General features: G+C 35.8%; 4 protein-coding genes and 1 long non-coding RNA gene across 6 annotated transcripts in view; 3 read left to right on the top strand and 2 right to left on the bottom strand.

Moving 5' to 3' along the window:
- Window positions 1–10761: 10761 nt before the first annotated feature.
- On the bottom strand, window positions 10762–26201 carry rspo4 (R-spondin 4). Its single transcript, XM_048199093.1, has 5 exons — window positions 25952–26201; window positions 18269–18451; window positions 17949–18086; window positions 17036–17233; window positions 10762–12233 (listed from the first exon to the last, which is right to left on the bottom strand). The coding sequence occupies exons 1-5, from the start codon at window positions 26106–26108 to the stop codon at window positions 12142–12144; spliced, it is 768 nt and encodes a 255-aa protein (XP_048055050.1). The 5' UTR covers window positions 26109–26201; the 3' UTR covers window positions 10762–12141.
- On the top strand, window positions 13029–17939 carry LOC125273588. Of its 2 annotated transcripts, XR_007186102.1 has the most exons (4): window positions 13029–13130; window positions 13205–13314; window positions 17111–17250; window positions 17432–17939. It is a non-coding gene; the product is annotated as an uncharacterized LOC125273588 (long non-coding RNA). The 2 variants fall into 2 exon arrangements; XR_007186101.1 differs by having other exon boundaries at window positions 13029–13314.
- Window positions 26202–37512: 11311 nt separating the features above from the next.
- Window positions 37513–44754, top strand: psmf1 (proteasome inhibitor subunit 1). The gene is made up of 7 exons (XM_048199092.1): window positions 37513–37898; window positions 38135–38287; window positions 38373–38455; window positions 39150–39338; window positions 42348–42401; window positions 44172–44330; window positions 44453–44754. The coding sequence occupies exons 1-7, from the start codon at window positions 37770–37772 to the stop codon at window positions 44502–44504; spliced, it is 819 nt and encodes a 272-aa protein (XP_048055049.1). The 5' UTR covers window positions 37513–37769; the 3' UTR covers window positions 44505–44754.
- An 8929-nt stretch (window positions 44755–53683) lies between these two features.
- tmem74b (transmembrane protein 74B) lies at window positions 53684–57968 on the bottom strand. Its single transcript, XM_048198449.1, has 2 exons — window positions 57720–57968; window positions 53684–54826 (listed from the first exon to the last, which is right to left on the bottom strand). Exon 2 carries the CDS (start codon window positions 54775–54777, stop codon window positions 54073–54075), a length of 705 nt encoding a protein of 234 aa, XP_048054406.1. The 5' UTR covers window positions 54778–54826; window positions 57720–57968; the 3' UTR covers window positions 53684–54072.
- Window positions 57969–60622: 2654 nt separating this feature from the next.
- The window catches only part of LOC125273585 (bladder cancer associated protein), an 859-nt gene continuing 533 nt past the window's right edge, over window positions 60623–60948 (top strand). Inside the window, exon 1 of the mRNA XM_048199091.1 lies at window positions 60623–60948. This exon is cut by the window's right edge and continues 533 nt beyond it. Within this exon, the coding sequence (XP_048055048.1) occupies window positions 60741–60948 (208 nt within the window). The 5' untranslated portion in view covers window positions 60623–60740.

Below are 60948 nucleotides of genomic sequence, written 5' to 3'. Positions count from 1 at the left end.
GAGGAGAGAAGGGAGGGGCAAGAGGGAGGGGAAGTTATTTTGATTAAAGATTACGAGGCACATGAATTTTTAAAAATAATAACGTGCATGGATAAATCATTTATAATAAATACCACATTATTCCATAAAAAAAATAGGAATAGTTCATTTTGAATTCATGTGACTTTAAGGAATTATTTGTGTTAAAGGCTTTTAGGCTTTCAGAAATATGCTCTAATAGACACTTCAGCTTTCCTTATTATATCATTATTTACACAACTGAAATGAAATTAACAGGATTTCAAACAGCATGATATGCATGAGGATGTCTAAATTCAGTTCAGATTGATATTATTAAAATAATTTCTGTAAGTTTATCAAATAAGATGAGTTGCAAACAAAATGGTACAAAACATCACAGAATTCATTGGATCAGTTGCTAATATTACTGGATGTTTAAACTGGATTTCCAAACAAAATTATGTCACTGAAGGATGATGTCATTAGAAGCTGATTTGTGTTAGTTAAAAGACTACCATAATGTAAAGTAAAATTGAAGACTCAGGAAAAATTATTCTCAACAAATCATGTTTTCATTTACATACAATTCGATAAAGTTTTTTGTTTTTTTCATGGTAGTAAGAATAGCAACATCCACTCAAATCAAGGAACTGAACTTATTTAAAATGCTAAAAGGAAAATAATGGGTCTTTTATTGTTTTACCCTGTATATTAAGGCATTTATGATGGGGAAATGGAAATATAATGCAGTATATAATACAATATAATAGAAATAAGATGCTAACACCTGATGTTTTTATCGTTATTTCACTGTAGCTTTTGTCCTTTGCCTGTCTCTCTCATCGTTCATTGTGTCTGTTGGACCAGGTCATATGGATGAAATGACTGTGAACCCTAGCTTGGACATTTTGTTTTCTGGCAAAAGCTGGACATTTTAACGGGAGCAACTTCAGAAGGTCACAAGCAAAATGCCTGTCATGGTTGACAATTTTAGAGTCTTCACATAAACACAGTGCTCAGTTCCCATGACAACATGAACCCACTGAAATTTAATTGCAATCTCAGGCTTGTCTTCTTAATAACTCTTTTTGATTATTCTGTTTATTTTAGCCTCTGGTGCTGTTTTATCAACCAGTAGGTACTTGATTGTGAATCGCAATTATCTCCCGAAAGCCAACAATCAACATGTTACTGTTGCGATTCCATCAGCTCCTCTTAAACGTATTAAGGCCGGGGTGTTTAAACTACTTGTCGAGTGTTGCTATTTGGATTTCTGGCTGCATTTGAGGTCTGCGTAAATCCTATCTTATCTCTGTTTTTCTTATGAGATTGGAGTACGTTTCTGCGAAATCAGAACCACTCGTAAACACGTTCCCTACAAGCTTTGTTTCCTTTGGAGTGACCACTGAAGCTGGCAACATGGACCAGATTTGCAATCTCAAAAACCGAGCCAACGAGAAATGTGTTTAAGCTTTAAGGAATGACCTTCTAAATATACCAAGAGAGAAAATATAAACAGTTTCAGTGAAAAAGCAATCAATCTTATCTGGAGGAGTGCAGTATCAGCAATTTAAACGTGATGTTGTACACACTATATGTCCTTTAATATATCATTCAGCAAATCATTAATTTTATGTGGAAAAGCTACACTTACATGTGCTCTTGTTGATCTGAAAACAACGAACGTGTCATAGTAATCAACATCTGAGATAAAAGTGTTCGGGAATGGCAGGACATGCTTAATATCTCTCATCTTATGTTCAGCTACAATTAAACAGTGCAACTTTGTGTGCTTAGATTTATAAGAAAATTTGATTAGAATTTTTCTAAGTGAGTTTTCCCTGATATTTAGATGCTGATCCAATATGAATATGATAATAAATAAAACATCTAAAATCATCTCAGATGTATTTAAAGTAGGTTAAGATTTACATTCACATTTACAATCACACTTTATTTTACAGAATTGAAAATTACTCTACCAAAAACATCATGTATTCATACGAAACTGCAAGAATGGCCAGGAAATTTTCATGGATGACATTTTCAGTGAATAATCAATTTTATACATCATTTATATATAATTTTTTCGTCAAATTATCAGCTTTGAAAATGGGGAATGAGGATGGAGCACTGCAAACTACACTGGAACTGACAGAATCCCCCTAACCTGCAAGTAATATAATCATCATTGTTGCTCATTTCACATTCGAAGGGGTTAGCCAATCAAAACAAAGGGAATTTGCTTATTGATACAAAGGCAAAAACAGCTTTTTTTTTAATGCAACAGGTCAAAAAAGAGGTGTAAAATGCTCAAGAAAACTAAATTATGACTTCTTCTGTCGCAAGGAAGCTTAACTAGCACTATAAATAGACTTCAGGGAAAAATAAGATAATTAAAAAGAAAGATGTGACCACAAGTCAATATGTGATTTACAAAGAATGCCATGTTTGTATCATACAGTGTACGTTTTTCATTATACTACCAACAGTATCATGCAAAACCTATTTATTCAAATGAAACCAAATGGCATTCTATTTGCTTAAACTCAGCAAGACATCAGAGCTGTAAAATAGCTTGCATAAATAGTAAGATTAATATTTATACTGAGGAAAGTATCATTTTACATTTAGATGAATATTCCGTGTTTGTGATGACAGTTTAAACATGGTATTGAAGTAATTCCCAGTACCAGCTCACAAAACACCAGGGAGGTGTTTGTTTAGTTTAGTTTAGTTTAGTTTAGTTTAGTTTGCTTTTGCTCTATTGTGGCAATGTCTAAATGCATATAAAATTGTCACACATCATTGGCAGTTATTAAGCCTCTCATTAAGAAACCACAATTAGATCCAAATGTATTAGCAAATTACAGACCCATATTTCAAATTTTCCATTTATGTCTAAAATACTAGAAAAAGTTGTCGGCCCAATTGTGCTTCTTCCAAAAAAATTATATCAATGAAAAATCAGGATTCAGGCCTCATCATAGCACAGAAACTGCACTTGCACTTTTACCTTCTGACCAAGGCTGTATCTCAATACTAGTTTTATTTTATTTGGCACAATAGATCATAAAATACTCTTGACTACAATATTACATTGGTATTCAGGGACAGGTTTAGATAGTATCAGATGGTTACCATTTTGTTTATTTAAATGGGGAAAAATCTAAGATAACGTCAGTAAATTATGGAGTGCCACAAGGATCTGTGTTAGGCCCTCTGCTATTTTCAATATATATGCTGCCACTTGGTAATATTAAAAGAAAACATGGAATTAATTTCCACTCCTATGCCGATGATACTCAGTTATATATTTCATCATGACCAGAACTTATCCAAGTTGACAGAGTGTGTTAAAGATATAAAATATTGGTTGTCCAGTAATTTTCTTCTATTAAATTCAGATAAGACTGAGGTAGACTATTACTTATTGGACAAAACCATACACAGAATCTCACAGAATACAAATTGGACTTGTCCTTTGAAAATCATATTTCATATGTTACAAAAACAGATATGTAATGTTAAACGATATGTAATGCGAAAAGTGCTATACAAATAAATGTGAATTGAATTGAATCACTCAATGCACACTGAATGCACATGCATCGTCAGTTCTCAAAATGACAATGTCTTGTCTTAAACTTCTCTAGTAATGATGTTTAAGAAACACTAAAGTTTATTTACCTTTCACGAAGAGTCGCTAAAAATGTTGCACCACCTTTGAACTTTTAAAAATGATATCAGTTCAATTAAGATTCACACTAAACCTGGCAATATATGTCAAAAAAGTCTGCTAAATGACTAACTACAATGTTTCAGAACATAGAAACTGAATCTGCATCATGCAGCATCCTCAGAGGAGAGAGCATGCGAGGTTTAAGAGGGCATGTTTAACTACGGTCAGAGTTTCTAAGGGTCTGGGGTCTGTGCAGTGTTCAAACTTCCCTCATTAATCCTCCTTTGAGTAGGAAACTTCCTGCAGCTAAGAGCGCTGCTCCCTAGAGAGATGTAATTTACGGACTGCAGTACAATTGGATCATGAACGCTGTCCGAAGCATTCTCTCTTTCACATGTGCACACAAACATAAACACACACACCGTAACGTCCTAACCCCCCAAAAAAGGGCAGACGGCGATTGATGTCTGTTCAGGTCAAAGCTGACAATGTCCCAGAGGGGTTGTTTCGCACTTTGCAGTTTGACAATGGGAAAACATTTTCTAGAATGTTGCCCTAAAAGCAACACAAGGGTGAGCAATGATAAAAATTTGTTAATGTCTGTATTCCCATAGTTGAACAGAGGCTTTGAATTACTGTCTGTGTATGAGTGTTCACTGAGCCTGTGTGTGCATGCATTTGCGCAATCTTCTAGCCTAAATGCCAAAGTTATATGTGATCTAAATTTATACTGTATATATATTCTAACGATTTACTTTTTCCTCATTTGCCATAAGTACTGAAGAGCTACATAAATCATAAATATATATTATATTGTTCAAAAGTTTGGAATCCTTAAAGGGTTAGTTCACCCAAAAATGAAAATTCTGTCATTAATGACTCACCCTCATGTCGTTCCACACCCGTAAGACCTTCGTTCATCTTCGGAACACAAATTAAGATATTTTTGAGTTTTTTTCCAGAAAAGTAGTAAAAACATCATTAAAATAGTCAGCGTGACTACAGTGGTTCAACCTTCATTTTATGAAGCAACAAGAATACTTTTTGTGCACAAAAACAAAACAAAAATAATGACTTTATTCAACAAATTCATCTAAAATATAATATAATTCTTTGATGCAAAGCTGAATTTTCAGCATCATTACTCCAGTCTTCAGTGTCACATGATCCTTCAGAAACAATTCATGATTGTTGATTTACTGCTCAAGAAACGTTTATTATTATTATTATTATTATCAGTGTTGAGTTCAGTTTTAGTTTCTTAATATTTCTGTGGAAACTGTGATACAAGTTTTGTTTTAAAAGAAATTAATACTTTTATTCAGCAAGGACACAATAAATTGATCAAATATGACAGTAAAGTCTTTTATAATGTTACAAAACATTTATATTTCAAATAAAAGCCATTTTTATGAACTTTCTATTCATCAAAAAATGTATCATGGTTTCCACAAAAAATATTAAACAACTGTTTTCAACATTGATAATAATAGTAAAAGTTTCTTGAGCTGCAGATCTAATAAATGCAGCCTTAGTGAGCATAAGAGACTTCTCTTTTCTTTTTTTTTTCTTCTTCTTCTTCTTTTTTTTAAATTTAAGATTCCAGACATTTGATCTGTAGGCCTATAATTTCCCCAGTGAATAAGATGCTAAGTACCTATAGTAATTTAACATTACCCACCTTCACTTAACAATGTACTGTAACTCGCTCAAGACTCAAAGGTGCCCTAGAATCAAAAATTGAATTTACCTTGGCATAGTTGAATAACAAGAGTTCAGTACATGGAAATGACATACAGTGAGTCTCAAACTCCATTGTTTCCTCCTTCTTATGTAAATCTCATTTGTTTAAAAGATCTCCGAAAATTAATATGTACGCCCCCAATATTTGCATATGCCAGCTCATGTTCAAGGCATTAGACAAGGGCAGGCCAGTATTAACATCTGGATCTGTGCACAGCTGAATCATCAGACTAGGTAAGCAAGCAAGGACAACAGCGAAAAATGGCAGATGGAGCGATAATAACTGACATGATCCATGATTACATGATATTTTTAGTGATATTTGTAAATTGTCTTTCTAAATGTTTCGTTAGCATGTTTTGCTAATGTACTGTTAAATGTGGTTAAAGTTGCCATCGTTTATTACTGTATTCACGGAGACAAGAGAGCCGTCGCTATTTTCATTTTTAAACACTTGCAGTCTGTATAATGCATAAACACAACTTCATTCTTTATAAATCTCTCCAGCAGGGTGTAATGTTATAGCTTTAGCCACGGAGCACTATCAAACTCATTCAGAATCAAATGAAACATCCAAATAAATACTATACTCACATGATGCGACGCATGCATGCAGCATGCATGACGAACATCTTGTAAAGATCCATTTGAGGGTTATATTAGCTGTGTGAACTTTGTTTATGCACTGTATTATAGTTGAGAGCTCGGGGGCGGGGAGCGCGAGGATTTAAAGGGGCCGCAGCCTGAATCGGCGCATATTTAATGATGCCCCAAAATAGGCAGTTAAAAAAAATAATTTAAAAAAGTCTATGGGGTATTTTGAGCTGAAACTTCACAGACACATTCAGGGGACACCTTAGACTTATATTTCATCTTGTAAAAGAACGTTCTAGGGCACCTTCAAGAAATGTTCTGGGTAGAAAGCAGTATTGTTTCGTTAGTGAATCATTTAAGTAAATGAATCGTTCGTTCTCGTCTTGTTCATTTTGTTGGTTCGTTCACTGAGGTCTGTCCCTTTTTGAATAATCTCGTTAGTTCAAAAATAAAAGATGAAATAACTAAAAACAAAAATTAAATATTTTATTTGTTTACCTGCATGTCATGTGAAAATGGTGGATAATAAAATTATTAATAATAAACAACTAATAAAAAACAGGCCATATCTAGACACAATATCATAGAAATTTTGAGTCAGAGCAACCACCTAGTAACCATCCAGAACTCACTTAACTTAAGACATATGTATTAAATTAGGTTGTTTATTAATAGCAACATTTGTTGACAGTTAACACATGGTGGGTGTGTGCATGTGTGTGTAGGGTTAAAAGGTTACAGGCATCTGATCAATTTAACTAAAGCAAACAGACACACCTGAATAAGTGCAACTTACAGACAGCGTTATTCACTGTGTTGTAGCATATTGTTAGTGCAATCGCATAACCCTAAGCAATTCTTCTCTATCAAACACCACTGATAACAGTTCAACCAGAGGTGCTTTAATCATAAATCTTAGAAAAAAAGAGGGTGTTTGCATTCTTAAGAAGACATGTGTCAGGTTCAGTGCTGTTCGCACAGCATCAAGCTCACAGCACATCATATAATGTGTCACTTCACATTGTATTTGGCATGTTTTCTCTGAGACTCCCACGGAGATGTTTAAGGTTTGTTGTGAAGTTTCATTGGGGGCTGGTGACCCTGCGCTGAGCAGATGACCTCTGAACTTGGTGCCTCTGTTGAGATGTGGAAACAGCCTGCTTGATGTTCATTTTCAACAGAAGACTGACTTTAATGTATTGCATATGTATTTTTATCAGGTGAACACTGCCATCTAGTGGATGAATATGGAACAACGGCACTCTGAGAGCAAGGGCAGGTAAATGGTTTTTCACTTAGATTGAATGTGGTTTAATGCTCTGAGCATTGTCCTTTTTTTAAAAACAGAACTCTAAAAGCCAGCCAATGTTATTCAATACTAGTTTAATGCTGAAAAAGAATGGATTTTCTTTCAAAGTTACAGTAACTAGGGTGGATTTGGACTATTATAAATCACTAAGCAGTTGAGAAATTGGCTCATACACACTAATGGTTATTGAGATGTATAAGGGGAGGCCAGGGTTAGTCCTCAGACTTTTTACTCCAGCAAATATTTCTCATTTTTTAAAATCAGTTCCTGTCTTGATCTTTAAGTCTTGTCTGCAAAAGCTATTAAGCACTGTAATTGACTTTTTGTGCCCCTATAGCGGGGCATGTTGTCACACTAAATGGACAGAGATGTCACTGTAAGCACCTGCTGTTTATTGACACGAACATGAGAAAAATACTACAGTATTTAATGGTTCTTCAACAAAAATTATTTATTAAACATTTATGGGAAAATGATACATGAATCAGCAAAAACTGAAAAGGTGAAATAAAAACAGTCATTTTAATTAATTGTTGTTAAAAAATATTGTCAGACAACACAGGACTGAAATCAACCATAGACTCAACCTATATCAATCCCAGAGTGGGTTTGTGTTCACTTACCCAGCAGCTTATATTTGAATTTGTGTTAAAAGTATAGAATTACCAAAAATACACCACTGCACCAAATGCTAAAGTTACACATTTATTTTTTTATTTTTGTAATAAAACCTCATATTATGGCAAATGTTCATATAAGGCCACACAAGTTAAAATAAAAGAAAAAAAGAAAAAGGTCAAGGTTAACATCTGTAATGCTCTTCAGAAAAAGCTTTTATTCTCATATCATGTGGCACTAAAAAAAAAAATCCCATTCTCATCTGTATAATTTTCATACTCCTCATGTTAAGAAAACAGTAATTCTTCCTTTGGGTCTAATTGCTTTAGAGAGCAAAACTGTGATGTTTCCAGTAAATACAATTCAACCGTTGAGAGAGTACTGTGTGGGAAAAGTGCAAATAAATCACATTCAATTCAGCACATTCCCATCCATCTCAAATCAAAAGCAGCATAGAACATTTCAGTTTTCACAAGGGGATGAAAATCAGTTACGAAGGAAAAAATTACACGAGTTTAATGGTACAGCTGAGGCTCTAAGAAAACGATACAATATTTAATTTCAGCTTTTAGAAAAAGAATTCACACAGGTGGCAAGTTATCTTAGAAATGTACATGAAAATAAATAATTTATCACTTTGATTACTGAAGAATAAATCTGTGCCACTCATTGGGTCACATGACATCACATGGCTCAATTCCAATGTGACACATGGGATTGGACTGATCATAGATATGTACACATAGATGCCACCATAGATATGTATACATAGATTCCTCATTAGTGGCTGTTTCAATTGCTGTGTCTCATTTCGAAGGCTGCGTCGTCAGGAGGTCGCATTTGAAGGCTGAATACATAATCGAGGCAGTCTCATTTAAGAAAAGTAACCATTAGATTGCAAAGTAAGAAAGAAATGACACCTCACGAGGAATAACAGTCAATTTTATCATGGTTACTTTTCTTAAATAAGACATCCTTGATGACGTTTGCAGCCTTCAAATGCGACCTCTCGAGGACACAGCCTCTGAAATGAGGTGCAGCTTATGGGCCGCAATACATAAGCCGTCCACCATAATGAGAAGTTCAAAGCTGGTGTCATGAGAAATCAAGTCCCCCCCCTGGATTCGGGTCTCCTTTAGGACCCAGGCGGTGATGCCTGTTCAAAAGTTGTTATTGTGATTTCTTGACTAATTATAAACTATTTCACTATTATATGATGTTTATTACATTAAGTGCACAAACAACATGCTTGAAATATAAAATGAATTCCTATGTATTACATAATAAAACAAACTGGAAACAGATATTGGATACAAACAACATATGATATAAACTAAGCTAGCAGGCAAATCAGGTAGAATGTATGCTATGCTAGTACATAAGCCAACTAAAAAACAGTAAGAATGAGAAATGCTTGATTTCACAACCTACAGGTTCAGTTATATACTAGTATATGAACCACGTAAATTAAAAGACATTATAATGCATTTTAAACAATATAAATCATAAAGTGATTTTGCAGGAATTTTAATCAGGCGCTAAAAGTACTATCCATTAAAAGCCTGTTCAACCAATGGGATCACTCGGGGTCCTAAAGAAGACCCGATTCCTGGGGGACTTGTTAGGTGTGTTCGAGCTCATGCGGCACTGCGCAGACCGATCTGTGGCTGACTTGAAGCTGTGCATTCCGGTTAGTACTTTTGTCCGACTTGAGCTGGCGCTGAAGGCATGTGACTGTGACGTATGATTTCAAAGTACAGCGAGAGCGATTCGAGAGCAGCCATCTGAGTCAGCCAGCGCAGCATCTCAAGAGGAGCTGCACGAGTTCTGATGACGACACAGGTGTTTCATGATTGGCCGGTTTCACCGCATGACAACGATCACGTGTGTTTCATGTTTATTGTCACGCCTTCAGTTCCACTTATGCTTACAAATCTGTATTTTTATAACGGTTAAAGCTCTTTTCATGTAGTCACAAAGTTATATTGTGTCATGTTTATCAAAATAAAACTGATAAAAAAGCGTAGACCCCGCTACATTGGTATTTAAATAATATATGCTTATGTTGAACTTTATTCTTGTAAAAATACGCTGTAAGCAGTACATAAAGTATTGAATGAAAATGTATTTTTGAAAGATCAGTGTGTTAGTCAAATATTGCATTTATTTCACTTCAGCTGTGATAAAGTATGCAAGCACAGCGCGAGCGTCACTACGGGAAGCAGAAAGTGTCTGACTTCACGTCTCCGTTTTCAGCTCCTCCCATAGACAGTAAAAGAAATGGACACAGCGACCCCATTGGAACTCAATTGAGAGAAGTGAAGCCCATTTTTAGCGATTTTTAGCACTTCCGTTTCTGACGCGCAGACTCAAACTAAGCTTGATGACGTCCGCAACCTGTCTGACAGATGTAAATCTTCTAGTAGCTGTGCGTGCAAACTGCCATTGTTAATCTTGCAGAGACGGCGAGCTTGAGCGGGGAGTTCTTTGGCGTGAGTGAGCAGGAGTAAGTATTCTGATTAATTATTTTGTATAGTATTTTAAAATGTAACGCCAGTACGCCATATTAAGATAATCACCCCGATTGCCTGCGAGCTTCTCCTCCTGTCTCTACGGTAATTTCTCTACTGTGCGACAGAGAGTCGAGTGGTTATGACGCAATCGTTAGCCTATTTTTACAAAAACTGTTTCTACGGGGTCATAATGTAACATAGAAGGTAATGGAGCCCTTTATACATTGTCGTGTATCTTTAGAAATAAATAATGGACAAATGGAGTCTTTAAACGCCTCAGATGTAAAGTTATTCACTGTCAAAGTGACGCCAAAATGAATGGGAGTCAATGGGGATGCTAACGCAAGTGAAGTTCTGCTACAAGATGGCGGCACCTGGCCGACTTCAACTTCCGGTCGACTTCCTTGGGCACTGGCTCCTCCCCGCCTGTACACGGCTACTCTCGCCGATCGGTTGCATCCGGCCGCAGCCTATGTCGAACACACCTGTTTTCTCAGAAGTAAAGCGAAAGCATCTCGTTCGCCCCCAGGTGGCTGGATGCAGTATAGGTCATAAACTCAATGCAATGAACAAGGCAATGAACACTTAAGGCAATACTAAGAAATCATTCTATGCTTGCCTGTCAATCAACATTAGAGCGCCACCCTCAGGCTGAATAACACAAGGACACTAGACCTCTGCCAATAGTATGTCTGTATGTGTTCAGCAATTAGATTAATGATTACAAAATATTTATCATAAATTAGCGCTAAGACCCAGAATCTGCCCTGCCTAAATTTTATGGTCAGGAGCCGCTACTGCTATGGAGGCACATTCGACGGCTCCAGACATGTCGTCACTCACATGTCGTCACTGTCGATATTCATATATGCGTCTAACTACAGCTGCAGACGCTCAGTCAACTTGCTCTCAAATGTTCACAGACCGGCTTTGACCGTTCCAATATGGTGGATGGCTTACATACAGGGGCCCATAGAAACAGCTGCTAAAGAGGCATCATACATCTATGGGACTGATGCTGCATCCACGCCATGTCATAATTACCATCATTTTGAGATGGTACAAGTAGGAGCTCTTAGAAAATTCACAGCTTACAAGTTATAATTACGAGCTCTATGAGGACATGAATGCTTTCTACAAGTTGAAATCACATAATTACAGTAATTACAACATGGCGTAAATGCACCTTGAATAAATGGAGTACAAGGTCATGATCTTTGCCATCTCTTTTCTGTGTCTTTTTTTTTTTTACTCTAATACAATTATAGTGAATAAGTGCAAATATTAGGAGAGTATGTAGTTGGAAAACACAGAACAGCCTGAGGCATGTACAGAAAGCTGTGGAGATACAGCCCAAACCACATCAAGCTGTTCGTCTGTTACTCATCAGATGTACAGTGTCATAGTCCAACATGGATCTTGTCTTTGTTAAACCACACTGTACCGGGGGTTTAAGCCAAGCTGTAGTGTTGGGTAACAGCCTCCCCAACTTGTCAATAAAATAAATGCAAACAAAATAATGTAAAAAAAAAAATGAATACATCTGCATTAAAAAAGATGTGCAATCTCAGATCCTGATTATTAAAGTAGCAATATTAAATTAAAATATTTATATAAAAATATTTTGTTTATAAAAAACTGTTTATATATTACTAAGGAAGGAATACTTCCATTCCAGAACTTTACATTCCCCATGGAGGTTCTGTGACGAGTGAGAGCTTCAACATTTTCTGTGCCCTTCTTCTTTCTTCTCTCCTTTCATTTGTCCTTTTATCTGTCAAGATAAAACCATATAAGACAGTGAATCATATTCAAGTTCAATAATGTAGGCTGTGGAACCATAAGAGTCAAAATCTGCTAAGGGGTAATAATGGAACAACAGTTTTAAAAAGTGATTTTTCACTATTATTTACAACAGGATCTGCATTTTCATGGGTTTAAATTAAAGATTTTTTGTTATAAGAGACAATAAAAGCAACTTTGTGCATCAAAATCACTCCTTTCCTGGTAAAAAAAAAAAAAAAGAAGAAGAAGAAGAAGAAGAAGAAGAACTTGGAAACAATGTTTGAAATACCTGAATACCTTGAACAAAGAGTTTATTTAAAAAAAGGAGAAATGACGACCAGTTACAGCATCTAAACACACTTTCACATATACAAGTCAGCTTACAATCATGTACAAAAATGTCAACTTTTGCAATAACATGTTCTAGCTTAACTTCACCCCCTTTTCACTGCCATGAAAAGAAAAGAAAAGAAAAAATATAAAATAAAAAAATAATAAAAATAAAATATGAAATAAAATGTATAAAAGGAATATCAGCATAAAATAAAGTGCAGCATTCACATATATGCCTCATATTATTGTTATTATTATTATAAAATAAGAGGAAGCTGTTGACTTTCATTGCCTTATTTTTAATTCTACCTCCTGAAAGCAAGGATACATTTTTGTATAACTTTTGTGTTAGTGGTCAATATCTCCCTGAAAGCTCATAACCTGAGAATTGTGTGTCAAGTTTCTTACAGTACTTCAAATGTTCATGTCTGGTTTGACTTTAAGATTCAAAATCAACAACAGAGGAGCTTCAGGGTGGTATGTACTGTCATTCTTAGAGAAGAGCTGAAAAAAAAATATGCTGGAGCCAAAGCGGAACAAATAATGTGCAGAGGTGGGTGCTTACTAGTATTTATTCAACATTTTTGTTAGCTAAACCAAATCATAACCCATGTTTGTCTTTTTAAGGGGGAAATAATAAGGGCATCATAAAACTGGAGTAAACAGTTATTATTGCCTAAGGAACGGGATCTGTGGTCTGGAAGACACCATGGCCTGGCAAGAACATCACATTCTCCGTAATTTTTCTTGTTTTCTCTTCTTGGTTCTCTTTCAGTCTTCTATCTGTTGTTATTCATTATTGCCTACTCTGCCCTGCTTTTTACCTGCTATGATTAAAGCTTCTTCATTTTCTCCGCTTATGCACACACATAGAACTAAAAGCCAATATTTACAGCCCTGAATCATCTGGTTTGAGCCCACCCCACCCTTTAACCCCAAAACCAACATAAATCTCCAAGTTAAGATCAGAGGTTTGTGTGTTATGATTTAGGCAGGTAAGTTTGGTCACCTGTAGGGTCCTAAAAGAAAACACTGGCAAATCTTCTGCTGTGATCCGCTCTGAGATGTGCAGCCTGACTTTCATTAGAGCTCTCATGGGTTACACAAGAAAAAGAAACTTGAGAAGAAAGGAAATGATCTTCTGTTAATCTAGAGGACATCCTAGCACTAAATTAATTCATCGGGTTCTCATTGGTCACACCATGAGTAAGTCTTTGAGGTGACAACTTCAGAGATAAACCACAATGGATCTGATGGAGAACATCTGAGGTGGATAACTTTCTGTTGAATTCTGTTTTACTAATGTTTATCCCTGTATATTATATTATATTATATTATATTATATTATATTATTCAAAAGTTTGGTGTGAATGAAGTCTCTTATCCTCGCCAAGTCTGCATTTATTTTATCAAAAATACAGTAAAAACAGTAATAAATTTGTGAGATCCTTTTATAATTTAATAGAACTGTTTTCTATTTGAATATAATTCAAAATGTAATTTATTCCTGTGATGTCAAAACTTTTCAGCATCATTACTCCAGTCTTCAGTGTCACATGATCCTTCAGAAACAATTCTAATATGCTGATTTGCTGCTCAAAAAACATTCCTTATAATTATCAATGTTGAAAACAGTTGTGCTGCTTCATATTTTTGTGGAACCATAGATAGAACGTCCAAAAGAACAGCATTTATTTGAAATATAAGTCTTTTGAAAGATTGCAAATTACTTTATTGTCCCTTTTGATAAATTTAATACATCCATGTTGAATAACAGTATTAATTTCTTTAAAAAAAAATCTTACTGACCCCAAAAATTTGAACAGAAATATTATTTAACATTATAATATTTTTTTACAATAATATAAAAGTATAATTTTGCAATTTATTATTTTATAACATCAAGGAGATGTTAAAAATAAAACAAAATGCTGATATTACTTTCTTTTTTTCATCATACTAAAAATTTAAAGTTGAGCGCATTGCATTGTAGGATACAGTATTCTTATGCATTATGTATTATTTTATATTGCATACATTTTAAACTGCATATTTTGCAAGTCAGTGCACGCATACATATAAAACATACAAAAAAAAAAAAAATTGCACCCTATCTTCTCCCCAAAATAGTATGTAGTATGCCATTCTGAACCACAGTGTCAAATGAAAACAACAGCCAATGAAATTATAATGATAGAAATAGAATGAAATGTCATGAAGTCTTTCCATCACACATGGCTGCCATTAAGGGCGGCTGAAGGTGACAGAGAAAATATCACGTCTCGTTTTCCTAATGCCACCAGACATCTGATCTGCCAGTGATGATTACTGCTACAAACAAATGATTTCCAGTAGAGCAACAAATGGAAACAAAGTGACATAACCATTTTGTCACTTAGTGTTGTTTCTGACACGTGAGATCCAAACAAGAAACACTTCCATTCCAGTACTGCTTTTAATTATGTTTTATTAACGTAGTTCAGGAGGAACAAGTCAAATAAGCTACCCAATCATTACGTCATCTTAATGATTACGTCATCTCAACCAGCTGTCAACAATCTGTAATCAATGTATCTACCAATCGGCATGAGTTCTGGCCTGTATATAATCACAGTCAAAACTCACCCAAGGATCCTCGACAGTTTCCAGAATCCCTCCACCACCCCGTCTCCTCACACTCTCTGGGTTACTTCATATAATCTAAAAGGGGGGGGGGGGTGTACTCTGTCTTCGAGCCGATTACCGAGCTCGGAGCCCTCTCCCCGGACAGCACGCCAAATACGTTTACCAATTTATTTACCTGACTTATTTGTAAGTGTGAACTCGTGAATCAACTTTATTTATCATAAAGCTCGTAAAGGTCCTCTTGAACTTAAAGTTCAGATACACAAACACATAGTAAATCCCACAAGCTTGCTTCCACCTGCTTATGTAATGGTCACCATGATTTTGCCATGTAAGACATGTTCCTGGATCAACATATTTAGCTGAATGCCAGATGCATATGGCACACAAAATGGGAAACACTTCAGGAGTTTCAAAGTCATCATTTGATTGGTTGAATTCTACAGGATTTCCCGGAGGCGGTTGTCACGTACTTTAATGGACCGCCTGGAAGCAAAGCTGTCGTGTTTACAACTGTGACATTGAGCACTCACCAGGATCAACTAAACGCTGGATTTTCAAAAATATGAAACATTTATTAGATGCATACTGGTCTGTTACTGTAGGGACATTGACTTTATATTTTCACTCCCCTAAACATGACACGGAACAAAACAATCTGTGATTGGTTGCTTTACATGTTGGTCAGATGGCCTCTGGGCAGTCCTTGGCCAATGAAATCTGCAATGGAGTCCAGAACTTCTGCTGTCAGTAGGTATACACCAGGGTTGCCAGGTCTATGCAACAAAGTAGCCCAATGAGCTATCAAAAGTAGGCCAAAAATAGCCTAAAGCGATTTTCTTCATCAGGCGGCCGAATTCTCCATTGAATTTGTGCATCTGGGTGTTTTTTTAAGAGCGTTGAAAAAATTAACCTGTGGCAGCAGCTTAAAAGTAGTCCAATTCCGCAGGAAAACCACAGACATGGCAATACTGGGCTATGCAAGACTACTTTTCCAATGAAATTACCTGGAACAGTTTGTCCCGGGAACTTTTTTCCCCCAGACCTGTTGCTGTCTGAGTTTCCATTGTGATGTGAAGAAGACTCTGGTGACGTAAGACTGTGCTTTAACTTTCCAGTTCCCCTGGATTTCGTCCTCCGCATATATAAGCGTTATTAAGCCTGAACCTCGTCATCGGTCCATCAGTTGTATTGTTTAAACTCCATTGTTGATTCGAATACCAAACAACTCTTACTGCTCACACCGCAAAAGACTTTTAAAAATGGTGGTTGAAATAAAATGCTGCGTGGAGTCAACCAATCAAAATGCTGCGTGAACTCAACCAATCAGCATTTTCAGCGCCCAAGTCCCACCCCTGAAAGTTCCTGAACGTTGAAAAAGTGCTACCTTGCGAGCAGGGACTTTCTGAGGGGGAAATTTTTACTCAGAACTTCATTTAGACCCTGGTTCCTGCGGTCCAGTACCACTCCTAGTTCCTGGAGAAAGTTCCTGCCGTGGAACGCGGCTTTACTCTCTGGCTACCTATGTACTAATTAGACTCACACTCCACCCAGTGGCAAAATGTAATTACAACAGACATTTAATACAACATAATGCCTCTTACAGGAAACAAAACACAATTTCGGTCAAGGACAAGGAACCATTTCAACTCTTTTAAGTTACAATGTTTGGATCTTGTGTTTAATGTAAAGTGTTAAATCACTGTACAGCAAGCTGCTCCTAGAAAGACTCGATGTGGAGATTTAAAGAGGATCACTGTGCTTTATAATGTCATATCAACTACTGAATGAAATTCTGCAACTGGCATGAACAATACTAAAAATATTATTCACCTTTTGGACACCTTTTCTTCATCCGGCACTTTCTGCTCTCAGTCTGAGGTGGGCATAACGCTTCTGTCTCTTCAGGCGTGTTGCTGGACAGCTCAAGGGTCCTGCTCTGCTGTCCCCATCTGACACCACAGCTCAGGCCATTGTGCTGACATGGGCTCCATTCACCCCAGACGCCAAAGACACTGAACACACATCCTTCTGGAGTCCAAAGAGATGTAAGCAAACTGCATTACCAATCTTTACTCACTCTGCAAAATACCTCCGATTTTCATTTTTGGGTGAGCTATTCCTGATTCATTGTTATTAAACTGTGAATCAACACATTTAACTGACTTGAGTTTAATACTAATAACTCTTATGAACTCTTATTTTGATATTCTGTTTTGTTTCCTTTAGTTCCTGTTTCCCTGCTCTGTTTAGTTTCGGTTTCCTGGATTACTGATTATGTTCTCATTTGTTTCTATGGTTACTTATAATTTGCGCCTGTCTTTCATTATTTTCACCTTGTGTTATACTCTCTGTTATATTCAGTCCCTTGTCAGTTCTAGTTTATTAGTTAAAGTTGTTAGCGTGTATTCCTATGTGAGTTCCTGTGTTTGTTGGTTTCAAATAAAAACTGTTCTATTGTACCTAGTGTGCTATATAATGAAATGCGACTTGACTTGATCTTTTTTTAAAAAGCAAGTAAGCTGTTTTTGCACAACATCAAGTTAATGGCATGTGAATACCCTAGTAAATGCAACCAGAAATTTTCTCTAAGCCCAAACCTGCTGCTTTTTATTGCCACACATGAGAAAACATCTTGATGTAATTGTTCCTATAAAACATGACTGATAGGTTTCTTTCAGTATGATAATGAGAGTTTAATGGCATCTACCCATAAAGAAGGTCTGAAAACGAATAAAGCTCTTACCCACGCAGTCTGTGGACTGAGGAAATGTGCCCTCTGGACAACTTTTGAAGCATTTGCCTTTAAAGAGCAGATATCCTCCCTTGCACTTGGTGCAAAAGTCCTTGTTAAAGCACCTCTCACACTCTGGAGCTTTGCATTCTGGGAGATATATGTATGAGGATTACAGTCATGAAGAAGGTGTGTGGTTTTATTACAGGCTTTCTCAAGATATCAAGTTCAAAAGAGATGAATGAATATTAAATAAAATATAAATAAAGATATAATAAAGACATTTATATATTACTGTACACTGATTTGCTATGTATGTAGGATGGACTCACTCATGCAGCGGTTGAGATCTTTGCCCCGGAGGCCGAAGTGTCCAGAGGGGCAGGAGTGAAGACAGGAGCCGTGGTGACTCATGCCATCTCTGTTCAGGAACAGGAAGAGCCGCCCAGAGCAGCGCAGACAGCCATTTTCCTTCGAACACTCCTGACAGCTCCTGCAGTCCTGTCTCCAGCTCTCTGAAAAACATTTCAAATGATCATTAGTAAACAGGCAACGTAGCATCGCAAGAGAACGTGTCTAGGACTGTGGATTGGGGTTTACGTGCAGTCATATTCTCTGACACATTACACCTTCTGCGCTGACATTTGGGGCTTTGAGATGACATTCTAAAGGCCATAAGCAGGCATGTCATCTCTTTGACTGCTTGAAAAGGGCTGGATTTCTTTCTGTCACCTGGCTAAACTCAAGAAAGTATATTTCTGCATGCGTTTTGGCAGCGCAGTACAGATTTTAATTTTGATGTGAGAATTGTCATGGTTAATGGTGATTAATGATGTAATCAGATACACATTGCTCACAATGGTCTCTGATCTCTTGTCAGGTGTTCTCCAAACTCATCAGGCATTATAGGTGAAGACTCAGAGCTGCTCTCTTGGCAAAAGGAGGTTGCAAAAAGTATTGAATAAAAGGGTATGATTATTGTGAGCAATGTGTATTAGAGAAAAACATTTCTAAAACGAGATTTAAAATTATTATTCTCCAATGAAAGGTTGGATTTTTGTAGATTTTTTAAATAAAAGAACGAAAGTATTAATGATGCAGATTTATTTTCACAGCCTTCTTTGGTCATATTTACCAAGGGTATAAATAATTTTGAGCATGACTGTATATTATATATATATATTATTATATTGTATAAGTTATTTTCAATAAAAAAAATAGGCGGTAGTTGTTATTCAAGTGAGTATATATATATATATATATACAAACCTGATTCCAAAAAAGTTGGGACACTGTACAAATTGTGAATAAAAAAAGAATGCAATAATTTACAAATCTCATAAACTTATATTTTATTCACAATAGAATGTAGATAACATATCAAATGTTGAAAGTGAGACATTTTGAAATGTCATGCCAAATATTGGCTCATTTTGGATTTCATGAGAGCTACACATTCCAAAAAAGTTGGGACAGGTAGCAATAAGAGGCTGGAAAAGTTAAATGTGCATATAAGGAAGAGCTGGAGGACCAATTTGCAACTTATTAGGTCAATTGGCAACATGATTGGGTAGAAAAAGAGCCTCTCAGAGTGGCAGTGTCTCTCAGAAGTCAAGATGGGCAGAGGATCACCGATTCCCCCAATGCTGCGGTGAAAAATAGTGGAGCAATATCAGAAAGAAGTTTCTCAGAGAAAAGTTGCGAAAGAGTTTGAAGTTATCATCATCTACAGTTCATAATATTATCCAAAGATTCTGAGAATCTGGAACAATCTCTGTGCGTAAGGGTCAAGGGCGGAAAACCATACTGGATGCCCGTGATCTTCGGGCCCTTAGACGGCACTGCATCACATACAGGAATGCTACTGTAATGGAAATCACAACATGGGCTCAGGAATACTTCCAAAAAACATTGTCAGTGAACACAATCCACTGTGCCATTCGCCGTTGCCGGCTAAAACTCTATAGGTCAAAAAAGAAGCCATATCTAAACATGATCCAGAAGCGTAGGCGTTTTCTCTGGGCCAAGGCTCATTTAAAATGGACTGTGGCAAAGTGGAAAACTGTTCTGTGGTCAGACGAATCAAAATTTGAAGTTCTTTTTGGAAAACTGGGACGCCATGTCATCCGGACTAAAGAGGACAAGGACAACCCAAGTTGTTTTAGCGCTCAGTTCAGAAGCCTGTATCTCTGATGGTATGGGGTTGCATGAGTGCGTGTGGCATGGGCAGCTTACACATCCGGAAAGGCACCATCAATGCTGAAAGGTATATCCAAGTTCTAGAACAACATATGCTCCCATCCTGACGTCGTCTCTTTCAGGGAAGACCTTGCATTTTCCAACATGACAATGCCAGACCACATACTGCATCAATTACAACATCATGGCTGCGTAGAAGAAGGATCCGGGTACTGAAATGGCCAGCCTGCAGTCCATAGAAAACATTTGGCGCATCATAAAGAGGAAGATGCGACAAAGAAGACCTAAGACAGTTGAGCAACTAGAAGCCTGTATTAGACAAGAATGGGACAACATTCCTATTCCTAAACTTGAGCAACTTGTCTCCTCAGTCCCCAGACGTTTGCAGACTGTTATAAAAAGAAGAGGGGATGCCACACAGTGGTAAACATGGCCTTGTCCCAACTTTTTTGAGATGTGTTGATGCCATGAAATTTAAAATCAACTTATTTTTCCCTTAAAATGATACATTTTATCAGTTTAAACATTTGATATGTCATCTATGTTGTATTGTGAATAAAATAATGAAATTTGAAACTTCCACATCATTGCATTCTGTTTTTATTCACAATTTGTACAGTGTCCAAACTTTTTTGGAATCGGGTTTGTGTGTATATATATATATATATATATATATATATATATATATATATATATATATATATATATATGTAAGCAATAAGGTACGAGAGGCTGTGCTGTATCGTGAATAAGTCATGGCTAAAGGGCGGTGTTAGGCATGACGCGAAGCGCAGCCTTCCGCTGGAAAAAAAATAGTACCTTACACCATTAGACGGTGGCAAAGACTGTCTTTATGAGTGTGTCAGTCAGTAGTGAAGACTTTTACATTGAAAAGACTGAATTGTTGTGAACACGGAACAAGATGCACCTGACAAATGCTTTTTTTTTGTCAGTCACGGGAAAACCCCTTAACTGTTAAAAGGACAAGATAATGCATCGGACATTTAAAGTCCCCATGAACCGGAAGTTGCAATCAACTTTTCTCCAGTGTTTTGATGTATTTCCAAGTGAAACGGAATATTGAATAGAGGGTTTTACTTTAGCGCTTCTCCTCTCCATCTCTCCCTCATAGCAGACTGGTGGTTGGAGGGGAGTGGTTTAAGCGTTTTCAACCCAAGCCGTCAAACTGACGTCATCAGAGAAGGATCGCCATTCCAGACCGGAATTAACTTTTCAAATTTGATTAAAGATTACCACGAAAATCTTTTTTTTTTTCTGTGCATTAACTTGGACGGATTAATTGTTCACCACAAGACTAGTAATGTGTGCTAACAAATTAAATTGGGTCAATTTTGATTTTTACTTTAAACAGATTTTTATTATGAACATACTGTAGGACTGACCTGAAGGAAAATGCTAAATCTGAATGCAGGTAATAAACTTGCTCAATCGATCTCTTTCTCACGATACTCTTCTACATAATACAGTAAGCTTCAATGAACAATATCAATTCAGAACATACAGTTTATGTTGCTAAGAGTGGTTGCTAAGGGTGTTGTGTAGTGATAAATTGTGAATGTTATTGTGAATAAAACACAGCGATATATATATATATATATATATATATATATATATATATATATATATATATATATATATATTTCAAAGTTAAAATAACTTTGAAATGACAGAATATATTGCAAAATGTACTATTCAAGAAAATATATTTCCAATCTTAAAATGCAAAATGTATTGGAAAAAAAACTTTATTGGACAACATACATAAGTAAATGTTCAAAATCTGTTTTAGCAATATATTTTTGGCCACTTTTTGGTTTGTTTGATCCATAGCTAAAACCATCAGGGATGAGCAACAACAACTGTGGCCTTAGTGGTCAAACATCAGGCCCAGTAAACAAAGTTACTGGTTCAATCCCTTTAAAGAAAGTGTCTTTCACCATTGTACCCTTGAGGAAGGCACCTAACCCTGGACTGAGTTTGTCACTGTAAGTCAACTGTACAAAAGCACCAGCTAAATAACTATCTACTCTCTCTCAGTCTCACTTTTTCTTTCTGCAAAAATGTGTTCTTAATGTACAGAGTGCATGCATGTTTACATCCGACTAATGCCAAAGCCAGGAGACAGGAGATTGAAGGCTCTTGTCTGCGTGTGTTGTGTCACTCTGAGCCACTGAGAGGGTTCACAGGGGGGAGATGTGAGGAAAGGCGCAGATGGTTCTCATCTTCATGTCCTTCATTAGGGAAATAAAGAGAGACACCACTGTCTAAAAAGACATTGGTGAGCCAAGCCGAAATGCATCTGCCGCATTCTCATCATTATATTCTTCTAGATTTTGTACATGGATGTCAATCAAATGAAATTGAGAAAATATGGGGGGAAATACAAATAAGAAATGAAGGCCAGATACTCTTATGCTTATGGAGGAGTGAATGTGCTCTCTAATGATTGAGCCTGAAAAGTCTATGTGCTTTTCCCCCTACGATATCTCTGTTCTTTTGTATTTCACTTTTTATTTGCTAGTTCTACAAAGAAATAAATTAGGGCTAGTTTGGGTAAATCATTTGTTAGTTATATAAAAAAATGACTTTTATCAAGTGTCATTTTATCGAGAAACAAGGGCTTCAAACTGTCCTTTTACAATTCATACATACATATACACACACACACACACACACACACACACACACACACACACACACATATATATATATATTATAAAACCATTTCTAATTTGATTTCACAGTTAAGCTGAGCATAATATGGTGGTTTTTTGCCACATTTTTGAGGGGAAAAATCAGGTAATTTGTGAAAACCTAAAGCAATGCATACTAATGTAGAGGCTCATAAATTAGATATAAAGCTTTGTGACTATTCTGGAAAATCAGTGCTAAATCAGCTGATAGATATTACTGCCGTTCATTACTGTTTATTACCAAATGGTCTATATTTCAGTCACGTTCTGCAGAAAATATGCACATATATGAAGCCACATCATAACAGCTGCAAAATTATATGTGCTGACCTTACAAATCTTAATCAATACTAGATAAAAAACAATACCTGGCACAATCAAATATATTATTCAGATAGAAATGTCCTTTAGAGCTCAAGTTTCAGATTTTCACTGTAACACTGTTCATGCTGGATCATGGATGTTTAATTCTAACACTTAAGTGTATTATTTCATCAGTTACAGCAATAAGCCACAATATCAGTTCTATATAATTATATAATCTATAATAACAAACAAATGTTGTTATTATTAAGTTCTACTTCTACTTTCTAAGTAAAAAGTAACTTCACAATCATATAATCCTATCCAATTGAAACATTGGATGCCAATAAATGAAACTCTGGAAACAAAGTTTTCATGTAGGATAAACTGAAGCCTCAGTATTGTGAAACCATGCAGATACATTTAAAACATACACTAAAAAGGAAAAAACAAAAATGCTAAATTGCAACAAACACCACCAGTAAAAAACATTTGTCTAAATGCACTGCAAAATCGTCCTGAGAAAATATTTGTATTTTATCGTTGGGTTTTTTTTTAGCAATGTTGCAGATTAATTTATAATGACTATCATGCTGTAACAAAATTATTTTCATATGGTGAAGTTTGCACAATCACTCAATATTGCCTCTATATCTACCAGATCTACCAGAGACCTTTAGCCAAGTGTGAATTAAATGACCTCGCTGTGATTTTCAATCAAAATAAACATAAACATTAGGATGCACCCATAATATTAAATAAAACATATTTTGAATTGTTATACTTAGGGATCATTAAAGGATTAGTTCACCCAAAAATGAAAACTGTCTTTAATTACTCACCCTCATGTCGTTCCACACCCATAAGACCTTCGTTCATTTTCTGATTAAGATATTAATCAGAATTAAATATTAATATTATATTAATAAGATATAAATTAAGATATTTCTGATAAAATCCGATGGCTCAGTGAGGCCTCCATTGCCAGCAAGATAATTAACACTAATTAACACCAAAAAAACAAAATAATGACTTTATTCCACAATATCTAGTGATGGCCGATTTCAAAACACTAGATATTGTTGAATAAAGTCGTTATTTTGTTTGTTTGTTTTTTGGCACACAAAAAGTATTCTTGTCGCTTCATAACATTAAGGTTGAACCACAGCCATCGGATTTGATCAAAAATATCTTAATTTGTGTTCTGAAGATGAACGAAGGTCTTACGGGTGTGGAACGACATGAGGGTGAGTAATTAATGACAGAATTTTCATTTTTGGGTGAATTAACCCTATATAAATCACATAGTAGCTTAGAATTGTTTAAATAAATATCCTGATTAGCTGGAAAACAATATTTTTTACCCAGCACATTGACTGATGGACTCGAGTCATATCATAAAAACTAGGGTGTTTTTGAGGTAGTAAACAACCCCCCCTGAACTCCTTAGCAACACCATAGCAACCACCCAGAACTTTTTTAGTCATTTTCTTCTGTATAAGTACTTTTAGCCATTTTAAATTCTCATTCACTGCACTTGTCGCATGGATAACAGCTGTCAGAACATTGTTTCCATGGTTTTCTGAAACTTCCTGTTCATGTACCCCTCACACAGTTCATCTACCTCACAGATCTCTCTCTTCCTCTTGTAGGAAAAGGAACATGAGTTACTAGATGTCAACAAATCGCAGTAATGTATGAGAGAAATCTTCTACAATTAGCAGCACTGAACTGATGCTATAAGACCCTCATCTATAGACTCATTCAGCGGTCAGATCCATCTCCCAATTGGACACATCCCATATAAATGAAGGATTTAAGACACTCACAAACATTTTCAGTGAAGAGACCTATAATCCTAATTCAGTAGGTTATTCAGTTACATCTTTCAACAGGATGCCAAAACACAACAACTAGAACACAATACAGAAATATGGCATATTAATGTAATAAGCCTCAGAAAAAAACCCAGGGAATCACTGCAACACATAGTAACTTACTGTAATTAAATGGCGACAACAGAGATATATTGTAACATTTATTAACATTTTAAAAATCAAAATGAACAATTCCTTGTCAGTTAAAATATTTTGTGAGCCTAACTATAATAAACTGTTGTAAAATAAATAAATAAATAACTAATAAAATTGCTAAGCAATGTAGCAATTCCTCACATTCATATAAAATTCAACTGATAATCGTGTAATCAAATAAATCAGCTATTGAATCTGGCTCATCCAATCAGATTTGGGACTATGCACTCTTAAAAATAAAGGTTCTTTATTGGCGTTGATGGTTCCATGAAGAAACATCCATAGAATTCCATTCCACAAAAGGTTCTTTTTAGTGGAAAAAGGTTCTTAAGATCATTAAAATATTCTTCACACTAAGAAAAAATGGTTATTTTAAGAACTGATCGCTGAAAGGTTCTTTATGGAACCCAAAATGGTTCTTTTATGGCATCACTGCAAAAACTCAGAACCTTTATTTTTAACAGTGTATTCTTTCAAAAAAAAAAAAAAAAATAAACATTTGTGTAAATAAATATGCACTATTTGGGTATTAGTGCATACATTAAAGTTACTGTTACAAAAAAGTACCATGGCACATGAATTGCAATACCATGGTGCATATAAAAGTACTTCCAAGAATACTATTGTGCATGTCCAAAAACCATAGGAGTAACTTTTGGTACTTTTTTTGTATAGGTGTATATTTGATTATTTTGCAAATAAGCATATCTTTTATAATCAGATACTGAATGAAATAGAAATTATCAGTTGATAAATGTTGTCTTACCACTTCGTTTTCTCACAGCTACCGTCAATACAAGCGTCTGACAAAACAGCGATAGGACAGCCAAAAGTTGCCAATGCATCTCGACAAGGAACAGGTTCCGTAACATCTGCCTGAAAGACTGCCTCTGAAAGAGAGCCGGCCTCCCTCCCTGCCTCATGGAAACTCATCGCTAACAGCATGATGCTCACCCTGCCCACATCACCTGATCTCCACAAACATCTGTCCAATTTACTTTTCAGCTGTTGAGTAATTGTCCTCGATTCAGGATGTTGTTTCGCGTGTATTCCAACTTTAATGTCGCATAGCTGAGGGAAAACTCAACTTTTGACCTTTCCGTCAAACCATAATCCTTAGCCTAACTATTTCATCCCTCTATATTTAGATGGTTTAGGAGACCTAGGTTTATTTTTCCAAACACAGTTGGAATACAGATTGCAGTTTGCTGTGGTTGTGGCACCCTGAATCATGCAGATCTCCTTCCTGTTCTCCAGAACTTTGAGGCTGGGTTTGTTTATTTTATATTATAAAGATGAGGGTATCATTAAAGATCTGTGGGGAAAAAAGGGTGAGCAAATGCATATATTGTGACTGCCATCTCCAGTGTTTAGATCTGTCTTAACAAACAGCAAATGTTCCATAAAAAACACAAGAAGGAATTAGACTGAAAATGACCAGATATAAATACACATGCCAGTGAAAACAGCTTTTGTGGGTAATTGGGCTACTTTTGCTTCCAAATTGGTAAGAGGGCTGTTTACAACACACTTTAAAATTACTTTTGTATGTAGTTAGATCCTTCTTTATGTTTTCTCTTCACTGCTTTCATTTCCAGTGCATTTATTTAAAGCTTTTTGTCTTCTTAAATAATAACTGATATTCATGGTATACATCAAAGAAAGTATACTATGTTAATTTTTAAGTGATGGTATGATATCACTTAGGACATCATATCATACTACTATGGTAAGGGAATACCATACTTTGAAATATACCATGGAACTAAAATGCATGTACTGTAGTATTTTATATGGTACTCCACGGTACTTTGAATATTACAAAGATACGATCATGGCAATAATCCAAAAAACTACAAGTGACGATATTGGTACTTACATGTACTTTCAGTGTACTTACCTAAGAAAAAAATTGCAATATAAGGTAACTACAGGGGTTAAGGTTAGGTTCAGACCTAGTTATTACCCAGTTACTGCAATTACTGTACATCTTATGAATAGGACTGTAAAATAAAGTGCTACCACGATATCACACAGTCGCACTTACAAAATAAGTGCCAATATGGTGCTTTGGACATGTTACCATGGTACCATGGGAAGGGGATACTACTGTATAATACATTGAAATATACCATGGTCCTAAAATTAGTGTACTATGGTATTTTGTATGGTACTCCAAAAGGGTATTTCCAAAAACACCATATGTCCAAAAAACATAGTAGTACCATGGTAAGTTTTGGTATTTTTGATTTAAATTGCATGATAGCCTACATTAATATAATCATGCAGCACCATGGTATAAGTCAACCTAACATTCATCAAACATAATTATTCTTACAAACAATACACTGTAAACCCTAACGCTCAAAATACTTAATTGGTTGGAGTAGGACAAACTTAAATTAAACAAATTAGTTCAGTTAAATTAATTGTTATGGGTATTTAGCACTTTCTTTTTCTTTTGAGTTCACAGAACTGATATATTTCAAGTAAACTGAACTGTTTCATTGCTTTGAGTTGTATAAACTCATAACTGAAACTGGGCTGGGACTCAGCATGCTTTAGTAAGTTGTTTTAAGTTGCTGTACTCATTCAGTAAGTGCTATACCATGCTGTTGTTAACGTGTTAGCAAATTAGCAAGTTGGCATTTTCTGAATTAGTTATAGCTAGCAAAATATTTACATTGAGATAACCTGATAATTAAAGTTACATGTATAAATGAGTGTACACAAGTCAAGAGTTTCTTAACTTAAAAAATTCTCAAACTTTTTTGAGTTCTGAAAACATATTAGGGTTTACAGTGAAGTAAATGACTCATTTGATTTGCAAGAACTCAAAATAAAAAAGTTGATTAACTAAATCTTTATGTTAATTGCTATCAAAATGTACGAGTTAACTAACAGTACTTCAAGTTAGGAGAAATTAACATGCATGAGTACTACAAACTCAAAACTTGATAGTTCTGCTTACTTAAAATAGGGAACCTCAGTTATATATATATATAACTGATTACCTCAAATTTTTGAGTTAGCCCAACTTATTCAGGTTTAAAGTGTAACTGTGGCAGATGTATGAGATGGAATTGGAACCATGGAATATTTCAAACTTTCATGGTATTAGCATCCGATACCATTACTGTACAATGGTATTGAAGCCTACAGCTTATCTAGGTGACTTACAGTAACTGAAGTTATGCACAATTTGACAGGAACTGAAATCTACTTACACCGTGTCTACACCGGATGCGCAGCAACAGCTTGTGGCTGTCTATACTGGACGCTACAAAGTGACCATTGCAAATCCATTTGTTCTTCATGTTAGAAGTAGCGCAAGTGCTTGGAGAGCGTCAGAAATAGAACAGGATTTAGAATAGATCAGTTTACTGTCATGTCGGACCACGGCGCATCCAGTGTAGACAGCATCGCTGATTATAATGGGTTCTATTTGCTTTTGTCGCATCGCACTACTCTCGTCTGGCTGATGTCACAAACCCAGCGCTGAGGTGCAGTCCCAGTAAGGTTGTGAACTCTTGAATTGGCTCTGTGTTTGATAACTGGGCTGAAAGTGCATGGAGGGGGGATAGGCGCTGTTGCGCTCATGACATCCAACTAAATACGCACCAGATGCAGCGGGTAAGATACTGGCCGTTCAGAGGCACGCCATGAGGCAGTGACACTACACGTCTCTTTTGCGCTCTCTTCCAATCAGTATAACTCCAATGAATTCAAAGCTTGCCGTCAGCCCTGGGTCTGTTGTGGTGCCGGGGAGCCCTCATCCCTGCTGGTTCTCGTTTGTTGGATTGTCTCTCTCTGGTTTCCTTTGAGGCTGTTATGGATGTACTGAGAGGGGCAGCTCCCCACCACATGTACTTGGTACTCAATCTCAACAGAAGATAAATACACAGATATCATATCTACAGTTGTTTTTCAAACCAGATATTTTTACTTTTTATTATACCTTTTATCATCAAATCACTTTTCATGTTTAACATTTCCTTTGACAGAGATCATGTTTTATACAGGAATGCTGTAATGCATGCTTTATTTTAGGAGGAAAGTTCATGCAGAAATGAAAATTGTGTCATTGTTTACTTACCCTCATGTTGTTTCAATTCCTGCAGGATGAAACAAAATAAGATGTTTTGGAGAAATACGCAGCTCTTCTCTATAAAATGAAAGCTTATTGTGACCTTGGCCTGTCAAGCTAATAAAAGGACAAAAGAACATTAGAAGTAGTTACATACAAGTGACATTTTATATGCATAAACCTCACAATGTTTTGTAATTCTTAAAAAATGATAATAATAATAATTTAAGTTATATTTTCTAAAAAAAAAAAAAAAAAAAAAAAGCTATTTTGTTTCGCAGGATGTTTTATCTTGTTTTAAAGGTGCAGTGTGTAAATTTTAGCAGCATCTAGCAGCGAGGTTGCGAATTGCAATATAGAGAAGCTATGGTGGCCAACACAGGACAAACATGTCGTCGTCTGAGACAACAGAGAGTAGCTAGTCAAGCAAATGTGCTCTGTTGAGCAGTTTGTCCATTACTACTGTAGAAACATGCCGGCACAAAATGGCGACTTAACATGTAAGGTGACCTGTGGTGTGTGTAGATAGTTCATTATGTAAGGTCTTTATACTCCACTGAAAACATAGTTATGTATATTATATTGCATTTCTGTCAAAAGATCCTCCTAAATTTACACATTGCACCTTTAAGGGTGTTTAGATATTTTCACTGGGGGGGAAAGGATAATAAATATGCAAAATATGCAGTTTCCCAATGGGAGTAAATTATTCAAGATATATTTTCTAAAAGTAAAAAAAAAAGTAATAAAAAATTATGTTTAGATATTGTTTAGATGAATGGATATTTTTACTAGAAAACAAAAGACCAAACATGAATTTACAGTGTTGCTATATATGCAAAATTTCAAATATATACATTTTATTCCTCACAGGAAGATTGATTAGCCTCTGCTAAGTCAAGTCAAGTCAAGTCAAGTCAAATTTATTTATATAGCGCTTTTTACAATTTGTAATTGTTTCAAAGCAGCTTTACATATTAGGAGCACAGAAAAAAGAGAAATGGTTAAAAATAAGCTGTACAAGCAAGCGTGGTAATATGTAACATATACAAGATGGTGCTACATTAAGCCAATGTCGGCTGACTCCCAGGGGTGGAAAAAACCCCCTAGGAGAAAAACCCAGCGTGCTAGCACTGGGAAAAAAGTCCTAGGAGGGAAAAAACCCCTTGGAAGATATATATAATATATGTAAATGGATATGGAGATCAAAATCTGAATTATACATTTTTATTATAGAGATTAAAAATAGATTATATATAAATATATGTAAGCGGATACGGAGATTTAAAAATCTGAATTATAGATGCAGCCAGAACTGGATCTGTAGGCCCATTGTCTCCTGGGCTACGTTGTAGTCAGGTCCAGACACAGGTTCTCCATCTGATCTGGAGAACCTGTGTTCTGGATCTGGATACGGCCTGGATCCAGCACCCGGCAAACCTCAGGATAAGCAGAGAGACTGATATTAGCGTAGATGCCATTCTTATTCTGATGTACAGGTATATCTAGTGTTATAGGAAATGTTCTCGGTTCCGGCCGACCTAATTATTGCAGCGTAACAATCCTTTAACGGATTTGAAAAATGTTAATGTACTGATAATGTGTTATGTGTATGCAAGAGCAAAGAGATGTGTTTTTAGTCTAGATTTAAACTGACAGAGTGTGTCTGCTTCCCGAACAATGCTAGGAAGATTGTTCCAGAGTTTAGGTGCTAAATAGGAAAAGGATCTGCCACCTTCAGTTGATTTTGATATTCTGGGTATTATCAACTGGCTAAAAAAGTAAGATACTGCTACAGACTTTTAAAGCAAGCAGTTTCATTTAACTCTGACCTGGTCACCTTTTTGTTTCCCTTTAGCCTGAACTCATTCATCAGCTGACCTTAAAACACACATAATGATGACTGACACTCTGCAGTGTAGAATGTATGGAATGCATGAAACACATTCCTTCAATATTCCTTCAATATTCCACAGATGGAATGTGGGAGTTTCATATTCACATCATATTCCTGTCAAATATCTGAAGCCAAATATTATGTAGAATGATGTTGTCTATTATGCTCTATTACTATTATCTTTTTGATTATTAATTTTATTCATAAAATCATTTGCGGGCCAATTGACACTCCTGTCAGACATTTATAAACTGCCAAGTTTAATAGACAGTTTAACGATGTTAGTTGATTGACAGGCTGAAGAGATGTATGCAATGGTCTAGCAGTGTCTGTCTGTAAAAGAGAAAGACACAAAGTGGAGACTTGCTCTGAGGTGCAAAGAAAATAAGTTCAAGTGCTTACAGACTTTAGCTCACATATATAAAGTAGCAGGGCATCCCAAACAAGGACCATATGCTCCAGCCGGACTGTGTGTGTAATCTGCTCAACAGGACAAGAACAGCCAAAGCACGCTAACAATCATAAAGCACGCTAACAATCATCTGTCTGTCTATCTATCTATCTATCTATCTATCTATCTATCTATCTATCTATCTATCTATCTATCTATCTATCTATCTATCTATCCATCTGTCTGTTCAAACAAATGTCTGTCTGTCTGTCTATCGTCTGTGTCTATCCATCTGTCTGTCTGTCTGTCTATCCATCTGTCTGTCTGTCTGTCTATCCATCTCTCTGTCTATTCATCTGTCTGTCTGTTCAAACAAATGTCTGTCTATCCATCTGTCTGTCTGTCTATCGTCTGAGTCTATCCATCTGTCTGTCTGTCTATCCATCTGTCTGTCTGTCTGTCTATCCATCTCTCTGTCTATTCATCTGTCTGTCTGTCTGTTCAAACAAATGTCTGTCTGTCTGTCTATCATCTGTGTCTATCCATCTGTCTGTCTGTCTATCTGTCTGTCTATCCATCTCTCTGTCTATTCATCTGTCTGTCTGTTCAAACAAATGTCTGTCTATCCATCTGTCTGTCTGTCTATCGTCTGAGTCTATCCATCCGTCTGTCTGTCTGTCTGTCTGTCTATCCATCTGTCTGTCTATCCATCTCTCTGTCTATCTGTCTCTCTGTCTATTCATCTGTCTGTCGGTCTGTTCAAACAAATGTCTGTCTGTCTATCCGTCTGTCTGTCTATCATCTGTGTCTATCCATCTGTCTGTCTGTCTGTCCGTCTTTCTGTCTATCCGTCTGTGTCTATCCATCTGTCTATCCATCTCTCTGTCTATCCGTCTCTCTGTCTATTCATCTGTCTGTCTGTTCAAACAAATGTCTGTCTGTCTATCGTCTGTGCCTATCCATCTGTCTGTCTATCCGTCTTTCTGTCTATCTGTCTGTGTCTATCCGTCTGTCTATCCATCTCTCTGTCTATCCGTTTCTCTGTCTATTCATCTGTCTGTCTGTCTGTCTGTTCAAACAAATGTCTGTCTGTCTATCCGTCTGTCTGTCTGTCTATCGTCTGTGTCTATCCATCTGTCTGTCTGTTTATCTGTCTATCGATCTCTCTGTCTATCTGTCTGTCTGTCTATCCATCTGTCTGTCTATCCGTCTCTGTCTATCCATCTGTGTCTGTCTGTCTATCCGTCTGTCTGTCTATCTATCTGTTTGTCTATCCGTCCATCTGTCTCTCTATCTATCTGTCTGTCTGTCCATCCGTCTGTCCGTCCATCCATCTATCTATCTGTCTGTCTGTCTTTTGTATTTTACAGCTCTGTTGCGTGTGTATTTGCATGCTTGGTTTTAAAGCAGTGCTTTCAGGATTTCATGCATTCTTTGGTAATGTTTGATTTTTACTACAATGCTACTAGCAACCACATTATTATAATTTTGCCATGCAGCAAAACCTTTACAAAATAACCATAATTTATGGTTACAGAAATGTTTTTGTATCTAAACTTCTGCAGATGTATGGCACAATGCTAGAAAAATTAAATTAAATTAAATTAAATATGGAAGTACTAACTGTCAGATGACTCTTCATAATACGGCTTATTTGGATGTTTTATCAGGACTGTGTCGTGATAAGTACTGTAGCTTCATGGAGCTGGTCCAGCTTTGATGTGCAACTGAATAGCTCGTATTTCATGATAACGATGCATCATGTCTGGACCTCATTAGGTAACCAGTGGAAAACCTTCACACATGGTGGCCTTATTCTCAGACAAACCTGAACCTGTGTGGACAAACCTACTGAAACTATGAGGTTATAGATCTTATGTTCTGTATGTGATCTGAAGTCAACATATGCCTTCAAGACAGCTGGCTCTAGAACTTCATACCTATCAGGCTTACAGTAAATCCTCAAGACTTTGAGATCTGAACTGATCTAATTTTTCCAAGCTGAATACCTACAGCCTTTAACATGTTAATGAAAACACCTGTTTTGTGTTTTCCTGCATGTCTATGGCGAGAAAAAAAACTGATAAATGCTAGATTGTTGTGGGTGGTTGCCAGGACGTTGCTGTTTTAGTAATTTTCTATATTATTAGGGTGTTCTCAGTGGTTGCTAGTTCATTTCTAGGTGGTTCCTAGGTGATTTACATATTCTTGCCTCTAAATATATCTCCTTCAGATTTTCACATTATCATACACTCTCAGAAAAAAAGGTACAAAAGTTGTCACTAAGGTGGTACGCTTTCAACAGGCACACCTTTGTACCTAAAGAGTGCATATCTGTAATGATGAGGTAATAAAATGATTCATTACCCCTTGAACCTTGAGTGCCATCATTCAGGAGGACACTGAGCTGACATACAAGGCTCTTGATTGCTGTTGCCATCAAACAGACATCTGGAGGCCATAATGGCAAAAGGACACTTTTCATAGCTCTCTTGAGAGCAAATGGAGAGCTGACATGAAATGTCAGAAGTGTTTTCTATTTGAAAATATTTTATAATATAATTCATTTCTGTGATGCAAAGCTGAATTTTCAGCATCATTACTCCAGTCTTTAGTGTGACATGATCCTTCAGAAATCATTCTAATATGCTGATTTGCTGATCAAGAAACATTTCTTATTATATTTATTATCACATGTTGAAAACAGTTGCACTGCTTAATAGTTTGTGGAAACCGTGAAACATTTTTCGTGAATCGTTAATGAAAAAAGGTCAGAAGAACAGCAATTATTTATCTTTCTGACAGTATATATGTCTTTACTGTCAATTTTTATCAATTGAATGCATCCCTGCTAAATAAAAATATGAATGTTTAAAAAAACAAAACTAACAAACTCTTACTGACCCCAAACATTCATAGTGTATGCATTTTTTATAACGTCACATTTATTGAAAGACTACATGAAATACTTTTATGTAATACAATATCTTCAGAATCACAAATCAACAGTACACTTCAGTGATCATATTTTCAGTACATTGTGGTTTATATAAGCATTTCGTTTAATACAGGATAGTCACAGAAATTCTGTTAAAGCAGAAAATGTCAAAGCAGCAGTGATGTGTATAAATAGTCTTTAAATAAAAGTTTAAAGGTCTCTTTTAAGTGCTGTAATTGAATGTAAGCAACACTGAAGCATTGATTAGATGGCAGGCCTGCTCTCTGAAGTAAGCTTCTGTGCAATGTGTTTTCAATACACTGTAAGTCAAACCAGATGCTGCTGTTATCATTATTCTTAGCTTGAGAATGTCAAGTAAAACCATGAACATGAACAATGAACATGAATCTTTTCATTATTTCATGATTTCTGAAGCACAACAAGTATTAAAATGATCATTTGAAGGGGTTGCATTGTGATCAAGTAGGCTATTGTTAGGAGTGATTCTTTTAGCTTTTTGCTATAAAGTGTTTACTCTCTCATCCTATTGCAGCCTGCAAATATCATATGCATAATAAATATATCTAAATAAATAACAAATAAAAATTATGGCAACACTTTATTTTACGGTGACGTAGTTACAGTTACTACATGTACTTACGATAGTAATAACAGTAAATTATGCATAATTACAAGTAACTAATCCTAACCTTAACTCTATAAGTACATGTAGTTAATTAATATTACTTAGTACTTATTTGAGTAAGTACAATCTATCTATGTCACCTTAAAATAAAGTGTAACCAAAATTATTATTACCATTTAATAAATAAATTAATTATGAATTTATCAAAAAGCTCAATAACAAGCAGTATAGTGACAAAAAAACTATATATACTGTAGCCAGTTCAACAGTGTAATTAGAATACTGTATATATTACTTTCTCTAAAAATGATTGGAGTACTTATTACTAATTACTCATTATTGGCCGGCTCCTGCGTCAGCAGCACACGCATGTGTCGTGTTGCTCACGTGTACAGCATCAACCAATACTGAGTCGGCATTCTAACATAGAACATGGAAGCGCTGAACGTAAACAGTGTAGGAGAATGACAGGGGAGAGAAAAAAATGGTTGAATAAAGATGTTATTTTTGTTTTGTTTTTGCACACAAAAAGTATTCTCGACACTTCATAACATTAAGGTTGAACCACTGTAGTCACATTGACTATTTTAATGATGTTTTTACTACTTTTCTGGACACTGAATGTGGTAATAATGTTGCTTTCAATAGAGAATACAATTCTGACGTCACGCCGCGTTGAGTTCTGGGTAACTTCTTTGTTTATACGCCATCTTGACAGGATCGCGCAGCCTTTCCGTCATTGAGTTTAGTTCAGTAATTTGTTTTCTGTCATGATTGTGAAAAATTTCACCATTGTATGTCATTAATGCTGCATCGATAATGGCGATAGTAACTCTGATAATCGTTCTGAGAGAGAACTGGACAAAGAGCAACGTTTTTTGCCTTTTCTACGTGTAAAAACAGCAAGGGAAGCAGGTCGAGGAGATGACGAGAAGACGCCGGATGGCAAATCTTTTAGTAATGGCACTGATTAAACCCACTGCATATCACTCAATAAAAGAATCACATTGCTGAGTGTTTTTTGAAATTTTTGGTTTAATAATTAACATTACCTTTTGCGAGTCTGACTCTCACTCTGCTCGTGAATTAGTAGAACTTGGACGGGGACATTCAAATGCTTTTAAGAATGAAGAAACGCTTAATGCACCGAGACAAACACAAGATTCTGTACATATCTGTTAAAGCATACTGTGTGGAGAACGCGTTGCGTTCATATTCAGGGCTCGTCTGCACATCTTTTAATATAATGTCATCATAATACACTAAGCCAGCGTTTTTAAAAGGTGCCCTTGCAAGGACTCACTACTAAACTGTTGACAAGCTCCTAGGGTTTTGATTTTGTTTGTCATCTGTTGAAATAAATATAAAAATACAGTGTGTTCGTGTCCGTCTGTCCGCTGACTGACCCATAATCTCTGATTCTCTGGGATCGTGGAAAGGAATATTTACAATGACAACAGTTGTAGGTCTACTCAATATGCTCATTTAAAACAAATAAATGAATCGATTTTTCTCAGCGTGTTGAACACATACTTTTATTTGGATATTCATATGATGGCTGAAGCAGCAGCGAGCATCCAGTGTGAGACACAGTAAACAGATGAACATTGTAAACGAAATTCTACAAAACTTCAGTGAAAAAATAAATAAAATTATCATGCGATGCTATAAAATAGCTTCTGTTCCCTGCAAACGATACCCTTAAAAATGTGAATGTTCCACTTAATGGCAGAAACAAAACAAAAGGTAAGCAAGTATCTGTATTCATTTCAGTGCAAGTAGTAGGGGGCGGTCCTGTCAAAATGGCGGCGCCGCCCCGTCATGCAACACGGCATGACGTCGGTTCGTATTCTCTATTGGGGATAAAAAAAATAATAAAAACTCTCGGATTTCATCAAAAATATCATCATTTGTGTTCCGAAGATGAACGAAGGTCTTACAGGTGTGGAACGGCATGAGGGTGAGTAATTAATGACAGAAATTTCATTTTTGGGTGAACTAACCCTTTAAATTACACTAATTAGATTACTTAATAATTCATTACACTCAACACTGACTGTAGCTGTTACAAGAAAGCACTGTAACATGGTAATGCATAAATAAATAAAAGTTGTTATACTTACAATGTGATCTTTTGTAGAACAGCACACAAACTACACAGACAAAATCAGGCAAACAAACATTTCCGAACAAACAAAGTAAACTACTGGCTTAAATGCATGTAATTAATATAACGGATGCTATATTATATATTTCGGATATGTTTCGGATTAGTGTCAAACAATGTTAGTAATCAAAAATTATATATTATATCAAAATCTATTTTCCAAAAGTGATTTTACCACCAACGGAATTAACGTTCGGCGAGTTGTTTCCAGTCGGGAATATTTCTCGTCGGACCGCTTCGCATGACCAACAAAATTTGAAGTAAACGTTTATAAAATGTACATTTAAATAAACCTATAGATTTTTCAAAACGCATGTAACATTAAAATTCAAACGAAATATTACTGTCAGATCTGCAGCGTCCATACGCCATGCATCCAGAGTGAAGTCGTTCTTTATTTTGACACAGACCGCCGTTTGTTTTGGTTTCATTTCTGCTGAATATCAGTCAGTTTAAAGATGGCTGGACTGGAGCTGCTATTCAACTGCGTATCAAACTCTATAACCTGTTCTCAAGATGCTCTGATCTGTTTTGTACACTGGGAAATAGTGAAAAGTGGCTATAAATGTCTTGGCATTGGAGATGAGGTAAGTGAATGATTGTATGATTAGACTGATGATAATCTGATATAAAAAAAAATTAGCAGTCATGTATCCTTACCGAAATGCCTTACACTTATTTCACACTTTTTAAAATATCTGATTGTCATTGCATTAGATAAAATATAAAGCATACAGGCATTTGCAGCAAATGCTTTACTATATTGTTTTGGTGGCGCATCACAGATATTTGCCTGATTATAAATGATCGATTTTCCACACAGCCTAAAGATGAAGAGAAGAAGTCTGAACTTCTTCCACCCGGCTGGAATGAGAGCAAAGAGCTGTATGCACTCAGATACAGATCAAATGATGACAGGTCAAACCTACTGCTCAAAGCCTTCACAGTGGATTCAACCCTGATCTTCAATTTAATGGTAATTAAGTTGAATTACATGCGATGTATGTCATCACAGATGAGTGTTAGACTGGATGGATTTCAACATTTTGTATCATTTGCAGGACTCCAAGACAGAAAAAGTAACTGATCTCACAATTAATGTCAGTGAGTATGTTGAAGAGGCCAATCTGCAGACGTATGAAAGGTTTGTCAATTTATTTGGTGCAATTTTTTAGGTGTAATTTCATGGTTTTTATGGTGTCCATCTGTCATCAGTGCAAACTGTCTTTATGCATATATGCTTTTACAGCATTTTCTGACATTCCTTTGACCTTTCAGGCAAGACTGTAATATGTAGTAATATGGCACACATTTTGATTTTGATTGTTATAGGATGTGTTTTTAACAGCTCAGCACAGAAGAATGAAGAAATAATGTGCACATTAATGCAGCCTTACTTAGATTAATAAAATTCACATTGGCGGAAATAAACATTTCCAAACTTGTGAACAGTTGTAGATATTTTTTTAAAGATATTTATAGTTTTGATTTGCCAAGCATGGCCTAATTTGATGAAAAATACATTAAAACATTTTAAATGTTACAAATTAAATCTGATAAATGCAGTACTTTCTGCTCATCTGAGAATCATCAGTGGTGGAAATAACTTGCATCATGAACTTTTTACAAAAATGATTAGTTTTTCCATAGTTTTCTGAACATATTCAAGCTGAACATATACAAAGCTCAGTGCCAACATATTTGTGATGGTGGCAATATTATTAAAAATGTTCTTTAGCCATCATAAATCACAAGATATAACAATAACATCTTCAAAAACATGGAAAGGTAAATGAAAAAAAGTTATACATTTTCTAACGTATTAATTTTGCTTTCAGCGTGTTTAAGAACACAGATGAGTTGGCCGCGAAGCTAAAGTCCTCACTGCTGCCCACTAAAAAAGAGGAGCGTCAAGGAAAGACAGAGAAGAAGACAGAAAGTGAAAGAACCTCAAACTTAAGGGACCCTCACCGTGATCCTCTCCTGATCCCAACCAGAGGCCCTTCAAACAGACAGCCTCCTAACTGGTGAACGTTCATTCTCTCAGTCTTGTTTTCTTGCAAATTATTCATTGGTTTTCAAGGGTATCAACTTTTTAGAGGAATTTCTAGAGGTAATTTTCAGATGCAGTCTGTGGAGATTTGCACTCAATCAACCAGCTGTTGCTATGGTTACCACCTCAGGTGATCCTCACTTCTTTTTGGCGGCAATAGACACATGGTGAAAATATGCACACTGAATAATTTCACTTTTGTGGTATGTATTGTTTAAAAACAAATAAGGAACTTATTTAGAGGGTCAGTCCCATGCGCTTGTGTATTATTATAACTGAAACAAACCATATGAGAACGAAAATGTGAAATAGTTGAGATATATATATATATATATATATATATATATATATATATATAATTATTAGTAATTCAGTTAACATTTTATAAAATATTAAATATATATCAGCTATTTCAGAATTTCGTTTAGTTTAGTACTAAATAAATCTAAAGTAAAACTGAAATAAAAATTAATAAAAATTAGACATAAAAAACAACAAAATTAATAAAAATGTAACTGAAAATGAAAAAATAAATTAAATGAAAATGTTTAAAATTAAAACACATTATAAAATCTAAAAAAAAAAAAAAAAAAAATGAAATTAACCACCGTGATCAAATCCCAGATAACATGATGACGCATCATTATAAGTTCACACATATCAAAGTAGACAATTGTTATTTTTTATGGAATATAGCAGTGTTAATATAAACAATCTACTGTGCACATCATTATTTAAAAAAAAAAAAAATTATTTGCCCTCATAATATTTAATCAAAATAAATTCCCCTCCCTCTTGCAGCAACATCTCTTCTCTAATTATGTTTACTGGCGTGAGGGCGGGACAAACTGTCACTCACATGAGATCCACCAATAGCAAACCACAACCATCCAATCAATTATTGATGGACAAGTCCCGCCCTACATTTGTTCTTGTTCAAGAAATCATTTCACACATGTCGCAATAAAGACGAAAAGACTATCGTAACTTCCATTTCATGCCAACTTTACCTTGAATACAAACTATATATTAGCTGTAATAGATTTAATTAGTTCTCTCTGTGAGTTTGTCAAGTTAAAGTTCATCTGTAAATGAATGTGTTTGTGTGTGAAGGACGTTATGGGGTGTGCTGGGAGTTTGAGAGTGAGTTGTGTGTGTGTGTGTGTGTGTGTGTGTGTGTGTGTGTGTGTGTGTAGGTGTCAGCTCTTGCCCTCTGTCTTGTTTAATATTTCCCAGCAAGAGCTCTCTCTGCTGTGCTGTGTCTATTTTTGAAGCACTGAGGGTAGTGGGTTTTGTGTGTCTGGCACTGCAGACTGTGAGAGATGCCCAGTGCCAGCATCACTTCCATCAAACACAGCCAGTTTGGGAGACTTAGTAAAGTCTGTTTGGTTGAAACCCACTCTATATATTTTGGTAAGATACTAGGAAGGAGCTGTGGGAGATGCAGCATCATTGTGACCTTGATTTCTCTGCAGTCTCTATCAATAAAATGTGGCAAAAGAAAGAATAGTTTGAAGGAAGAAAGAGAAGAGGAAATGATTGAGGCTGCGCAGTGGTGTCCTTAAGGTCATGGCAGAAACCCAGAGATGGATTTCGGTGTTTGTCTTCCACTTCCCCTTCCTGGGTTCACAGTGACCCCTATCAGATTCTTTATGATGTCAGCGATTTATCGACGTGCTGTTGCTGTGGGCATGATGTAATTCAGTCACACGTGCTCTGCTGCCAGCCACTCAGAAAGTGTCTCGGGTTAAAGCCAAAGAGCCCGTAGCCTTTCAAAACACTGAGCTGAGTCACATTCTGCCTATGGAGATTCACAGATTAATCCACATTCTGAAAACTGATCAATCAAACAACCATTTATTCACTGAATTAATTATATTTAAAGGTCCCGTTCTTTGTGATCCCATGTTTCAAACTTTAGTTAGTGTGTAATGTTGTTGTTAGAGTATAAATAAAATCTGTACAATTTTAAAGCTCGGAGTTCAATGCCAAGCGAGATATTTTATTTAACAGAAGTCGCCTACATCGAACGGCCAGTTTGGACTACATCCCTCTACTTCCTTCTTTAATGGCGTCACTAAAACAGTTTTTTGACTAACCTCCGCCCACAGGAATACACAAGAGTTGCGTTTGTAGAGTGTGTTTGTCGCCATGTCGTCGAAACGCTGTTATTTTCATCCCGCAGTCCAATCACCGGGTCTGATTCCGGCTCAAATTGATAGGGTAAAATTAAAGACATGTTTACAATAACACTGAGCGCGTGCATCTCCACGTTATGGTAAGAGGCGTGACCTTTCCGGGCAAGATGCGCTAAACTGCTGTCGAATCACAACACAGGAACCGCTGGCACAATCAGAACTCGTTACGTATTTCTGAAGGAGGGACTTCATAGAACAAGGAAGTCATCAGCCCGTTTTTATGACAGTGGAAACAGCGGTATACAGATAAGTAAATTATGTGAAAAATACTGTGTTTTTTTACACGGGAAACATGAACACATGTTATATTGCACACTATAAACACAATCAAAGCTTCTAAAAAACACGAAAAATGGGACCTTTAATACAGTGCCATTTAGGCATATATATATATATATATATATATATATATATATATATATATATATATACTTTTATTTAACAAAAAATATTAAATTGATCGAAAGTGACAGTAAAGACATTTAGAATGTTACAAAAGATTTCTGTTTCAGGTAAATTACTTTATATTGAAAAAACTTTACATTAATCTAAGAATATAGGATCATGTGACAAAATTCAGCTTTGCCACAGGAATAAATTACATTTTAAAATATATGAAACTGGGAACAGTTCTATTAAATTGTAATATTTCAGAATATTACTTTTTCACTGTATTTTTGATCAAATTGTGAACACATTAATATATATCACATCAATATGTATATATTCAAAACAGTGTAACAGACCTCTTCTGAAATTTCTTTCTTTGTGTGTTGTTTTTGTAGGCCTGACCCGATGGCTCCATTTGCTGCAGGTGGTGCTGATCTGGACCCTTTTGGGTGAGAAATCCCATCGCTTATTTGTCAAAACAGTCATCTATAAATGCATCATGCATGTTGACCTGTAGATTACAGATACAGAATCATTCTTAGGGGTTTTCACACTGGGCACACGGTCTGAATCTGAGTACGTTTGTTCCAGGCGGCCGCCCCCCCCCATGATAGCAGACAGAACTCGGGTCAATATATTGTGATGTTTTTATTAATTTGGTGCTATTATACACAGCAGTGAATGCGTCTACTGTATGTGCGTCGCATGAACTTTCTATGGAAGCTTGTTTCCGCCACGGAATAAAACAATTTACTTTTACACTTAGGTGCTTCTATTGTTCTCATTTGTCACTTTGGAGAAAAGTCACGTCGGAGAAAAGCGTATGCTAAATGATTAAATGTAAAAGATAATTGCGACTTTATATCAAATAATTCTGACTTTACAACTCGCAAATGGAGAAAAAGTCAGAATTGCGAGACGTAAACTCGCAATTGCAAGAAAAAAGCCTGAATTGTGTGATAAAAAGATTTTTTATTTTTTATTCAGCGGCAGAAACAAGTTTCCGTAGCTTTCTGCTGTTTGCAAACGGACTCGTTGTGGAGACGGCGGATTGCAAGCCATTCATTGGCAGCTCTGATTGCGTTCACTCTGCACGGTTACACTGCACACTCAATCTCGCTCGTATCCCAGGTAAGTTATCGCTATTATTATCCCCTACATGTGTTTTGTCAAACTAATGACATCGTCATTGGATAAAACGCATGCGCAGGTCAAGCCTCGGTTATACTGCAGTACACGGACAGCTGCGGACAGCACGGATGCGGACTACTTGTATATTTATACTACTGAAAGTGTATGCTGTGGTCTGCTCGGCGGACATGCTCCACACATGCGCAGAAGCAACAGACTTCTTCACACAGCCTCTCTTCAAATTCGACGTCCATGTTGTTTTTCCAGCGCATGTGCAGTTGGTGCTTTTGTAGCCTAGTGGCCTTGCGTACTTATTCGCACAGTCACAAAAAAATGCTAGGATGTCCGCAAAGAGCCTCCGCGTACACCCTTCGATGATGATTTTTACGTCACGGGGACTCTAACGAACCCTTGCGTACGCGGAAAGTATAACCGGGGCTTATACTTCCTGAACAAGTGCGCACCTGAGTCCGTGTTCAAAAACGTAATGTATTCCCTACATTACTCCACTAATATAGTTCACTTGAAGGAGCGAATGAAATCGAGCAAGTGAATTCAGACCTTGAGTGCACCGGACGAGACGCGGGACTCTCACAGTGCATTATGTGTATTCTCTAGCCGTTGAGTGTACATCAGTTGAACACTCGTTATTGCAGTGCATTATGGGATTGAATGAGTGCACTCGATAACGTCCACTATGGTTTCAGACACCACTACAAAAGGCTGTGCCCTATTTAAGGGTATAGGGGGTGATTTTGTACACAGCCAAGTTGCTTTCGCGCTACAGTTCCAGTGCAACCGAACTCCGACCACCTCCTACAGGAAGTCTCTGGTTCGGTACACCGGTGCACTCCCGGGTCCGCATGACGGCTTTTACATCACCATTTGTTCATGCAAACTAAACTGCCTGTGTAAAAGCACCCTGAGATTTCTGGACCACCCTTATGTAGAATAAAATAGTATGAGAAAGTAGTAAGAATAAAATCTATTAAAGGACATTTAGGAATTAAAATGAATGAGTGCACCTTCAAGGAACGACCTTGCGTGCTGAATTATTAATAGGTCTTGTCTCTTGGTTCTTTCTCCAGGGGAAGGGCAGGAGGAATGATCGTCGATCCATTACGTGCCGGGTTTCCTCGCTCAGGGTTTGACCCCTCCTCTGGTATTCCTGGAGTCCTCCCTCCAGGCGCTGTGCCCCCCGGTGCCCGCTTTGACCCCTTCGGTCCGGTTGGTCGACACAGGCCCGGGTAAGAGTTTTAATGGGAATTTTATTGCTGCCAATGATCTGAGTTCAGCTGTAAAACTGCACTTACCTCATTTTACATCATATCCTCACCTCTTATGTCTTCTGTTTGGCTTTATCTTTCAGGCCAGACCCTGATCACATGCCTCCACCAGGCTATGATGACATGTTCATGTAGAATAAGGAGGACGCACTAATGCAACATCCCATAATTCTCACTGCTCTGCAGTCATATGCACTTTGTGTTTAATAATAAACTGTTGTGAAACAGAATTCCTTAAAAAAATATAGCACAACTAATTTTCATTTTGACATTGACAAAACAACAACAACAACAAAAAACATTACTGATAATTCAATTTTTTCCTGTTCTTTTTGCTACTGACTCAATCTGCATTGGTAAATTAAACTGCTTTTATTCTGTCCCATTTCTCTGATGTGATTGATCTCTTTCTGATATTAAATGCAAGGCAAGTTTATATATATATATATATATATATATATAGCACATTTCATACACAATGGTAATTCAAAGAGCTATACATAAAAATTTATTAAAAATAATCATAAAATAATGATTAATAAATAAAATTAACAATAAACAGTAAAAAATAAGGTTATAAGAAAAAATATTTAATTTAAAATATAATGAAATTAAAATAAAAATGTATTTAAAATAATAAGAGGAATAAAAAAGATTATGCAGTGCATCAGTTGGAATCGGTGTTATTTTAGTATCACTGAGATACTATTATAGTTTTTATTAATAGTTTAATTTGTTCTATTGCATTTTTCATTTTTATTTAAATTTTTTGTTTTTGTCATTTTAATAGTTTTTTTTTATGTGTATTTCATTTTTATTTCAGTTTTACTTATTTTAGTACATCAAGTTACTAAATAAAATGAGAAATGTTGCCTTGGCAATTAGCTGAAATAAAATAAGTTTCAGTTTGATATATTTCATTTTATTTCAGTTATTTCAGGTAATAAAAAAATGTTTTTAGTTTTAAGTCAATTCAAGTCGCCTTTATTTCTATAGTGCTTTATACAATACAGATTGTTTCAAAGCAGCTTTTGTCAGTGATGAAAATAATGATCAATGATGCAAACAGAGTTCAATAGCTGTAAAGCAGCTCTAAAAAGACAATAGTGTTTTTTTTTCATTAGTGTTTAGTTTAATTCAGTTTTAGTTAACTATAATAACCCTGCTCATTCAGTAAATGCACAGTGAAACACATTTTTAGTCTGGATATTAAAGCCATTGTTAAAGAATGCAAAAGTCTTATACCTGACAAATGAAAATATGACATAATAAAACAGGTGAAATAATCCATAGGCTTCATTGAAGGATGGACCCAAACCATATCTAGAAAATAAAAAATAACAGAGACTTGGGGCTGAGCTTTTTTTGAATAGTTGGATCCATAGCCACGTGGGCAAGTGCTCAGACGAATGGTGCGGTTGTACAGGTGACCTGAGTTTTGGCTTGAGGTCCTTTCCTGGTCCAATATCCCTGTCTCCTCTCCTACTGCCCTAACTAAATAAAGGCAAAAAAGCCCAAAAATATAACTTGTAAAAATATAGTTTAAATGTGTCATCTGAAAAGTTACAACTGTTTTTAACATGCATGAACTGCATTGAACTTGCTCACTAGTCTCTTAAAAGTATCAATAGATGAATTCAAAGCTTCTGGAGCTTCAGTGAGGGGGAAAGCAGCACCAGCAGCAGATAGTGGAAATCAATGCCTGTAATGGCCACAGTGAGTCATGATGCCCGCAATGTCAGTGTGACTATCCTTTACTGCCAGAGATAAAGACACTCTCTAAGGGTGTCCTCTAGACATGGCTGCACTAAAATAGCAGATATCACTGTGAGAATCAAGTGCTTATTTGTTTAGGGAATTTAGAAGATATAGAACTGTTAGTCACAATAGAGTGAAAATACTTCTGTGCTTCACATTTAAAGGGAAAACATGTTGCTAAAGTGCCCAAACACTTTTAAACACACTTGATTCACCCAAAAATTAAAATTCTGTCATTAATTACTCACCCTCATGTCGTTACAAACCTGTAAGACTTTCGTTCATCTTCTAAACGCAAATGAAGATCTTTTCAATGAAATCTGAGAGATTTCTGTGCCTCTACAGACAGCTTTGCAACTGACACTTTGACGCTTCAAAAAGTTCATAAAGAGATCGTAAAACTAATCGAGTGGTATTGTCCAAATTTTCTGAAGAGACGATCGCTTTATATGATGAACAGATTTAATTTATGTTTTTATTCACATATAAACATTCATCAACACACATCAGTTGTGGTAAACGGAAGCTCAAGCACTGGTGGTGGATGAGGAGAGACCCCTGATATGATTGTAAAGCGCTTTGGGTGTACCGTAGTATGAAAGCGCTATAAAATGCATCATTTATTCATTCATTCAAGCATGTTTGCTTGACATGCGAGAACCAATGAGGTTCAATGAGTTACGCAGCACATTTGAGTTTCAGCAAGAACCAATGAGGTTTGTTCTCGCATGTCATGCAGGTTTGGTTGAGCTTCTGTTTATGTTCGCTGACCAATGTTTATATGTGAAATTCAATCTGTTCATCATTTAAAGCGATCGAGTATCTTCAAAAAATTTGGACAAAATCGCTCAATTCATATGGATTAGTACGGAAGAGGATTAGCGCCAAGCAATAATAAAAAAATAAAACCATCTCGAGATTAAAGTTGTTAAATTTCGAGAAAAAAGTCGAAATAAAATGTTGAGAATAAACTTGTTAAATTATGAGAAAAAACTTGTTAAATTTCGAGAAGAAAGTCGAGATAAAATGTTGAGAATAAAGTCATTAAATTACGAGAAAAAAGTCGTTAAATTTCAAGAAAAAAGTCAAGATAAAATGTTGAGAATAAACTCATTAAATTACGAGAAAAAAGTTGTTAAATTTCAAGAAAAAAGTCGAGATAAAATGTTGAGAATAAACTCGTTAAATTATGAGAAAAAAGGTGTTAAATTACGAGAACAAATTCATTAAATTATGAGAAAAATGTCGTTAAATTTCGAGGAAAAAAGTTGAGATAAAATGTTGAGAATAAACTCGTTAAATTACGAGAAAAAACTCGTTAAATTTCAAGAAAAAAGTTGATATAAAATGTTGAGAATAAACTCATTAAATTACGAGAAAAAAGTCGTTAAATTTCAAGAAAAAAGTCAAGATAAAATGTTGAGAATAAACTCGTTAAATTACGAGAAAAAAGTCGTTAAATTACGAGAACAAATTCATTAAATTATGAGAAAAATGTCGTTAAATTTTGAGGAAAAAAGTTGAGATAAAATGTTGAGAATAAACTCGTTAAATTACGAGAAAAAAATCGTTAAATTTCAAGGAAAAAGTTGAGATAAAATGTTGAGAATAAACTCGTTAAATTACGAGAAAAAAGTTGTTAAATTACGAGAACAAATTCATTAAATTATGAGAAAAATGTCGTTAAATTTTGAGGAAAAAAGTTGAGATAAAATGTTGAGAATAAACTCGTTAAATTACGAGAAAAAAATCGTTAAATTTCAAGGAAAAAGTTGAGATAAAATGTTGAGAATAAACTCGTTAAATTACGAGAAAAAAGTTGTTAAATTACGAGAACAAATTCATTAAATTATGAGAAAAATGTCGTTAAATTTTGAGGAAAAAGTTGAGATAAAATGTTGAGAATAAACTCGTTAAATTACGAGAAAAAAGTTGTTAAATTATGAGAACAAATTCATTAAATTATGAGAAAAATGTCGTTAAATTTCGAGGAAAAAAGTTGAGATAAAATGTTGAGAATAAACTCGTTAAATTACGAGAAAAAACTCGTTAAATTTCAAGAAAAAAGTTGAGATAAAATGTTGAGAATAAACTCATTAAATTACGAGAAAAAAGTTGTTAAATTACGAGAACAAATTCATTAAATTATGAGAAAAATGACGTTAAATTTCAAGAAAAAAGTTGAGATAAAATGTTGAGAATAAACTCATTAAATTACGAGAAAAAAGTTGTTAAATTACGAGAACAAATTCGTTAAATTATGAGAAAAAACTTTCAATTTCAAGAAAAAAGTTGAGATAAAATGTTGAGAATAAACTCATTAAATTACGAGAAAAAAGTCGATAAATTATGAGAATAAATTCATTAAATTATGAGAAAAATGTCGTTAAATTTCAAGCAAAAAAGTCGAGATAAAATGTTGAGAATAATGTTGAGTTTATTCTCAACATTTTATCTCAACTTTTTTCTCGAAATTTAACGAGTTTTTTCTTGTAATACAATGAGTTTATTCTCAACATTTTATCTCAACTTTTTTCTCGAAATTTAACGAGTTTTTTCTTGTAATACAATGAGTTTATTCTCAACATTTTATCTCAACTTTTTTCTTGAAATTTAACAACTTTAATCTCGAGGTGGTTTTATTTTTTTATTATTGCTTGGCCCTAATCCTCTTCCGTAGATTAGTTTTACGATCTCTTTATGAACTTTTTGAAGCATCAAAGTGGTAGTTGCGTAGCTGTCTATGGAGGGACAGAAATAGCTCAGATTTCATTAAAAATATCTTCATTTGTGTTGAACGAAAGTCTCACAGGTTTGTAATCAATGACAGAATTTTCATTTTTGGGTCAACTAACCCGTTTAACTTTGATCATCCTAAGGTTATCATTAACAAACCTCTTTAAAATATGAAATATTTTGCTTGAAAAGTGTGCTTGTGCTACCTTTTTAATGAAACATTGTTATCTTGTGCAATGATATTCAGATATTTTTAAGTGATAGTTTTGTCTAAATACTGTCCCATGCGATTCCTCGGCATTCCATGTATCAATTAAATCAAACAGGCATCGCAACAAAAAAAGATTTATTTCACGCATGGAAACAGTATAAAAAGGTGACACATTTGCCTTGAACACACATGAAGTGGTTACAGACTTGCACAGCTCACATTGTACACATGCAATTCAAACACCCCCGCTCTCTACATTAAAAAACAGAGTGAAAAGGCCCAAAAGTACCATGGTACTGCATTTCATTTGAATATATAACAGTCTGTTTGGCTCACACAAGTATTATGCACATCATTAAGCCTCTGCAGTGTTAGAAAGCTGCACTTGTGTTTGTAATTCCCGAGAATTTCTAGGAACTCTTTATAGCCTGACTCCATGATTAACCTTCACAGATTGTACAATGATGATAATTTAGTAACAAAGATGAGCAGCTGCTTCTAATCAGCCCAAACAGCTATACAAGCCCCATAATTGTGCTCATTTGAATAGCATACTACCATACTACAATATTTGCACATATTTGTATGCATGGAATACACAGATGATCTACTACATTTGATGAAATGTGCAGTACACAATCGTATTGAAATAATCACATTTATTCAGGACTTCTCGATCCCACTCGCTGAATATAACATGCAATATGGTGAGGCCATTTTTTTAAGTATACTACTGTTCAAACATTTTGGTTTGCTAAGATTTTAAAACGTTTTTGAAAGAAGGCTGCATTTATTTGATCAAAATACCGTAAATATGTGTAATATTATTAACTTTTCTATTTGAATATATTTTAAAATGTAATTTATTCCTGTGATCAAAGTCTTCAATGTCACATGATCCTTCAGAAATCATTCTAATATGCTGATTTGCTGCTTAAGAAGTTTGTTCTGCTTAATGTTTTTGTGGAAATCCATGATAGATTTTTTTCAGGAATCTTTGATGAATAGAAAGTTTTAACATAAATATCTTCACTGTCACTTTTGATCAATTTAATGCATCCTTGCTGAATATTTCTTAATTTAAAAAATCTTACCGATGCCAAACATTTAAACACTAATGTAAGTATGCTAGTATACCACTCTCAAAGCAGTCAATGTGACTTGCTCTGTTCAATTCGTTGTGTTAAAAAAGTGTTACAACATTTCATAAGGTATTTTAATGGCATTCACATTCATTAAGAGTTGTGCATGAGCAATGTGACCAAGAGCACAGATTTGGTGTAAGATAAATGCTTAGTGTGCTCAATACTAGATCCCCTGTGCTTACAAGACAATATTTTACACAATTGAAGACATAAAAGCATTTCACCACGTCCCCTTCTCCATATAACTTTACATCACACCATAACCAACATCTTACAGTTAATAAATGACAGATATATTCACTATAATTTAGGGATGCAATGAGAAACAAGAAGTCCATTTCACTTTAATCAGCATTTAAACAGCACTTAAGTTAGTGATGCATCAAGCAGCAAGTGAACGCATCACATTTATACACCACCAAAGGACAGTATATAGTAAAGTTCGAACAATCTTTAGACTTTAGTAAATATATTGTGTAAAGAATATTTAATACGCTGGAATGTGAAATTATAAATTATAGTATGTATGTAACAATATTCTATCTCTCTCGGATACAATGTGCTCTCATTAACCAATGGATTTAGTGTAACAGTGACAAATTCTTGTTACTTTGTGTTTTTAAGCTAACCTCAGTGTCTCACTTGCATTCTGATTCTTAAAATCATGTTTTAAGAAGTCAATCAAGTGCACTTTTGAAACTTTATATATTAGTTATCACTTCCATTAATACCATTATAAAGCTGTTCTGCACAGAGCAATATACTGAGTATGTATTTTGGATGCCTCACACCCGGAAACATTGCAGGCCAGGGTAATCTTTACTACATCTAAGACGTCTAATCTGCTCTTATTAGGTTTCTGCTTCGTTTTGATTACAATCTCTGAATATTGTACTTATAGAAAACCAAACCAAGGTGCAGGCAGCTTCCTCTGGGATCAAGTACACACAAATGTCAAATGTAACCTGCTTATGTGCTATTAACTTTGTTTTACACGGGGCGATGAGCATAATCTTAAAGTGCCCCTATTATGCTATTTTAATGGTTCCTAATGTTGTTTTGGAGTCTCCTACAATAGGTTTACATGCATCCAAGGTCAAAAAACACTTATGCATATGCTTTGCACATCACCTCTTTTCTCAGTGTCTGAAACGGTTCGTTCAAAGTTTCGGTCTCTCTAAACCCCTCCTTTCCAAGAGCCTATTCTGCTCTGATTGGTCAGATGGCCCAGTCTGTTGTGATTGGTCTACTGCTTATAGCACGTGTCGGAAACGAAATGCTCATTATCATATCTTAATTTCAGCTCTTCCTCAGCACTTATGATATGAACACTAACAATTGGCGTCGGTTTTAACGTATGAAATCCAGCGCGAGTCCTTATCCTTTGGAAGTGCATGCAAAGAGGATTTGCTTCTCGACAAGTCGACAACACGAACCACACTCTTCCAGTCTCAGCTACAACTACAGTGTTTGAGGGCAGGGAAAAGTAGATGTAGTTCGCAGGCAGCCGATGAAGACCATAGGTTAGCATTATGCTAATTTATCACAAACCTACATAGGTTAGTGCAGGAAGAGAGACTGTAATTACTGACAACTCGTTTCAGAATCGATTCTTTCTTTTAGGAGACAAAAACTCTTTGATCTTTGAAACTTTGCAGACCTTTTACATTCACAAACAGCTATATTACACACTACATGAAATGTAATATTTGAAAAAAAGCACATTAGGGGCACTTTAAAGCATACAGTAGCCTATATCTGTTGTGTCATTGAGAAGACGACAACTTTGCCTGAACATTGATATGGAAATATATATTTCTCTACTGGAATCTATGCATATTGCACCATTACAGTAAAACTTCACATTTTTGTTAATTGTTAGCACAAATCTACTAAAGTACCATAATGATAGATATTGTAAAATAGATATCTTGTTTAAAACATTAAGCATTCATATGTCTATTCCCTTGGTTGCAGTACATTGTCCTCTACTCCAAGAACGTGGGTTGATGACAACGAGTAAGTGTGTGACACATATACAAAACACGAACAGTATACAAATAAGCCAGTGTTTGTGTTGACGGTGAACATTTGTAACGTCTTAAGGCATATTGCATCCTTGGATAGTAATAGCTTGTATATATTCCACTCATAGTGTCTTTAGTGATGTTCTAGATTATACAGACATTTATTTCAAGTTTTGTAAAGTAGCTGATGGCGGTTTGTTCTGCAGCATGTTACGTTATTATGAAGCGTCACCCTTGTGCTTTCATTCACTTGTCTTTTGAGTCCTTAGCATCTCTTTTTGCACCGTTACATTATGTGTTTTGCGTGTTTGCCTGCAATTACAACTTAAAACGATGACAGTGCTTGCAGGGCAGCATGAACAGATATATGAAAACACGTCACATTTTACCCCAGAATTAAATGGAAAAAAATGAGAATGTATATTTTGGCACAAGGAAAATGAAGCCTGTTTTTTGGCATTGTGACAAAAAACTGTTCAGTCAACCTGGAAGGCCAATTAGTCATGGTAAATCATGTTGCATACTATAACTATACTATAACACTTGCCTTTAAAGACAGTACGATTGCAATTGTGTATAAATGTTATATTTGAAAATATATTTGTAATTACTTTTTAACATTACAGTAGTGAATCATTTTGTAGTAAAATGAGAATGGGGATGTCATGTCCAGAATAGGTTTCTTTCATTTCAAACTTTGGTTATTGAAAATATCAGGCTTTTTAAAGAAATTTTAAGATTAAAGTGTGAAAATCTGCCACTGACTTTCATTTTTGGAGTGTGTACCACTAAAAATTTCAGAGATGATGCCATTGCAATAAATATTAATTGTTTTTTCTTGCGTTTATTTGCATACTGAATCATGAATGGCATTTGTTTTCTATTAAATCATATATAATAGCCCTGTGCATTGATGGGTGTTGCCATGACCACTTATATGCAACTTAGTGCTTGTTTTAGTCGATTATAAATGTGTGCAGTCATGGGTTGCAGTTTATTGAGCTTATTTTCAGCCTATTCTCAATGGTGAATGGTTAATCTCCGCTTTGTTACTAGTTATAGCACCAAAAAAACATGAACATCAGAATGTATGTTGAAAGATACAGTACAGCTTACTGAAATGTCCCTCCATTGACAGCCTATGCAATTAAGCCCCAGAAAATTAGTAAAGACATCATTAAAGTAATCCATGTGACTCCAGTGGTTTAACCTCAATTTTATGAAGCGACATAAGTGCCTTATTTGCGCCAATACAACACATGTTTGGAGATATTGTAAATAAAGTGGTTCATTATGTTTCTTTCACAAACAAAGCATTCGTGTCAATGCATAAAATTGAGGTTAAACCACCGGAGTCACATGGAGTACTTTAATGATGCCTTTACTACCTTTCTGGGGCTTGAAATTGGTAGTTGCGCAGAATGTCAATGGAGGGACAGAAAGCTCTCAGATTACTTAAAAAAGATCTTCATGTGTGTTCTGAAGATGAACGAAAGTCTTACGGGTTTGGAACGACATGAGGGTGAGTAATTATTCATAATTCTATTATTATTATTTGCTTACGTTTAGTGAGGAACGTTTCTTTATTTGGGCTTGTTTTTGTTTTTTTTCAGACCAAGTTTTTGAGATCTGGCAACACAGCAGACAAAAAAGACAGATGCTGAGTGTCATGGCAACAGCAACCATCTCATCTCTGATGAGACGTGCCATTTACTGATAATCAAATCCAAAAACTTAAACTTACATAAACATGTTATTTATGCTGCCTTGCAAGCACTATTTTCTTTTGGGAACGCAAATCTATTTGTCAATGTGATTCGGTTGTGCTACGTGTTCAGAGTTCCAGTAGGAACTTGATTACCGTTTGCGGCATCTGCGGTGACGTTCGGTTCACATTCCACGAGAGTCTCCCTTCCATCACCTTCAGCTAACTGCCTCATCCTCATATTAATGGATCCATAAGATTTCATGGGTCTTCTAGCGAAAGTTCTCCGGCGATACAGTTCTCCTTTGCATATAGACACCATTAATAAAACAGATAAGAGCATTCCTCCCAGAGTGAGCAAACCAAGTCCCGCAATAATACATTTGTCGAGGTGAGAGCCAAGTTGTGCGTAGTACATCTCTAGTTTCTCCATCTGGCGCGCCGTCACTTGGTCCGGGTTGACTTTAGCCTCTCTTGGGATCGTATATGCGATTACCACTAATATGATTCCGCTTACAAGGAAAATTAGTGCGAAAATGAACCCGTAGTCCACCGAATGGTCGTTATACTCGAGCTCAGGTTCTTCTTCGGAGTGTGGTGACGGCACTTCTCTCTGAATAGGCAACGGATTTGACTGATAATCGAGAGGGGTGAAGCCAGTTCCAGATGTTCTGGAGGTAACCCGGATCCTCGTTCCCGGATCCTCGTCCTCGAACGACGCATTTTCGATGCCGGTGGCAGGCCGCGGTCCTGAGGAGGCCTGAGGAGGTTCTCGCCTGCTCCCATCCCCCAGTTCACGGAGTTCCACGGCGTTCAGAGACTCCATCGACACTGAACGCTTGCACTCATGATGAATCAAATGCCTCTTGTTTCACCTTCAAAAGAAAATATAGCCTATATTATGTTTTGAACAATAAAGGCATAAAATAGATGTCTTTGAAATGTTAAAAACAACAAATAACTCGTTCAAATAAGAGGACATCCATTCCAAAGGACATCAGTTTTAATTTTTTTCCCCACAAAGCCAATCCATTATACAGTGCCGCTTTTTGGCAATGCCTGTGACATATCTCAAAACTGGGGTATATCACTGTAAACAAAATAACTGTACTACTGTAAATCCAGGGCTGCCAACTCTTGCGCATTCAGCGTGAGACTCACTCAGGCCCCGTTTACACTAGTAAACGCCGTTTTAAAATGAAAACGATCCTCGTCTACACTGGTGTTTCTGCAGCATTTCAGAAAAGATCTCCATCTACGGTACACAACCGAAAACGCACGTCACACGACCATTCATACACACTGGGCATGCGCGTACAAGTGTAAACAGTTGCCTCTTGCACATGTAGGTAGCTGCAGTATTAAAAAAAATACAGAGTTTAACTGCACAACGGCTGCTAAAAATGACAACAAAGCCAGCAAAGATTGCAGTTCAGTCTCCATGTTATTGCTCTCACGGTCGTCCAGGAAATGCAAAGCAAACGTGGAAGACGTGGAGTGTAGATGGAGATTGTTTCTGAAACGCTGTGGCAACGCCAGTGTAGCAATGTGGCAATGCCGTTTTAAAACGAAAACGCACTAGTGTAAATGGGGCATCAAACAATTGACACTGTTCTCGCACTCTCACGCCAAACATCCATTTTCTCACATCTATCTTCTCAAATTCTGTCAATTTTATTACAAAATTCAAACAATAAATGCATTTTGGCACTCTTTAATGTGGCGTGACAGATCGCTGTAGTGCTTCAGATCTTCCTCTTTATTACTAGTTATAGCACCAAATAAACATGAATGAACATCAGAAGGTATGTTAAAAGATACAGTACAGTTTACTGAAATGCATCATGTATCATGTGATCGTTCAATGAGTGTTTCAACCATGGAAAGACCTGAATAAAGCAGCTTGTAAAGCCAATCAATGACCATATGACATGTTAGTTAGCTAGAAAAATGAACTCTAGAGAGGAGAATTTTGCTAAATATATGCACTATATTACATATTTATCAAGATCAGAATCGAATCGCAAGCTTTTGAATCGAATCACCCACTCCCATCCATAATTCTCACTCCAAGCTATACTCAAAAGTTGGCAGGCAGTAATCACCATACAAACTGTTTCCAAAATTCAGATTACCTTCAGACCATGTCTGACAATAGTTATCAATCTGATAATACTGGTATTCAAAACTGATTGCCTGTGTATCAACAAGAGGAGGCATTGTTTGCATTGCTTATGGATTGACAATCAACTTGTATTTCTCTTTGGAAACATGTTGAAGTTGGGAGGTGTGGCACTGTAAATAAAATCAAACTTGAGATTGTTACCAAAAGGTTACAGGTTATATTCTGCAGAGGCCAATCCAAGAGCCGGCTATATAAACACTGTGCCCTTGAATGTGGTATAAAACCCAGGTATCTCCAGAAGATTGCGTCTGCAGTAAGCATACTGTGGTGTACATGCTTGGCGTGGATCTCACAAGGTTTTATGTGTGTTTACAGTTAAAGGATTAAAATGTCACATTAGCAGCATAACTCTGCTCTGGTATTGATTTAGTGGTTTCATTAATGCATTAAATAATAACATTGAATTTAATCAACATTCAATCACTCAAGCTATTTCAAACAATGCCACAATAATATATGTTGTTGTGGGTAAATGGATGGGAATAATTTTTTCATGCTGTTTTTACACCAACAGAGTTATATTCATAAAAACAAACAAATAAACAAACAAACTACTGAATATCCAAAAAATAATGTATCATAAATTATTTCTCTACATAAGATGTGAATGAAAAAACAGATGTAATTTTATATAGTGGGCCACACTATCTAACAGGGAATGTACTCAGAACTTTGACTAACATTCTAGCAAGGTTCTCTAAATGTTGTGAGCTAACATTCTTCCAATAATGTTTTTAGAATGTTCATTCAAATTATCTGGTCTTTAATATGTTCTCAAAACGTTAGCACAAAAACATTATTTATACACTGTGCATGGAAGTTTTTTTTCTGAAACATTTAATGTCACGACAAGTGGACGCAAATAACTGCAGTTTGCATCTCTTGAGACAAACCTCGATATATTGCACTAAGAAAATTACCTTTACATTTACCATCAATCAACTGTCTGATGTTAAAATTCCTTTTTGAAAATAATTTAAAATAGACAGTTCAACCTTAAAGCAACAGTAGCCTATATTTCGCTGTCCATAAATGTGCACAGACACATATGTCATACACTAAATTAGAAATAAATGTTATCATTTACAATAGGCTATTTGTTTCTTTGTTCACAATGATGGTTTTGATTAGGGCTTCTCTGGCCTGTTTTACCTGAACGCTGTGGTGTTGACAAGAAGGACTTCTGTCATTTAAATGGCTTCTTGGCCATTTAAGCATTTGTTTTTGGTACATATGTATAATAGAGACCACAAACAGCGTTCTGGACAATGTGCAAAGACATCTAATTCAGCTCCAGATGATTTACCAGAGAGTGGCCCGTTTTACCTGACTTCACCCCACGCGTAAAATCTCAATTCTTGACAGCGATAATAAACATCGACTATTATTTACCAGTGTAAGCTCACATTCGGTGCGTTTATAGCTTCAGATATGACCTTGTAACACCTCAAGAGTTTTATGTTTTTCTTTGAATATTTAACAACCATCGTTATAAAAAATACAAATGCATCGTGCGATCAACACCTCCTAATGTGTTTTTCGGGTGCTTTATGTTATTGGTAAGCAGGAGAACGCGTACTTACCTTCAGGCGCGCTCGCTCCACAGATCTCATAGTAACAGTGGGATGCTGACAGGAAGACTCCACGCAGATCTCGAGGGGAGATTTAGCCATGCGCGATGGAAACACTGTCATTTTCAGCATTAAACACAAATGAAAAACATGTCAGATTATTCATCATTAAAACACGACACAGTCCGCAGCTGTCGAGGCACATTTTGCGTTATGTTAGTTCTGAAGTGCACCTTTAGTATGCACTAGATCAGCTTCAATGGTGTCTGTTTAGATGCCCTCGATCAGGGATGTGGGTATAGGTTATATTTAATTAAATATTAAACTATTAGAATTGATCTTACATGCTGTCAGGGCTTCTGACAGGCTGTTGGTGTTTTTTCATATATTAATTTATATATTTTATGTTAAATTATATTTCATTTATAGTCAGTAATATGTTTTATTATACACACATTTTTCACATTTGTCACGTTTTTCTGTTTTAGGGGGACTTACCATAGACATAATGATTTTTATACTGTATACAAACTGTATATTATATCCCCTAACCCTAAACCTACCCATCTTTCTACCAACTTTCTGTATTTTTTACAGAAAACAAAAAACATCACACACACACAAAAAAAAATGTTCCCACAAAAACAAGGATTTCACACACACACACACACACACACACACACACACACACACACACACACACACACACACACACACACACACACACACACTTATTACACACACATATCTTAGAGAGGACACTGCATAGACATCCATTGATTTTATATCAGGTCAATGATATTTTCTATTCCCTAACCTAACCTCTACTCTAAATCTGCCCATCACAGAAACATGTGCACATAATTAGATTTAAGTAAAAACTTATTTTGGCTGAGATGAAACTTGTGAGGACCAGTCAATGTCCTCACTAGTGGGTTGTAAAAGCATTTCACAATATAAGTATAGTCAAAACAAGTACACACACACACACACACACACACACACACACACACACACACACACACATTGATCCAAAATATGAAGTATCAGGATCTAGTGGTAGTGTATAGAAATTATATTATAAAATTTCCAGATTGCCATGGAAACATAAAGATGAACAGTGCATATGTATTTATTGGTTCAGACTCATATTTCCTTATTCATCTTTCCACAGAAAAATATGCTTTGATGCTGATGTTTTGATATTTGCTATCTGGGTAAACAATTCAGTTGAAATATGTGTGTGTGTAATGGTGTGGGATGCACAAATGGATGCTTGCTTCATAAGCACTAAAAACCAGGTGTTGGACCAAGGGCATCAGTGTGTAGGCATATAGGTCAGCAAAACACATTACAATAGTTAGCATTATTAACAAAGATACACAGATTTTCTTTCAACCTAGCAGTTACATTAAGCAAGCACAACTACATCAATAAACACCCTGTATATAAATTAGAAAAAGGACCTGACGATGGGCAAAGACTGATGCAAAAACCATGGTATTTTTTGGACACCATACTTTGGTAAAAGGGCATATAATATATATATATATATATATATATATATATATATATATATATATATATATATATATATATATATATATATATATATATATGCAATAACAATCTGAGAGAGAATGTTTGATCATTTTCATGTTAGAGAAAACACTGAATGAATTTTCATCAGGCATCTGCGGGACACCGGCCGTCGGTTGGGTCCTTAGAGTTGCACAAATCTACGCAATCACCTAAAGAACTCAATGGCGACGGCTTATATGCGAGATCAGGATTGCATTTAGAGAATGGCAAGTCTGAACATGATCATTTCAGTCTTTTTGAGTTTCAAAGCTTGCTTATGTGAGACTGCCACAATGATATATGTTTACATTTGTGGTCGGAAAGTTTATTTTCCTTTGAACACCTAGCCACATGCTAGATATGCGGTTAGCAAACACGCTAACATCACAATGTTTTTATTGTTCAAATTTGTTTTGTTTTGATCGCATAATATAAAACACAACCTGAAATTTTGGTTATGTTCATAATTAATTATAATGCCACGCTACTTGACAGATTTCTAGTTCTTTTGGTGTTTATTGTCGATCATTCGTGTAAGGAGTGTAGGAAGTCATAAATGTAAAATGTCAGCGGTGTGCAAAGATCAGTTTTCAAAACACAAAGAGAAATATTTGGAAATGTACGTAATTAATTACAATGCCAAACTAATTTCTACGCATGTATCATTTTTTCTTTCTTTAGTTGTCGATCCTTCGTGTAAACAGTGTAATGAATGTCAGTATAAATAGGGAAACTTTTATTATTTTCCTAGAAAACTAGTGTTTCTATTAGATGTCTAAATGTTTTGCTATTGTTTTCATATTAATTTATTAAAAAAGCCTTGTTCCAGTATCCGATTAATGAGTAAGGAAGTTTTAGGCCATCTATTTAGCATACATTTAAACAAACTGAAAATATTGGAAATGCCCATTAATTATAATGTCAATCCTTCATGTAAACAGTGTAATGTCAGTCTAAATGGGGAAAATGTATTATATATATATATATATATATGTTCGTGTTTTGCTCCTTTTTTATGTTGCAATCCCCTAAATCTTTTAAATCAATGCTAAGTTACTAAAATTCCCTAAATGTTCCAGTATCAGAATAATGTCTATTAAATCTTCATCTTCTGAGTCATTTCATGAAATCGAGTGTTTAAGTAGCACTAGTAAACAAATAATAGTGCTGTCATGTTTACGTAGATAGAAGTTAGACTTGAGGCCAGGAACTAAAAATAGCCTTCAGCTGCACTATTTCTTAAAATACACACGGATGCTTTGATCTCGGTTCCTTATAAGGTGGTGTGAGTGGAGTATCAAATTGTTTTCTCTTTCTCTCTCCTTTTCCAAAGGCCTGGCCTGGTATCTGGATACCGTGTCTAATCCCTTGCAGATACACAGGGGATTTGTGATTGTGTAGCGTCACGTCGGATATCTGAGCTCATACTAGGCGGCCCCACACGCAGAGACCATGTACTGCCTCCAGTGGTTACTCCCGGTCCTCTTGATCCCCAAACCGTTGAATCCGGCCCTGTGGTTCAACCACTCCATGTTCATGGGCTTCTACCTGCTCAGCTTCCTGTTGGAGAGGAAGCCGTGTACCATTTGTGCCTTAGTCTTCCTGGCGGCGCTGTTTCTCATCTGCTACAGCTGCTGGGGAAACTGCTTTCTGTATCACT

This window comes from Megalobrama amblycephala, linkage group LG8 (assembly GCF_018812025.1).
Source record: "Megalobrama amblycephala isolate DHTTF-2021 linkage group LG8, ASM1881202v1, whole genome shotgun sequence".
Taxonomy (NCBI): domain Eukaryota; kingdom Metazoa; phylum Chordata; class Actinopteri; order Cypriniformes; family Xenocyprididae; genus Megalobrama; species Megalobrama amblycephala.
This window is presented reverse-complemented; position numbering and strand designations above follow the sequence as displayed.

Excerpts from the sequence above, each read along its gene's own strand:
- rspo4 (XM_048199093.1), bottom strand. The coding sequence starts at position 26,108 with ATGAGGCAGGGAGGGAGGCCGGCTCTCTTTCAGAGGCAGTCTTTCAGG. Across the intron at positions 18,087-18,268 it reads AGATCTCAACCGCTGCATGA|AATGCAAAGCTCCAGAGTGT; the intron begins GTGAGTCCATCC and ends TATATCTCCCAG. Across the intron at positions 17,234-17,948 it reads TCAGTCCACAGACTGCGTGG|AAGGATGTGTGTTCAGTGTC; the intron begins GTAAGAGCTTTA and ends TTTGGACTCCAG.
- psmf1 (XM_048199092.1), top strand. The coding sequence starts at position 37,770 with ATGGCTGGACTGGAGCTGCTATTCAACTGCGTATCAAACTCTATAACC. Across the intron at positions 38,456-39,149 it reads AATCTGCAGACGTATGAAAG|CGTGTTTAAGAACACAGATG; the intron begins GTTTGTCAATTT and ends TTTTGCTTTCAG. Across the intron at positions 42,402-44,171 it reads GCTGATCTGGACCCTTTTGG|GGGAAGGGCAGGAGGAATGA; the intron begins GTGAGAAATCCC and ends TTCTTTCTCCAG.
- tmem74b (XM_048198449.1), bottom strand. The coding sequence starts at position 54,777 with ATGGAGTCTCTGAACGCCGTGGAACTCCGTGAACTGGGGGATGGGAGC.